Source organism: Pempheris klunzingeri, chromosome 21 (assembly GCF_042242105.1).
Source record: "Pempheris klunzingeri isolate RE-2024b chromosome 21, fPemKlu1.hap1, whole genome shotgun sequence".
In the NCBI taxonomy this organism is placed as follows: Eukaryota; Metazoa; Chordata; class Actinopteri; order Acropomatiformes; family Pempheridae; genus Pempheris; species Pempheris klunzingeri.
The window spans coordinates 21,189,423-21,245,241 of NC_092032.1; the positions used below are offsets into that span (position 1 = coordinate 21,189,423).

At 45.9% G+C, this 55,819-nt stretch overlaps 2 protein-coding genes across 3 annotated transcripts; both read right to left on the minus strand.

The window, feature by feature from the left end:
- Positions 1 to 1,037: 1,037 nt before the first annotated feature.
- dipk1c (divergent protein kinase domain 1C) lies at positions 1,038 to 37,614 on the minus strand. The gene is made up of 8 exons (XM_070853084.1): positions 37,288 to 37,614; positions 14,936 to 15,139; positions 14,798 to 14,851; positions 14,511 to 14,704; positions 11,141 to 11,453; positions 7,390 to 7,554; positions 3,013 to 3,087; positions 1,038 to 2,177 (listed from the first exon to the last, which is right to left on the minus strand). The coding sequence occupies exons 1-8, from the start codon at positions 37,510 to 37,512 to the stop codon at positions 1,941 to 1,943; spliced, it is 1,467 nt and encodes a 488-aa protein (XP_070709185.1). The 5' UTR covers positions 37,513 to 37,614; the 3' UTR covers positions 1,038 to 1,940.
- An 8,655-nt stretch (positions 37,615 to 46,269) lies between these two features.
- tubb6 (tubulin, beta 6 class V) lies at positions 46,270 to 55,499 on the minus strand. Of its 2 annotated transcripts, none has more exons than XM_070852708.1 (7): positions 55,376 to 55,499; positions 53,295 to 53,403; positions 52,698 to 52,808; positions 51,693 to 51,808; positions 50,854 to 50,982; positions 49,745 to 50,559; positions 46,270 to 46,763 (listed from the first exon to the last, which is right to left on the minus strand). In XM_070852708.1, exons 1-7 carry the CDS (start codon positions 55,430 to 55,432, stop codon positions 46,691 to 46,693), a joined length of 1,410 nt encoding a protein of 469 aa, XP_070708809.1. In that variant the 5' UTR covers positions 55,433 to 55,499; the 3' UTR covers positions 46,270 to 46,690. The 2 variants fall into 2 exon arrangements, with proteins under 2 accessions (XP_070708809.1, XP_070708810.1); XM_070852709.1 differs by having other exon boundaries at positions 49,723 to 50,559.
- Positions 55,500 to 55,819: the final 320 nt, after the last annotated feature.

Below are 55,819 nucleotides of genomic sequence, written 5' to 3' on the forward strand. Positions count from 1 at the left end.
TCCAGAAGCCCACAGTCCCACAGAGGCTGTTTAGTCGCTACACATCTACGGTACAATTAAGACTTACAGATTCACTGACGATATCACAGCACTCGTTATCCAGTCCGTCAGACATGAACGTGAACCGTGTGCGACCTCGGGGCGGACGGTCAAAAAGGTCTGTTTACAGTTTGTGGTTTGCAGGATTTGGAGGAAAGTTGGGCTCCGGGTAGAGAAGTAACTCTACCGTCACTAGACTGTGCAAGATCCTGTCTTTGGTTTGGTCCTGATGATGTTTGGAGTTCGACCATTTTGATTTTTCTCTTTTGATTTTTTAAAAAAAACTCCAGTTTATCCGACAAATTCTTTCCAATTTTCATCAGTTTGGTGTGTTGAACAAAGTCCTTTTCTGGAGCACACCACAATTGCTGGCAAAAATTGGTAGATCCACGTTAGTGCGGCCTAAACTGCATATTGTTCAATTACAAGTTCACAAAAACTTGTTGGTTCACTTTTTTCCTCCTTGTACGGAGCCCTTAAAGTCTCAGACAGCTGCTATCAGCCTCTGGCCTTGTAGATTATTGATCCAGATTAAAAAACACTTAGAGTACCAAATCTAGAAGGCAGCAGCTCTGACGTCTTTCTGTTAGAGACTGAATGTTCTTCTGACGGTCAGCAACTTTTTCTGTCATTTACATAAACAAACTCACTGATTGTATTCAGTCAGTGCAGCGTCACATTACACTGTATTTACATTCATGGTTCTACTATCAAGGATCAGATGTGCTGAATGAAGATATACTGTATTTTATGGGAGATGAAACTGTTTAGTGGCAGTTTAACTGTGGCAGTTTCAGTCAAAAATATGAGTCATCTGCTTTAAAAAACCCAAATTGCTCCGAATGCTTAAGGCCTAAAAAGTGACCAACGAAGCCATTAGTCATTAATTTACCTATTAATTGATATAATTAGTGAATAATACATTTACTACATTACACACTGTGACGTCTTGTCTGCAGCTTTTCTAACATTTACATGTTTGCGTTTGTAATGACTGAGTTTTTTTTTAAATCTCACTGAGGCTAACTGGACAAGTAAAGGAAGAAATAATCAGAGAGGATCCATAATCTCTTCCTCTGATGAGAAGACACTTAAGGTATTGTCCCACTCAGTCTCCTGGTCCCGGATGCGTCTACATCCCAAGTGGTTCACATCAATAGTTTACAGAAACATCTGGAAACACACTGACGTCTGTGGATCTCATGCGGAAACTGGGACAGAAAATCTATTTTTGATTAACTCCCAAAGTGTTCAACCATTATTCTGCTTCGACACGTACGTAGATGAAATGGGTGAGTCATTTTTGTTCCTCCATTACTGTCAGCAGAGGTAGTAACGGAGCCAAATCGACACCTGTGGTGAAAGAGTGAACCAGCAGGATGGGATGCAGCACTGACGACGATGATGGTGATCAAGTCTGGATCAAAGTCGGGGTTCCAGTTCGTCCCAGAGGTGTTGGATTGAGGCCGAGGCTCTGCACAGGTCAGTCCTCCATACCTAGCTGGGCAAAACTATTTCTTCATGGAGCTGCTTTGTGCATGAAGGCTTTTTCAAGTTGGAACAACAAAGAGACAAACACTAACTTCTAACTCAAACGTTTCCCTTCACCATGAGTGTGTTCAGTCAGGGGTGTCCACATACTGTTGGCCACATCGTACATCTTTATAGTTCATGTTAGACCAAATATAATCCAGACTATGTCCCACAAATGGGTTTAAGGAAGCTAAAGCCTGTAATATTTGGATTCTGATCCTTCTTGAGCTGATTGAAACGTCCTCCTGGTGGCTCAAACTGCGGCTCTGGACCTGAGGAATTAGCCGCCGGACTAATTGTTTCCCATTAAGCAGCGAGTAAATGAATGTCTGTGGTTTCTCCTTCGTACCGTCGATCCTCACTTCTCCTCAGAAGTTCAGTGCCGTGTGGGCGTGGCCTTTCCCCTCCCAGGCCCCTCCTCCCTCAGCTGAAGCCCCTCCCTCCTGGAGGAGGCGGGTCAGGATGTTGAGGAGACGCTGATGGACCCTCCTGCCCTGACCTGCCTGTCCTCCTCCTCCTCCTCCTCCTCCTCCTCCATCCTCCTCTTTCTCCTCCACACCTCCTCCTGTCTCTGAACACTCCTGCACTGCTCGCTGAAGCTCCACCTGTTCAAAAACAGGAAAAGACCAAAAACTCAACCATGAAAACTTCCACAAACACTTTCACACTGTTCCTGAAACTCTTTAACCCACTGAACTTCATATTTACTTCATATTAGAAGTATGTACACTTGTCTGCTGACTCAGTCTACCTCGTCCACTGGGCTTCTCCTCTGTTGCTCTTCCTGAGGTTCCTATAACTGTTTTTTGTGGAGTTTTTTCCTTTTCGGACTTTAAACTGTGAAGATAGGAGGTTTGATTTGTTGTACAGATTGGGAATCCCACTCTGACAGATGTGGGACTTTCGTGGTGTTGGAGTGAAAGTGACTTAATAAACAAGCCTGATAAAGTAAATCTGCAAGTTTGTCCACAGCTCAGATTTTTTTGTTTCTTTATTAATAATCTGATAATTGAATTGATATCTGGGCAGCCTCGACTGAATTTCATTGTTGAGCAGAGGATGATTTTCTCATTAAATGTAAAGTACTTTAGTTAATGATTGTCATCTATTATATCTAGAATTTATAACTTCTGGTGTCACTGAAAATGTTTAAATGTATTGTGTGTTGTTTTTGTTTGCCTGGCTGCTCTCCTCATGGCTACGTCACTATTCTTTACTTGTTGTTATTTGGTTATTTTCATCTAAACTTGTTCTGTTAAGCACTTTTAAAGGTGCTTTACAAATAACATTATTATTAACATTATTGTCTATTACTCTTGGATTCATATGAGAAATAATTTCAAAAATGGAATGAAAAAGTCTAATACAACAGAGAGCTTAAATCTAGATAAAAAACATAAATAAATACCAAATTAAAATGTAGAATAAAAAGCATCCTACCTGCAGAGGGAGTCCTGCTTTGGCCCCAAGCAGCGTGGGAGAAAACCACGGCCTGAAGATCTTCTCACAGATCACCTGCAGAGAAGAAGGGGAAGGAAGAAGAAGAGAGAGGATTGAAGAAGTGGGGAAAAAAGGCAGAGGAAATGAAATGGGAGGAAGAAGAAGAAAAGAAGGAGCACAGAAGACGGGAATGAGTGGAGAGAGAGGAAAGAAAAAGAAAGACGAGACAACACAGAACAGAAGAGAAAAATATAAAGAAAAAGAGGGATGAAGATGAGAGAGATGAAAGGAAAGAGGTAGTGGAAGGAAGGTGAGGGCAAACGCAGTAAAGACAAAGAAAAAAGAGGAGAGGAATGAACAAAGAGAAGAAGAGATAGAAAGGGAAGGAGGAGAGAGCAGTTAAATGAGAGATGAAATGAAATGAAGTGAGGGACAGAAAGAGGTAGAGGAGGAAGAGGAAAGTAAAGAGGAGGTGAGGAAAGAGATGGTGAGCACGTAGAGAGAGGACAAGAAAGGAAAAAAGAAAACGACAAAAGGTAAACGATCCTGAGCAGGATGCTTTTCTTTCTCCGTCACTATGCAGATGACGCCTCGCTTTTCATTAACAAACAACACACACACACACACAGTCATAACGACAATGCCTCCTTTCTCTGAGATGATTGACAGGCGGGGGGTCAGCAGAGGTCGTGTTCAGGTGACACCTGTGGAGCCTCAGATGGACCAATAGGACAGCAGCGTGTCATCGCTGTGTCATCAACACCTTCTGTCCTCTCTTCTTCTCACATAATTTTACTTTACATCTTTTTCTACTCACCCTTTTCTTAAAAATCTTCCATTCAACGTCTTTTGTTCTCTTTTTCTGGTGGATCCGCTCTGATATTTTGTCTTTATCCAGTTAGTTTTAAGATTTTTAAATTGTTTGAAATACATAGATGCTCCAAAAGCTAAAGACGAGATCTACCAATTTAATTTTTATTTCCTTTAGTTTTCATAACAATAATAATAACTTCCCCTTTTTTCCATCTTTTGTCACATCAGCTAATATCTTTGTTCTTTTCCGCTTTTCCTTTTATTTTAATTGCTTTCTATTTTCCTCTTCTATTTTCTTTCCCCCCTTTCCTCATCATCTCTCCTTTCTTCTTCCCCGATAACAATATTTTGTCCTCTTTTCTTGTTTTATTTGCTTATTGTCTTGCATCTCATTTCTTCTTTTCCCATTTTCCCGTCTTCTAGCAACCTGCAAGTACAACTGTCTGCTATCACGGATGTGTTTTTGCTTTGTTAGAAGCAAACGTTTCCGTTTCCGTAGTCTGACTACGTGTTTGTGCATCTCATCCCGTCATCACCCCTGAAAAACATTTTCCCTCCGTCTCATATTCACACATTCTCCTCCGATGAATGCAGGTATCGCCTATCATATGACATGTGATACAGGAGCCGGCAGGGTGATGAGAGTCTGTCCCGGCGTTGTCATGGTAATGACGGCGGTGACGGTGATGTCCGGCTTGGCTTTTGTGTCCCAGGTATTTCCTCCGACGCTCAACAGGCCGACGGCCTCAAGCTACTGTTGATGTTTCACGTAGTCTCAACGGAAGAGACGCCGAACGAAGATTAGTACTATTATTATTATTATTATTATCATTATCATTATCATTATTGTCTTTATTATTATTATTATTATTATCATTATTGTCTTTATTATTATTATTATCATATTGCCATTATTATTATCATTATTGCCTTTATTATTATTATTATTAATTATTTATTATTATTATCATCATTATTATTATTATTATTATTATTATTATTATTATTATTATCATTATTGTCTTTATTATTATTATTATTATTATTATCATTATTATTATTATCATTATTGTCTTTATTATTATTATTATTTATTTATTATTATTATTATCATTATTGTCTTTATTATTATTATTAATTATTTATTATTATTATTATCATTATTATTATTATAACGATGAACACAATAATGAAAATGAGCGATATGTTGTTACATTAATAGTCAGGATTAGCAGCGTTATTGATAATATTGTGTAATAGTGTGAAAGTCAGTACTTTCTGTAGTGATTTAACAATCTGATGAGGCAGCACTGATTAAAATGGGATCTACTGACAAATTAGATTAATATATTTATTATTAGTAGTATTATATTTATAATATATACCATATTTAAACTATATTAACTATATTTATAATCATAAATTGTTGCTAAAGCCTCTATAATATTAATGTGTTAAATTTAATAGTTACGATCTGAACTTTGCTCACACAAAACACAACGTACAGATTAATAATAAAATAAATAAAACTAAACTATGAAGCCTAATTAGAAAATATATATTTCAAATATGTACAAATGTAATTTCACAGTTTATAGATTTCTGTATTTAAACAATGAAGTAAAGTCGGCAGAGTGGAAATGTAACTTATTTCACATTTGAGGAATTAAACTGGCACTCAATACAGGAAGCAACAATCAGTTCATTAGAACTATAATCAATGATTGATTTAATCTTAGTTTTGATATAAAATGATCTGATTTAGCTTCAGTCAATGATGACACATTATTCCCCTTTCCTTTTATTCCACTTTCTATTTTCTTCTTTGGGCCTTTCTGTGTTTTCTTCTTATTCACATTATACACATTCATTTATTTTATATTATATTATATTATATTATATTATATATATTATATTATATATATTTCTCCATAATTAAAATGAGGACATACTTTAATATTTCCACAATGTTTTTAGCAATTTCTTTCAAAATAAAATAGACTCAAAGCTATAAAATTAACTTTCTACAGATTTTTAGGGCAAAAAGAAAGAAAGAAAGAAAAGAATCAATGAAAATGGATTAACAGCACATCCACTTCTTCTTCTTCTGGTGAAATATCTCCTGCGGTGGATTTAGAAACACGCCGTGGCCTCCTGTCCTCACATCAGTAATTATCATTCCAGACGGCGCTTTCTGCACACACGACGTATAATTAAATGTTGTGAAAGACGAATCGCCCAGTTTTCAGGGGCAGAACCCTGTAATTTATCAGCCGCCTCGTTACGGCAGCGTGAGTAATAACTCCTCCACAGGTAGCTGCTAATAGAAGAGTTCACCTGAGAATGTGGATGAGAATAATGTGAGTTAAATAACGGGCTCAGACACACGGAAACTACAGGACGGCAAAGGAAAATTAATAGATTCAAATCTGAAGTTTTGTTTTCTTATGTTTTTCAGTTTCTTTGAAAAATCAATTTACAAATGCATCCATGTTCTTTAATGATTAAAACTTCTTTACGACACTTTCCTCCTGATTTATGTCATTTAAACTACAAATTCATTACTGAAGTTAATTAGTCAAAGGTTGCTTACGTTTTATAAATTAAACTGATGGTTTGAAATCATAGTTCCTTTGACTTTAGACTTCTTTATTTATTTCTTTATTTTATCCCCCATAGGGGGAAATTTTCTTGTTACAGCAGCAACAATATAAACAGGGACAGTGAAAGAACAAAGCAATAGAAAAGACAAAAAATAGCAAATATAAATATAAATATAAATATAAATATAGATATAAATATATGGATTGTGATGAAATGAAATAAATATTTACACCATAGGATATTTATATATTGATTCTAAAAGTTTTGGAGCACCTGATAGAGAGAGTTATTAGAATCTAAAATAGATTTCATACAATAAAACAAATATTTAAAAAGAGATGTTCTGTGAATTTTATCTCATAAAGAAATAAATAAATTCAGTACTGCAGAAATAACTGAGTGGTTTATTTACTATATTCAGTCTGAATTCTTCCTATAAGGTGTTTTTATTAGAGACTTTAAACTTCACTCGTTTTACTTCTTTTGAAATGAAACTAAAACACTCTGAGTTATTTAACACGACTGCATTTACTTACTTTTAAGGTCATTTACTTCCAGTATTTCTCTTCTCTGCATGTTGTGGGGAAATACTGTAAATAAATACTTCACTACTTATATTTGATAGTTTTAGTAACTGCGGACTCTTTTAATAAAAAATAATATAATCAACAAATAAAAGATATTAGTATTATTATTATTATGGTTAAAGATAAAGAGCTGTTATTGTTGACTTTATGCATCAATAACTATAATTCTATAATATAATATGCTGTATTCTTTAATGGGACATTCTGCGTAATAAATACTTATAGGTAAGTATATTTTGATGCTTTTGGACTTTTACAAAAGTAAAGGACTTTTATTTTTACACTGATTTTACAGCTTTTAATTGATCATGACGTATTCTGCCACACACACACACACACACACACACCCACACACACCTGTGCTCAGGCTCACCTGCAGGTTGCTGTTCCTGCGGTGGGGGCTGCACCTGCGCTTGCTCAGGTTGCAGCGGGACGAGCAGTCGAAGAAGTTGCAGTCGTCGTCGCTGCTGCAGTTCTGGTCCAGGATGTCCCTCATCTTGGGCTCGAAGAACGCCATGTCCACGTCGATCGCCACCACCTGCAGGGGGCGCCACACACACGCTTGGGCCATCTCACCTGGACACTGAATATTCTGTGTGTGCAGTTTACCTTTGGTGGATCATTTACCATTTAATGATCAATTCACACCTTTAATTTAATCACTTTTATAGTCTATTAAACATTAAACATATCAGATGAATTTTAAAGGTAACAAATACTGATTTTAACGACACACAACTGTTTCAGGGCTTCAAATCGATCACTAAAGTGTCCAGATCAAGATTCAAGATCCGTTTGTCTGTTTTATGATCTACATGAATTCAAAATAAGATACTACAGTGCAATAAATATAATAAAAACAGAGAGTCCAGTGAAATAAATCGGAGCAGTTATAGATGAGCTAAAACTTTCCCTTCATCACTTCATCGTCATTCACCTGTGAACCAGACAGATTTTAACATCAGGTGTAATCAAAGTATTTAACCTTCTCTTTTTGTGCTACAGCCTCAATAGTCACTAAGTATTCTGAGGTCTCAGCTGACATTAACATTTTATTTCTCTTTTTTTGTCCAAATGTAGTGAAACATCTCTAAACCGAATACTGTCTCTGTACTTCATACCTGCGCTCACCTGTTGGATTTAACTCACCTGTCACTTGCTCTAATGGTGAAATCACACAAGAAACCACATTATTCACTTCAGTTAAGAGAAAGTCCCTGAGCACAGCTGACTGAAGGGGTCACCTTCCTGCTGTATTCCCACCTCTGACACCTGGAGATGCTCTGACACCTGGAGATGCTCTGACACCTGGAGATGCTCTGACACCTGGAGATGCTCTGACACCTGGAGATGCTCTGACACCTGGAGATACTCTGACACCTGGAGATACTCTGATACCTGGAGATGCTCTGACACCTGGAGATGCTCTGATACCTGGAGATGCTCTGATACCTGGAGATGCTCTGACACCTGGAGATACTCTGATACCTGGAGATGCTCTGACACCTGGAGATGCTCTGACACCTGGAGATAGTCTGACACCTGGAGATGCTCTGACACCTGGAGATGCTCTGACACCTGGAGATAGTCTGACACCTGGAGATGCTCTGACACCTGGAGATGCTCTGACACCTGGAGATGCTCTGACACCTGGAGATACTCTGACACCTGGAGATACTCTGATACCTGGAGATACTCTGACACCTGGAGATGCTCTGATACCTGGAGATGCTCTGATACCTGGAGATGCTCTGACACCTGGAGATGCTCTGACACCTGGAGATAGTCTGACACCTGGAGATGCTCTGACACCTGGAGATAGTCTGACACCTGGAGATGCTCTGACACCTGGAGATGCTCTGACACCTGGAGATAGTCTGACACCTGGAGATGCTCTGACACCTGGAGATGCTCTGACACCTGGAGATGCTCTGACACCTGGAGATGCTCTGACACCTGGAGATGCTCTGACACCTGGAGATGCTCTGACACCTGGAGATGCTCTGATACCTGGAGATGCTCTGATACCTGGAGATGCTCTGATACCTGGAGATGCTCTGACACCTGGAGATACTCTGACACCTGGAGATGCTCTGACACCTGGAGATGCTCTGACACCTGGAGATGCTCTGACACCTGGAGATGCTCTGACACCTGGAGATGCTCTGATACCTGGAGATGCTCTGCGTTATGTACACATACTGTGTGCTAATGTCCTGTCTGTTCTTCCAGTGGCTGCTGATGCTGCTGAGGTGAACTGAGGTGTTTGTTTACTGGACGTTTCACGCCGACCTGCCGGCAGGTGAGTCCTCAGCCCCTCAGGTGTGTCTGTGTTGTAACAGACACAGACTGCTGGAGTTCACAGCATGTGGTAAAAGAAGAAGGTAGAATAAATATATGAGGCTTTTAGAAACACAGTATGTTACTAAAGTCATTGTTGGTTTGAGTGTGAACGAACAGTTAAATCTGTTTCCTCTCAAAGACAGAAAACAATAATCCTGCTCAGATCAATAATCAGCCTCTGGTTTACTTGACGTGTGCTGGAGCCACAGATCGGCCTCGGCTCTGCTTGTTTTTATTATTAACGGCTCTTTTTTCAGGAGCGACGAGCCTGAAGTGTGAAAGATGAAACAGTTTGGGTGAAGCCCAGCACAGATCTGACAGGGCGCTGAATTAATGACAGTCTGTCTCAGTCTGCTGCGAAACCCAGAGAACATCTGATAACACTGAGAAAACAACTTTTGGAAAACACAGAGGGAAGAACGCTGCCTTCACCAGGCTTCATTTTTAGCACAGTGTTGGTATCAATACCAGAAATGAATAATAAGATATCAGCTTGATTAAAAAGTGACGATGTTTGGCTCCATCTCAAAGGAAACTCTGCATGCAGCCTTATTGGAGCTGAAGCTGTGTTTTATCAGACGTGGTCACATGGGGAGCGTCCTTTCGCTTTAATCTTTGGCTGAAATGAAGCCGTTCTGTGGTTTCATGTTTCCTCCAAGAACAACAGATATGGAGAGAAAATTCCTTTTGTGTTGGAAAACGTCACGCTACACTTTCCTCCTCATTTTGAAATCCAATATTCTCGTGTTTCATTAAAAAGTCTCTGAACGGTTTCTTCCTCGTACTAAAAACAACAGCAGTGGGCGTCTTGTTTTATTCTTTCAAGGCTGTTTGACAGTCTGCAGTCATGATGACGGGACCAAAGGAGAAGATGATGCAGCGTGAAACCGACAGTATGTGTCTGCTGTTTGTACTTTGTCTCACTCACTTATTTTAACCCCAGCAGCATCTTTCTGTAAACCTGAAGTTGTTTTTGTGGCTTGTGTGTTTTTTTTGCCCTGGGTTTCGTCTCCCAGGCTCCATCCTGTCGTCTCGTGGAGGCTGTTGGGAGGCTGTGGCTTGGAAAAAGTATTTCTACCTTCACCCCCCCCTCGTGTGCAGTTTTTGGGTAGAATAAATCACTAATGTTCATATTTCAGTTTGTATGGATGAGCAGTCTCATCACCGTCCATCTCACACAGCTTCTCTCATCAGGACAGTTTGTCAGCTGTCTCTCTGCTTCTGACTTTGTGTGACTCAGTTGACGTTTTAACATTCAAAGCAGGTTACAGTTTTCTCCAAAGGTTTCCACCAAGAAGTAAAGGACATGGAGTTCTCCTCCACCGTCCTGATCATGTGATCAGAAATACATGATCATGATCAGAAAGCATCAGGCGTCTGACAAGGAAACTAAATGTGCTTCAGTGCTTTAATAATGCAGAGATTTATGTCACAGGTGACCTTTTCCATCATAGATAGGTGTGTGTGTGTGTGTGTGTGTGTGTGTGTGTGTGTGTGTGTGTGTGTTGCTCTAGCTAACAGTGGATGCAGAGCAGCACATCTTCTGCTTTAAAAAGAAAAAACAGCATCTCTTAGAGACAAAACCCCCTCACGTAACCCACCATCCACTCTGATCTCCATCTCTCTCTCTCTCTAATAGCTTTTTAAAAACAGCATCCCTTTATCTCCGTGCTTCTGTTCTATTTATACCCATTATATTCTCAGAAAACATGAAGCTCTCTCAGACTTGCTTGGCGGTTTTCATTGTGAGCCCCTCTGGAGGAGAAGGTCACCAAACTCACCGTCAGGTCCTTCCTGATGGCAAAGTTCTCTGGTTTGATGTCACAGAGGTGCAGCTTGTGGGTGAAGTCGTTGTCGAAGTGCCACACCATGTCCAGAAAACTCAGCGCGATGCGGTGCACCATCTCCCTGGCGTTCCACCTCCCCCGGGCTCCGGCTTGGCCCTGACCCCCCTGCAGCCCGGGAACAGCCACCTCCTCCAGGGAGAAGATGTTCTGGTCCCAAGCGTGGCCGGCAGACAGGTACTCCACCGCGTAGAAGTGACCGCAGGAGCCCAACACCTTGGCCACGTGGGTGCTGAGGTCCTGCAGGACTCTGGAGGAGAAGATGAAGGCGCAGCAGAGTGAGTGTGAGTGTTCACAGATGTACAGTCCTTCCTGCCCAGCAGCTCAGTTTGAGCGTGACAAAAACTCATTCATGAAGTTTAAATACACAAAACATAAGACTACAGGTCCCAGAATGCATTGCAATACTGAACCTTCCTGTAGCGTCACAACGAGGTTTGTATTTGTGGTTCAGACTGAAACGTCTCAGCCGCTGCTGGATGGACTGAGGATCAATCTAAATCTGGATCCTGTGGCTTTTCCTCTCACGCCATCATCGGGTCAACGTGCTAACGTCGACAATAATTTGGTTTGTGACCGAATACCTGCAGAACTAACGACATTCCCATCAGCCCCTGCTGTGCTTTGTGTTCATTAGCAAACGTTAGCATGCTAACGCTTAGCAGAAGGCACCGCTGCAGACTCAGTCACTAACACTGGTCTGTTCATAGTAGCCATCCTGCCGTCACTGTGTGTCGTCCTGCTGCTTCAGGCTGCTCAGTGATGGAGGACAGTGGTACAGGACACACGGAGGGGGGGGGCAGATGCATTAAACTCTGTGTTCACGATTTAAACTATGTGGACGCATGAAAACAGAAGTTTTCTACAGGTCAGATAGAAGCGGCGGCATATACGAATCACACGCATTCCCCATTTTGTGTCTGCCTCTTCACCGTGCTGTTCATCTCAGGTAAAAGATACCACATAAATAGTCTCAACCCCCCCTGAAAACCATCCGTTTGCAGCTCTGGACCTCAAAGTGCAGAACAGCAAAGTGAGAGTTAAAGCAATTGTGTCTCAAGAGCTTTTCTCCCTCACAGCTGTGATGATTTACAGCTGCTGCATCACCAATAACTCACCTGCACCTGTAAAGCATCATCAGTGTGAAGCCATCGTCACACACAGCGATCATTTAACACACTGCTTCACAACCAGGATCAGATGAACAGATCATTAACTGATCACTGATGATACAAGTTGAGTTTAAATGTGAGTGACATGTTACAGACCACAAAATAACGGCTGACGGGATAATAAATCTCTCGGTAACGATGGAACAGGTGAGTTTTTGGTGTATAAGCCGTTATCGGTCTGTTGTTTCTGTCCATGTATCCATCCAACCCCCCTCCAAAGAACCACACTCACACTCACATGCTTCTTTTTTTACATCCTAGCCTCCATTTGTCAGAGCAGCTCTGTCTGCAGGCCTCCAGATAAGCAGCAGCACAGGTCACCTCGCTTTTATTTTTGGACTCGCCTGAGTTTTGGCGTCCGGCCTGTCGGGCTGTCCGAGCATCTGTGCCCTCAGGCGGAAAGCAAGTCTCTCTCTTTTTTTCGTCCTCCAGCTCTGCCCACAAAACCGTCTGAAGGACGAGTGTGTTCGGTACGACTTCAGCACTTTGTTAAGAAGATGGCAGAGATGTGGTTCTGTGGCTTTTGGGAATCTAAAGATGGCGACGTCGGTCACATACTGTGGTCCAGGGAGAGATGTTTCAACAACCACAGGCCCAGCATCTCAAAGTCTGCTGTGACTCATCGTGGTCTGATGATCTGAAGGGTTTTCCATCCTGCTCCAGATCACCGTGACAGTCCCTTCCTGTCCCTTCCTGTCCCTTCGTGTCCCTTCCTGTCCCTTCGTGTCCCTTCCTGTCCCTTTATGTCCCTTCATGTCCCTTCATGTCCCTTCATGTTCCTTTATGTCCCTTTATGTCCCTTTATGTCCCTTCATGTCCCTTCATGTCCCTTCGTGTCCCTTCATGTCCCTTCATGTTCCTTTATGTCCCTTTATGTCCCTTTATGTCCCTTCATGTCCCTTCATGTCCCTTCCTGTCCCTTCGTGTCCCTTCATGTCCCTTCATGTCCCTTCCTGTCCCTTCGTGTCCCTTTATGTCCCTTCCTGTCCCTTCGTGTCCCTTCATGTCCCTTCCTGTCCCTTCATGTCCCTTCATGTCCCTTTATGTCCCTTCATGTCCCTTCATGTCCCTTCCTGTCCCTTCGTGTCCCTTCATGTCCCTTCATGTTCCTTTATGTCCCTTCATGTCCCTTCATGTCCCTTTGTGTCCCTTCATGTCCCTTCATGTCCCTTCATGTCCCTTTATGTCCCTTCCTGTCCCTTCATGTCCCTTCGTGTCCCTTCATGTCCCTTCATGTCCCTTCATGTCCCTTCATGTCCCTTCATGTTCCTTTATGTCCCTTTATGTCCCTTCATGTCCCTTCGTGTCCCTTCGTGTCCCTTCATGTCCCTTCCTGTCCCTTCGTGTCCCTTCATGTCCCTTCATGTCCCTTCATGTCCCTTCATGTTCCTTTATGTCCCTTTATGTCCCTTTGTGTCCCTTTGTGTCCCTTCATGTCCCTTCGTGTCCCTTCGTGTCCCTTCGTGTCCCTTCGTGTCCCTTCATGTCCCTTCGTGTCCCTTCATGTCCCTTCCTGTCCCTTCGTGTCCCTTCCTGTCCCTTCGTGTCCCTTCGTGTCCCTTCCTGTCCCTTCATGTCCCTTCGTGTCCCTTCGTGTCCCTTCATGTCCCTTCATGTCCCTTCCTGTCCCTTCATGTCCCTTCATGTCCCTTCATGTCCCTTCATGTTCCTTTATGTCCCTTCATGTCCCTTCATGTCCCTTCATGTTCCTTCATGTCCCTTCCTGTCCCTTCATGTCCCTTCATGTCCCTTCCTGTCCCTTCGTTCTCTGTGGACGCATTTTTGGCTTTTCACATGTCGTCTGTTTTGCAGAGACATTTTATGTGTCATCCAGAAGCTCAGGCAGTAAATCCAGACATCTGCGGCTCCTCCAGCCTCCCCATCACCTGCCGGACCACGAGTGTCCGGTTACAGCAGCAGAATCACAGTGGACTATTAATACGTTGTCCATGTGATCAGGATGCTCCAGAGGACGGATTTTAAGCTTTAAGATTTCACCAATAGATGTTTTCTATTTTATAAATACAAACACACAAATGTTTTCCTGCTTTTGAGCGTTGAAACCTGACAGAACAGTGAAACAGTTGGGGGTATTTCTGGGGCAGTTACTCCCTGTGTGACCCTCGTTGGGTTACCTGAGGAAGGTGTACTCCTCCTGCTGCAGCAGAGACCAGAGCGAGGCCAGCTCTGCTCTGGAGTAACTCTTATCTCTGTTTTCCAGCTTCTTCCCCCAAAGTCTGGCCAGAGAGCTGTTATTCCCTCCTCCTCCTCCTCCTCCTCCTCCTCCTCCGTCCTCGTCCTCCTCAGCCAGCCCCAGAGAGTTTCGTACCTGCGAACAGACAAAAGAAACACGCACTAGTGCACAGTGGACAGATTCAGGTGTGATCGGCCTTATTGGCACCAAAAAGCTGATCTGACTTACTTCCAGAGTGGCGTAGAAAACCACATCAAGAGGGGAGAGCTCCTCTGCTGTGTCCTGTTGGGAAGAGGGCAGGAGATGGATTATTGGGAGTCATTCTCGATGTACACTGATGTGGATTTAGCAAAGCGCTGACGCCACCTGGTAGTCCAGTATTCCCAGCGGCTCGTAGGAGGAGAAGTTCTCCAGTTTGGACTTGAGGATGATGGGGTTTCCTCTCCAGCGCGCCTCGATCACCTTCTTTCCGTTCTCGTAGTAGAGGCAGCGCTTGTACTCCACCAGGCCGAGCACGCACAGGTCCTCGCACATGTCCCCCGTCACCGAGCCCTCGCCGAACTCCAGACACTGTACGGCAGACCGGAGGGACACATAGAGCAGAGGTGGAAGGTCACATAGACGCAAACTGGGTTAAGCTCGTACACCAGACCAGACCAGACCACAGGCTGCTAGGAAGACCTCAAACTTTACAGGCGTCGGCAGAGGTGACGTTCATCCCATGAAGGTTTAGGCACAACTCACTTCTGATCTGGTTAGTCACCAGGTAGTCCCGCCCTGAATCCTCTCTTCTTCCTGGTCTATTCTCCTCTAAATGGGACCAAGATGTAGCTCACTAGTTTGTGCACTGTTGTTAGCATTAGCAAAAAAAACCATCTGGGTTAAAGACCGCCGCCATCTTGAATTTGGAGCCAGAAGTGACACATTAGTTTTTTTTTCCCAGCGTCTGATTGGTCAGGTTCAGTCGGGACCCTCCTCTGATTGGTCAGGTTCAGTCGGGACCCTCCTCTGATCGGTCGGGTTCAGTCGGGACCCTCCTCTGGTCGGTCGGGTTCAGTCGGGACCCTCCTCTGATCGGTCAGGATCAGTCAGGACCCTCCTCTGATCGGTCAGGATCAGTCGGGACCCTCCTCTGATCGGTCAGGATCAGTCGGGACCCTCCTCTGATCGGTCAGGATCAGTCAGGACCCTCCTCTGATCGGTCAGGATCAGTCAGGACCCTCCTCTGATCGGTCAGGATCAGTCAGGACCCTCCTCTCATTGGATTGTGAGCAGGAAAATGTTCACTGAGAGAAGTCGCCTCATTTCCTCATTGACTTCCATCGAATCAGAGTCCTGTTTGGAGCCAGTGGAGTCGCCCCCTGCTGGACCAACACTGCTCTATACAGTCTGTGGACCAGACTGGAAAAACCAGAATCCAACCGACCTGTAGTTTTAAGGCCGTTTTGATCCGTTTTGTCCACATGGTGACTTTGACCCTCACATGTTTGTCTTTACCTGAGCAGACCTGAAGGAGGTCTGAGCTCCCACACTGCAGAGACACTCTCTGATGTGCAGCGTCTGAACGGCTCAGTGTCCGGAGGTGTGAGGGATGAGGATGAGGATTAGCGTAGTTCTAGTCAGGGATTACCCAGCTAATCCTCGCTCTGCCCGCATTCCAACACAAACATCAGTCATCCAGAAGCTCAGGGACTCCAGCCAGACATCACACACTCCTCCAGCCTCACATCACCTGCCGGACCACGGGTGTCCGTTTACAACACAACGGGCCTCCTGCTGCAGCGCTCCCTCACAGTTTCTCTCACAGATGATTAAGAGAAGCTGTGAGTCAACTCTGGATACACCACAGTGTCTCGTTAAGCTGCAGGAGATAAACCCAAACACACGACTCTGACAGGAACAACCAAACAGAGCAGAGAACCCGACGACAATCAAGTGAAAACCCTCTAAATTACTACGGCTGCCGTCATCAGCAGCCTCACAGAGTCAGTCGTTCGTCTCCGGCCTTCGCTCTCTTGTCTTTTTCTTCTCGCTCTCATCCTCAAAGCTCCTGTTGTTCTGTTATTGTCTGTCAGAGCACCTCGTTAACTCTGTTTTTAAAGACGCTATTAGAAGATATTATCATTATTATTAACTTTACATCATATGAGGTCTTGTTATCAACACATGAGGATTGAAATCGTGGATGTCTGCAGGTATTCCAGATGAGTGGACGAGCCCGAGCGGGAGGAAGTGTGACAGACGGGCGGCGGAGGTGGACGGAGGAAGAGGAGACGAAGAAGAGCAGACAGACAGGAGGGACAGGTATGCAGACGGGGCTAATTGGCCCGAGAGAAAGAGAGACTCTGTTATTAACTGAGAGAAAGAAGCCGAGATAAAGCCGATGAGAGCAGAGTGATGAGGGCCGATCATCCATCTTTTCAACATGTTGAAGAGGAGAGTTTAGATAATGTGGATATTCGGCCCTTCATCTGTTTCCTGACTCGTAAACATCTGCAGACGGTCCATAACTCCTGACAGGACTGAATGTTAACGTTTCAGAGTGCTGCGTCTCTCAAGCTGAAGCCGTCCTGCCAGCTGGACCCCATGAAGCCACAGCAGAACATCCTGCCTTCCACTCAGCCGCTCATCGTCTCAGTGCTCGTCTCTGGAAATTAACTTTAAACGTGAGACCTTTTGTGTCCTTACTCGTCTGTATCACTGCGTTTATAGTGTAGTTTGGTCTGAGGAGGAGGAGGAGGAGGAGGAGGAGGAGGAGGAGGAGGAGGAGCGCTACATGCAAATAGAAATGTTATAGTTTCCAGTGATCATATAGGTTTTTTTCTTTATCTAGATGTCTGATTTTTACCTTCCATCCGTTATTAAACGCAGTAGCAGCACTTTGGATGTGTTTAAGGTGCAGTCAGTTTTGCCAAACCAGGATTTCATTGATCGTTATGGTCTGGTGCACACAAATTTCATGACACACTGCAGCTGGAGGTTGATTTTATTAAAGGGTAACTTCGGTCTGAATGACTGGTAGGTACCAAAAGTGTTGGAATTGGTCCAGTAGATCACCTCAGCCGGCAGTTGTTGTTTGTGTTGTGCATTATACAGATAAGGTGGATGGTTGGATCCGAACTAAACTTTAAAACACAATAACACAAACAGAACAACTGATAGATATCCAGATATAGCCATTATATGCAAAGCCACCAGACTCCATTGACCAAAACAGTAATTTTACACAGGAGCTGCTGGTCTACTGTCGTCTTCCTCAGATCATTTGTTTGTGTTACTGTGTGACCAAAGTGTTTTGGATCCAACACTATATTTGTGAAACACATAATAACACAAAGAAACTAACCAGTCAAGGCAGCTGTAGCCCAGCAACTCTCATCTTCTGTTCTCTAAAATCCCTGTTTTAGTGAATGTAGTCTGGTGTGTGTGCTGTTTGTGGTTAAACCAAAAGGATCTTCCAGGTCTCTCTCTGTAGGGATCCTTTCCATGATGCTGTCACACACTTAGAATAACACTCTGAGCCTGTCAGTGGATCAAACAAGCTCTTTTAGTGGACCTACTGTGATCAGGTGCAGTTGTCCCAAAGGATCACGTTGCAGCCATTGCAGCCCGTTTGGTGTCTGCTGGCTGAGGTGATCTACTGGACCAGTTCCAACACTTTTACTACCTACCAGTCACTCAGACACCAGGATGAGGACAGAGAGGTAAAAATGCTGGATTTTCCTTTAGCTCCTAAGTACCTGAAATAGGTCTACCTGTCGTCTGTCTCTGTGGATCGTTCTCCTTTCTCAGGTAAAACCTGGAAGTGTGTGTGTGTGTGTGTGTGTGTGTGTGTGTGTGTGTGTGTGTGTGTGTGTGTGTGTGTGTGTGTGTGTGTGTGTGTGTGTGTGTGTGTGTGTGTGTGTGTAGCTGTTGGTAGAATCATACAGTCACACTTCACTGTGTTGTCAGGAGAATATTCTCACACTGGAGCAGTGAAGTCGTCTCCATTACACATGTGCTACTCTCTGTTTACAAAAAAGGGCATTGATGAATAATGAGTGTCTGATATCTCAGTTTAATGCTCATTAGTGAGTAGACTCATTAGCGTCTGTCATACAGGGAGTACTGAATGGATGAAAGAGGGAATTGGACAAGCTGCTGCTAACCAACCAGCCACTAAACCACCCGCTCCTTTGCTCTTACTTAATTAGCAGCAGCCATTTTTCCCCTCATTTCCCAGCTGTACGCACTAAATGTGCCACGGCTGCTTGTCTAAGAGAAGGGAAGGGAAAAGAAGCATTTGTGTTGGGACTGAACAGACTGACACAGTATCAGCCCCGTTTTTACATATTCCAAATTACTTTGTTTAGCCAGAAACAGCAGCTGTTTCGCTTGATTCAAAGCCACCAAATTCCTTTGAAAAAAACGGTGATTTTACACAGGAGCTGCTAGTTTGCCTCTGTCTCGATCAGTTAGTTCGATTGTGTTCTTGTGTTACTTTGGTGTTTTAAAGGGTCGGTTCATATCCAACACAATATTTGTGTAACTCTCAATGACACAAACACACTGACTGATGGAGGCAGCAGCAGAGCAGCAGCTCCTGTGTCCTGTTCTCTAAAATCCCTGTTTTAGTGAATGTAGTCTGGTGTGTGTGCTGTTTGTGGTTAAACCAAAAGGATCTTCCAGGTCTCTCTCTGTAGGGATCCTTTCCATGATGCTGTCACACACTTAGAATAACACTCTGAGCCTGTCAGTGGATCAAACAAGCTTTTACTTTTACATTGCAGCCATTAGCAGCTACCAGCAGCCCATTCTCAGTTATCCTTTTAAGAAATAGTCCCAGTATATAACTGGCCCCACAACCACAAGCTGTGGTTTTCATAGCTCTGTTTGAAGCCGAAACATGTCGTGTTTGCTTCCTCCTGCTCCCAGTCATTATGCTAAGCTAGGCTCTGTACCGAACACTCAGACACGAGACTAAGCTCCATCTGAACATCTTAACTCTCAGACAGAAAGGGATTAGGTGGATTTTCCAAAATGTTGAACTGCTCCTGTAAGTCCAGCAGCCAAGTGGCCTTCCCGTCCTCTCTGGTTGCAAACTGATCATTGCAGCTTCTCCTTGAGCAGCCAAGTCTGTGAAAGCCTCTTTGAAATCTGCTCTGTTGCTCCCACTTGAAGTATTTTCACGCCGAAGCGCCTCGTCCTTCGGGAACACGCCACACTGACTCCTCTCTTACAGAGGAATCCTCTCCGGGGACTCGGACATCTGTGCGCTGTGGCTCTGCGGCCTTCACTTATCTGCTCTAATTCCCTGGATTTCCTCCGCCTTGCATCACATCACACCGTCCAGCTGCTTCCTCCTCCCTCGACCTTGCAGCCTGTAAACTTTCCCACCGTGGATCATCTTCCACTCGCTGCCGTGTGGGTGTTCAGATTTAACAGAGGGTTTCTACTTTCCAACGCAGAGGAGGACAAAACGTCATTTATGTACGTGATCGCTTGGATTTATAACGGATACTTCAGGTGTCGCTTCTTTGGATTTGAAGTAAATCCTGGGACATTAGCAGATATAAACCTCTATCTTCTTCTTTGACAAAGCAGATGTTGATTTAGATTTTTAACATCACCTGCACTGGTCTCTGGTTCTGTTTTTCTGCAAACCTGCTGCTCCTTCTGTCGTTTAAATCCCATCTGGAGCAACATTCTGGTATTTAAAAGTGAATGGAGGAAGTCCGAAATGTCTCTGCTAACCTGGAAACACGCTAACACCAACAAACGGGCCTGTTCTGCTACCAACATGCCAACTGATGTTAATAATACATCCACCAGTCCTGTAAAAAGCTCCTCCGTGTCAGCTGCAGGCAGGAGCTGCTGTTTAGTCTATCAGGCCGAACCATCTGCCAGCAGCTCCCGTCTGCAGTGGACTCATGGACGCACTGACAACCGTCGCTGGATCACTGAGAGACTGAAGGAAACTTAAAAACAGACAGATTCTCTATGAGGTTCTGAAGCGTCTCTTGTCGGCTGATTTCTGGAGCTTTATTCTGGATGAACATCAGAGAGGATGATGTCCTCTGGAGGTGGAGGTCACCCTGGATGGTCTAATGTGTGCTTCATGTCTGCGTGTTAACATCTCACTGAGTTAGGACTCACGTTAGCATCACGCAGCGTGTTTTACTGCCCTTCAGCTCTCCGGCGCCCTGCCCAGGATCTCCACGTCCCCTCGTTCCCCGATGGTTAACACGACGATGAGTTAAAATACAGAGTGAAGATGTGGCTCCCCACCTCCCCCTCTACATGCACCCTGTCCACTGAGGGTTTAGACCCTCTGGATATCAGGAAGTCTCCTGGTTTCTTGGCCCGTTATCAATCAATCATCCATCCATCCATCCATCCATTATCTGTCGGGGTCAAGGGGGAGCTGCAGCCAATGAGAGGCGGGGTCACCCTGGACTGGCAGAAAACCACTCAGCACCACCACACCACCGTGCTGCCCATCAATCAATCAATCAGTCAATCAATCTTTATCTGTACAGCACCAGCTCATAACAGTTTAATCTCTAGAAGCTTTCCATAAAGACCAAACTCTTTCATTCAGACTCATGAAGGATCCTCTCTCGTCTCTTCTTCGCTCTTTTCGTATCTTGTGCTTCATTTCAGTCTTCTCTTGTTCCTCTCTGTGCTCCCTTATTTCCACTCTGTCTTTTCTTCTTCTGCCTGTCCTCTCTACTCTCCTCCTTCCTCCCTGTCTTACATTTCTTCTTCTCTTTTTTGGTTTTCCCTCTTTCATCCCTTCTTCAACTCACCTGAAACATGACTCAGTCGATCCTTCTTTACTTTTACTTCAATAAAAGTGTGAATGCAGAACTTCCACACATCATATCTCAGTTTTACTTTGGTGTTTTAATACTTTTACTTCAGCGAGCGGTCGGTCGGGTGGGGGTGGGTGGGTGGGAAAGCCGAGACGCTCGGACGTCTCCCCCACATTGAAAGGCAGCCTTTGTTGCTCCGCTCTCACCATGACATTCCATAACGGTAAAGCCTGAACACACAAGGAACATTAAAACGCCTTAATGACATTCCTGTGTGTACTGAGCCCAAAGAGAGAGTTTTACCAAAGCTTTAACGCTCAGTCTGGGGCTGCGTCTGTGCTCGTCACTGGATTCATGGCCAGAAAACCACCTCATAGTCCAGAGTATGAAATAAAAACAATAAGGAGCTCCAGTGGCAACAACAGCAACAAATACAACTGAGATAAAGAAGAGGAATCAGATATCTACTGTGTCCTCAAGCTAACGTTGACATTGGTTATTTATGATGCCTGATGAGGAGGCTTTTATTGTGAAAAACCTACACTGGTCCAGGTTCAGTCAGGACCCTCCTCTTATCGGTCAGGTTCAGTCAGGACCCTCCTCTGATCGGTCAGGTTCAGTCAGGACCCTCCTCTGATTGGTCAGGTTCAGTCAGGACCCTCCTCTGATTGGTCAGGTTCAGTCAGGACCCTCCTCTGATTGGTCAGGTTCAGTCAGGACCCTCCTCTGATTGGTCAGGTTCAGTCAGGACCCTCCTCTTATCGGTCAGGTTCAGTCAGGACCCTCCTCTGATCGGTCAGGTTCAGTCAGGACCCTCCTCTGATCGGTCAGGCTCAGTCAGGACACTCCTCTGATCGGTCAGGCTCAGTCAGGACCCTCCTCTGATCGGTCAGGCTCAGTCAGGACCCTCCTCTGATTGGTCAGTGACCCTCTTCCTGGTGTATCTTCCTCTAAATGGACCATAATCTACTAAACGTCCTGCTGTGCTGAAGAAGACTGTAAACTAGAGACTGAGAGCAGAAACTGTTCACTGAGCTGATAAATCAGGAGAGAAGTCGCCTCATTTCCTCATTGACTTTCATCCAATCAGACTTCTGTTTGGAGCCGGTGGAGTCGCCCCCTGCTGGACACTGGAGAGGACGCAGCTTTAAGGCTTCGCTGTTCAGACCAGGAAGCTACGTCCACTTCTTCTCTACAGTCAACCACCCCTTCACCTCCCTCCATTTTCTAGCTGTTTTACTCTTCAGCGGCTCACAGACTCCAGAGGTGGTGACACAAAGGACGGAGGGCCGGAGAAAAGCTGGTTTCCCATGTGGGGCAATGAAGAATGACATTATGCGAAAAGAATCGGTGTCTCCAGCAGCCCTTAACCAGGCGGCAGAGAGTGATTCATCAGCGGTGACAGAGGTCGGAGGTCAGAGGTCAGAGGTCAGAGGTGGAGAGCAGTAACGTACAGTGTCTCCATCAGCCTGCAGAGTGGATCAACACGCTGAGCAGGCTGAAAGCTCCAGGAACAATACTGTGATTTTTACAGCCCGTGGAGTGTATGAGCTGTGGGCTGAATGGCTCGTATTCACCGCTGCATGTGTGTGGTGTGGATCTGCACACACACACACACACACACACACACTCAGAGCGTGGGTGGACCGGTCGACCTCGGGGTCAGTTCACTGGAAGTGTAGGCTGATCTCACAGCTGGTGGGTCCAGAGCTGCAGGCCACAACACAGCCAGCATCTGTGTTTTCCTGCTAATGAACACCAGCACACACACACACACACACACACACACACACACACACACACACACCCTTTCCCCTTAAACACACACATAAACTTTGCACCGTTTCAGAGGCGGTTAACCTCCACGAGGAGCCAACGAGCAGGTGACTGTTCTTTACAGCCGGTGACTAAAGAAGCAGTAAACACTGTGGCCGGTCAGATAAACAGCAGCTCACACACACTTTTAACTGTAGTGGAACACGAGGAAGTGAAAAGAGGAGAAAAACGGCTGCAGAGGAGCCTTATTCATGCAGTTCTGAGTTATTTCAGGCGCAGGCGGCTCTGGGAAGTGACGCTGGGAACAGAATATATATATTTAAATCTTTTGAGGCGTTCCTGTGTCGCAGCAGACTACACGTTGGGCCGCAAACCAATCACAGCGCAGCGTCCGTCACAGCTCGTGTGAAGCGCCAGAAAAACAGAAAAATCCCTCAAAATCAAGAAGCAGAAGAACCTGAAGATGTTCAGTTCATTATCACATTAAACAGACGAAAGCTGAAAAGCTTAACAAAGAACCCAAAGTGATGGATCAGTGCATTACTACCACCAGAGCCACACACCGTAGTGCACTGAGAGGGGACCCTATCAGCTGTTACACCGCCAAACGGCATTCTGGGTACAGCTCGCTCGCTCTCCTTGCTAGAGCAGATCAAAGAGAGCGGAGGTGATCCATCGCAGCAAAGTCAAACATGTCAAGCATCAGTGGAGTGACTCTCTGAAGGATCTGCTCCAGCTGCTTTGCTGCACGGGACCCTGGGAGGCGGCGATGAGCGAGTCCTGCACGCTGCAGCGGTAAAACGTAACGAGGAACGTGTACAGCTGGAAGGAGAAATCCAGTTAACGATCTGGATCTTTGATTCAAGTTCAACAGCAGGTTTCTCACTAGTTTCCAAGTCACGCCAATTAACATCAACCACACTCTTTGGTTTAAGGTGATTGGACGTCTACGGCTGCCGGTCCTGCAGGGTCCAGACCTCCAGACCTCCAGACCTCCAGACCTCCAGCCCCTGGACGCTGCCACGGCGCTGGGCTCTCACAGCGTCTCTCTCTCCGTCTGAGAGTCTGCTGCTCCGCTCAGACCGACTCACTCGGTGTCGGAGTGCTTATCTTCACCCTTGGGGCATAAACCTGCAGCGCTCACCGTGCCAGGCCGCGCCTCGCTGCTGAAAAAAGTAGGGAAATCTTAGAAAACCAAAGTGCGTGCCGCCGACGGGCCTGCAGTGAAACACAAACCACACGGTGCTGCCGTCCGGCCCTGCAGGCGTCACTTCATAGTGAACTTAATAACAGTGATTAAGAGACGAGCAGCAGGCGTCACGTGTAAAGTAATGTTGTTTCTACCAGGAGAAAGAGAACCATTGGAGGACAATCAATACTTCAGCTTTACACAACTCTCCTCATTGATCAGACTGTCACTTTACCGTCAGAGCCTTTTGTGGTTTTCACTGATTAAAGGACTAATCATTGGTTTTGTGTGTTTGGCACATTAACTAAAAAACACACATCAGTTTTCAGACTCGTAGAAACTCCCAACTTTAGCAGCTTTCATTCATTTTCATCTAGTCGGTTCATTCATGGTGTCAGAAAACAGACGGACGGAGGCCAACGAACGTGCTGCAACAGGAGCAGCTTCAGTGTGAAACCACGTGTGAAAATCCAAAGTCAGGGCAACAGAAACACTAAACATTAAAAACAGCAATGGAACAAACAAACCTGAACAAGAAACGAACCAAAGCTGTTTCAGAGCGGCTTCCTTTTCAGTCTGAGAGACGAGTTTGACAATCTAAAGACGGCGAGGAGCCTCTTGTGTCGCCTCTTTACTCCAATTTTCTTCCCACGTAAAAAACAAAGGCGCTCTGTCATCTGGTCCAGATCTCTTCATGCTAACAGGAAGTGATTCCATGCACCAATGCCAGTTAAACTTCAAAAAGCAAAATGTCTAAGGATTAAAAACCTTTTTTATTTTTTACTCAAACAAAATGAAACTGATAAATCACTCAGTTTGCAGTCATTGATCACGATTAGCTGCTTTTTTCATTAACTCCAAGCTTGTATTCGTGGATACTGACATGTAAAGTCAGAGAGCTTCCCTCCTGGGAGGCTCAGATCTCCAGTAAAACATCCAAACTAACTCAGCTTGACAGGAATATTTCTTATCTGCACCAGCAGGCGACAATAATCCGACACTTCCCGCTACGTCCTCTAGCTTTGTGTCGTCTGAGCGTCCCTGAATGCATCAACACGTCGACGTAGATTTGATTGTCGTTCATGGGTCAGAACATAAAAGAAACACCGGTTTAGTCCTTTAAAAACAGATTACGGCCTCATTATAAACACACAGAGCAGCTGTTCATCGGCCTCCTTCACACAGCTGCGGCTTGTTGTTTCAGCGTCCTGCAGCGAGTCTCAACGTTTCAGCAGCCGAATAATCGTTTGACACAATGATGCAATCAGAGCGTCGTGTTTTGGCCCGAGGCTTTAAAGACTATCAAAACTCCCATTCATCCTCACTGAGACACTTGAGAGCTCAAAGAGAGCGTGATGAAGGGACACACACACACACACACACACACACACACACACTAATGCATGTCCAGCAGTGTGTGTCGCTCCAGTGAGCGTCCTAAAAACATCGTTTGGTGCCGATCAGAATGAGCTTCACTCAGAAGAGGCTGAGCTGTAGTAACCACACAAAACGAGCTGCACTCGAGTATCCAGGTGTTCTACCTTCATCACCTGCCTGTTTAGAAAGAAACAGCTGTTATCCAGCTGTCTGCCTGTAAAACACTGAGCCTGTGAATTAGCAGATGATCTTCGTTTGACGCTTTGCAAGATGTCTGCCGAGCTCCTCCTGAGGAAGAGCCAGAGGACCAGAGGACCAGAGGACCAGAGGACCAGAGGACCAGAGGAGGATCTCAGTGCGGGTAGATAGCGTAGATTTCAGTCCATCACCTGTCGTCCCTAATCAGGACTAACGTTTGTAATGAAGGCGTTTGCAGCTTGATTGGCGTTCAGGGCTCCAGACTGAGAGCTCTTCGACGCTACGGGTCCCCAGCAGGGACATGAGCTGCTGCAGAACTCCAGATTTAGCCTTCCAGTTTATATCTACTAAAGAAGAGATACTCTGGGATGGAAGCATATCTGACTCCATCCAGTGCAGGTCATCAGAGGAAGGTAGAGACCATACATGTGTTGAATGGCCCAGTTCCTCTGGTCACTGTGTGCAGTGTTCTAATATATTCTAATATATTGTGTGCATCACTGCTGTCAGTTTTTATGTGTAACACCAGAGGTTACATCAGTGTACACCAACATATATTGTATATATAAAGTATACTCAGCTGTTTAGCATTTTTAATGGAGGTAGATCATTTTGACCTGGTCATTTTAAAAGTAGCTCGCGAGCCGAAAAAGTGTGGCCCCCCCTGATCTACACTGTTCACCTCAGAGAGTTCACATCGAATGTCCGATTCTTAATCCTACTGATTCCTGCTTTAATCAGATATTCTTACCAGGAGGAATCAGGAGGACAGCAGTCAACGAGAGCCGTGATCTCCTGAACGTGAAGCTGGTTTTGGTCGACTGAGAACCAGGATTCAATGAGATCCAGACTCAACGAGCCGAATCTGGATCCACGAAATAATAATAAAGGCTTCAGACTCACAGCTGATCACATGAGGAGCAGACTAACTGCTCTTATTCAGAAAAGTGGTGGCAGTGCAGCTTTAACGAGGAGCTCTAGATTGGGAGACGTGATCTCGGTGTGACGTGAAGCTCAGAAGCTCGGCGGCGTCGTCAGGGACTGTTTGGGGGTCTTCAGAGGGAATACTAGACGCTGCCTTGTTGACGCTCGGCGGCTTTGTTGTGACCCTGCAGGCCTCCTCGTTGGTATGCAGCTCTCCTCTCCAACGCTGCTGCTCTCCCTTTAAAGTGTCTCTGTTCCCGTCTTATCTGTCCTCCCCCCTCTCTCCCTCCGCCTGTCCCCCTCTGACCTTCTGGCCTCCCCCCCTTTCTTCTCCTCTCCATGCAGCAGATATGGCTGAATACAGATCAAGACTCCGTGGCTGGATTTGGCCGCTGCTGATAACTTTTCTCTCAGCTGTGCAGAGCAGAGGAGGACTGTGACAGAAGTGTGTGTTCTCCAGTCGTGTCCTCGGGCTAACGGGAAGTTTTAGCTTCACTTAGTCAGACTTTACACTTTTACTCTGCTGCAGCTCATGCTTCGTTTGCTCTGGCAGATGCATCTTGTGCCGTCCCGCTCAGACAGATTGACCCGTGTCGGCCAATCACAGGCGTTTATCTAATCTGGGGCGAGTCTGACACGTCGACTGTGGTATATTTTCTTTAACAGACGAACAAACAGCTGCACTTCAAGCTGAGTGATGTGTTTGCTGCACCTCCAAAAGGATTTGGTTCGATCCAGTTGGTCTGGTGAGGCCTTCTCAGCAAAGAACAGACTACGTTCTCTGCAAAACACAGCTGATAAAATATGATGCTCTGCTTTAGTTGAAGCTTCGGACCACCTGCGACCTTCAGGTCTCTTTCACACCTGTAACTTCTGCTCCACCTGCTCTGTTCACACCGATTCATTACCAACAAACCAAGAGCGGCACACATCAAGTCATGCTGACTGCCGGAGAGAAACGGTTTTATTTACTGTAATATTACAAGAGGAACTTTAGCTGAACTTAGCAGAAGGTGGTCTCCCCAGTCTGGCTTTCTGTTGTCGCTTGGCAACAGCAGCAGTTTGACAAGCACTCGGAGTCAGGAGATGACAGATTGCTCATTTTTCAGCGTTCAGACGTTCTTGGAAGAAATCACAGTGTGTGAGGAGGCGGAGAGCTCGGCTACAGCAGCTGAGGGTCTCTGAGGGCTCAGAGGACCGGAAACTGTCCAGGTACAGACGAGGTCCTGATCAGGTGTAGTTAGACCACCTGCAGCCTCTTCTGAGTCAGTGCAGCAGCAGCAGTCAGCGTTCCCGTCTGCTTCTGAGGCTGTTTGCCTCAGTTTCTGGCTAAATGACAACTTGTCAAGATGAGTGACTGATGCCGGGACGAAGATCTTTACAGGCCGACAGGGAAGATAAATTATCATTATCTGCCTTCGTCAGGGTTTGTGGGCTGCTGGAGATCTGTTTGTGGAACCTTTTAGCAAGAAGCTGCTTATTTCCACATCCAGCAGACGTAGAGCAGCACTGGTGTGGTGTTTGTCCTATATCGTCTCTCTTTTGCTCTGTTTTTGGTCTCCACCACCTGCTCAGCGAAATATCTGTTCTTTAGCTGCTTCACGCTGCACTTAGTGTCTAACTGTGTCTGTCAGCTGTTTGCTGGAAGCTTTGGGACTGTTAGAATATTAGTCAATGTTAGTTTAACGTCTCTCACTGTTCACAAACACATGATCAACTGTTGATGTGAAAATACTGAAGATTTAATGCCGTTACTTTCCATGTAAAACAACACTTCAGGTAACAGTGGCTGAAAGCTCGTTAAATGCTTCTGTCTTTTGCTAAAAGCTCCACATGAAGCAAAGACTCCTGCGAACATCTCGGATGTTCTAGAACAACAACAGAGCCTTGTTAAAGTTGGATTAGCAACACGTCTGGTTCGGTGAAGCTGGAAACAGCTCTTACTGTCTGCTGCCGATGTAATATGTTAAACCGTGTGCGACCAGAGAGCCCAGCTGCTTTTACTCCTGCAGCGAGGTCAGATGGAGGGTAAACGGTCGCTCTCCAACCGAGCAGAGAGCCTCTACGTCCGCTGCCACTTTAATTATCGGACATCGTGTCGGACTGACGGAGCGTCGGAGGAACAGACTGAAGAGCAGATGTGACCGATGCTGCTCCTGTTAAACACACGACATGTAGCCGAGGTTAAGTGTGTGCTAGTGTGCAACATGACGCACGTGTAGGTACTTTTGACGAGTTAAAGGAACAAACTGGTGTTTTTCTACACGTGTCACACACAGTTTAAACCACAGCTAAAGAAAACACTGTTTGGTGTCAGCGGGGTGTGAAAACGAATCACAGCAGATCAGTCGGTGCCAGGATGAGAGGAAACGATACGATTTGGCAGAAAAAAGCTGAATCATAATTACCTAATTATCTATTGGCTGTTACCTCGGAACAACAGGACGATGATGCCCTTTATTGTTCCAACCGGCTCGTAAAAACATGGAATGACGTGAGCTTGAGAGCGGTGCGGTAATCGCCATGGTGACCGTCTCCTTCATTTCTGTCAAAGTCACATCATCGTCATGAGGCGACGTCATCGAGGAAAAAGAACTTCCTGTTGTCATGTCGTCCCTGCAGATCTAACTGGGTCTGATGAGCAATCGATGAAATACGGTTCGGTCAACCTGTGTGTGTGTGTGTGTGTGTGACTTTGCATTGTAAGGCCGACTCTGTGCAGTGCATTGTGGGTACAGAAATCCCATGACTGACCTGTCTGTCAGCCAGTTGCCCGGGGCGACCGTCTGAAAAAAAAACCTCAAACCACTTAATTGTTTGCCAAGAAAAGTCTGTGTGTGTGTGTGTGTGTGTGTGTGTGTGTGTGTGTGTGTGTGTGTGTGTGTGTGTGTGTGTGTGTGTGTGTGTGTGAGTGTGTGTGTGTGTGTGTGTGTGTGTGTGTGAGTGTCCATTCCAGCAGCCATCCTGGTGATGATGAAGAAAGGGTTTAGTGCGGCCGATATGTGAGCAGACTGATGAGCAGATATTTTCTGAATAACAAATCAGTTTGGGAGTTCGTTTCATTGATTTATGAAGAGAAACATTTAAGGATCTGGCTGCAGGAGAGAGAGACAGGGAGAGAGAGAGACAGGGAGAGAGAGAGACAGGGAGAGGGAGAGACAGGGAGAGAGAGAGACAGGGAGAGAGAGAGACAGGGAGAGAGAGAGAGAGAGAAAGTGCTTCACAGGAAATGAAACTCTCATGTACCTCTTTTGAACAGATAGAGTGATTCTGCCGTCGGACTCGTTCATCAAACACAACGTTCACGTCTCTGTGCAGAAAAGCTCTCGTACCTCTGAGGTCTGGGGGGAGTTCGGCCTCCAGCCAGACGGGAGAACAAACTTCCTGCACGTCTGACGGAGACCGAGCTGTAAATCACCTGAGCGGAGAACACAGATCCAGGGTTTACCTGAGCTTCCTCCTCCTGTCGGCACACACCGGAGCGGCCTGTAAATCTGTCGGGATCACAGCCACGACCTCCACACTGGGGAGGAACATCTATCAAAGCTGCTCTAAACTCTTTGTTTTCATGCTCTCAGTCTGTGTGGATGCAGCCACAGCACGCCGGTATCATCGACCTACGGATTATTATTATTCAGACGCACGCGACACGTCTTCTGTTTGGACCTGAGAACTGAACCTTCTGACTGAAAACACTACACTTGTAATGACTCAAAAGGACAAAGAAAGACATTAAGGATTTGTTCAAAGAAGGAAGAAGAAAAGGAGATCCGGCGTCTGAGCGGTGTGTTTGTGTCATTCCTCAGAGGCAGCAGCGAGGTCTTCCTGCCTGAGGGGACAGACAGGCAGGCAGGCAGGCAGACAGACAGACAGACGGTCACAGCGGAGCCCTCGTCAGGTCGGCGTGTTTGTTTTGAGAGTCAGGACCTCCAGGAAGGTGACTTTCCTTCTTCTGAGCGTCTCTTTTTACTGAGAAGTGTTATTCTATACAAGAACAGGAGCTCTAAAGCGGTTAAGGCCGACCTCTCCTCTTCTCTCCTCTTCTCTTTTTTCTTATTTCATGCCGACAAAATGCCAAAATGGCGGCAAGACATTATGAGTGAGAGGAGCCTGGAAGCTTCCTTTGAGCGACCAAATCCTGATCAGCTCAACAACAAACCTGTGCAAACAAACGTCCACTTCTTAAATGAAACGTTTTTAAAAGAGCGTCTTGCTGTGTTTTAATCTCTCTTGCAGTCTGCTGGCAGCTCTGGTTCTGTTCCTCACTGACAAATACACTTAGAGTCGGTCTCAGCATGGCCCAGAGGTTAGGAGTTAGTATAAAAGGATCCACCTACAGACTGTTAGACTGCAGCCAGAGCTCCAGATAACCTCCTGCTCTCTGAGCGAACCGGGCTGCATTAAAAACCAGAGTCGGGTCATAAAGCAGTCGTGTCGGGCCATAAATAGGCAGAGGAATGCCGGAGACACGCAGGGACAGGGTGAGACCACGCAACAGAGCAGCCATTCGACCATAAATAGTCCGAGGATCACCAGAAACCGACCGACTACACTCTCATTCTTCTTTACCTTAAAGCTGATCAACGTTTCTCTGAGCACATGAACACATGTTTCTGTACACAGTCCAGACTGTTCTTCTCGCCTCCGTCTCCTCGTGTGGATCCTTAAACCTTTAACTTTGAGCTCTTGAATCACCGGGTCTCTCTTCATCGAGCAGTTTGGAGTAGCCCTGCTCTGAACCTCTGGGTTCATCTTTACCAAAGTGATGGACTATAAAGTGTGACAGTGACATTCATGTCTGGTCAGAGGTCAGAATGTTTCTGTCCTGCTCTGCTAACAGGCTGTTTTACTAGTGATCAGTATTCACTGTGATCACGGACGCCTCCTCGTCTGTTGAGTCCAGACTGAACACGCTTGCAGAGCCTTTTCATGTCAGTCCTGTGAGCAGGTTAAAAACAATAGAACAAACAATAAATCCTATTTTTTGTTATTTCTACTGTCGACAGCGTTTGTCTTTGCCGACCAAAGCTCATCTGAGAAACATTCTTTGGCTTCTGAACCACTGATTTTAGCGTCTGCACCAAAAAAACAATATAAAATATCAATATCTTTCTCTGGGAAACCTGACGAGAATAAAATCTGCAGAATACAGACGGACATGATAGGGAATTTTACATTATAACTCTGTTTGATGTTGTAATATTGACACGAGGGCAGGGACGGGGGGGTCTGCTCTTCTTCTACTGCTCTGCTTTGATGTGCGTGTCTTAACTTCAGGTTGTTTATTCTGCAGCAGGATGGAGGAGGAACACACAGGAAGGGAAGTGTTGGAGACAAACGTGGTGATGATTCACCTGTAAAATGAGCCGTTGTCACCTGGACGAACCCTCAGTGAGAACCAGAGCGCTTGTGCTTGTGCAGCAGCTGGCAGCCCAGAATGAACGATGGATGAGCACCGAGCCGAGTTTCCCAAGAGTTTATTTTTATCTTCTTCCCACAGTCCGACACACAGCGGACAAACAAACGTCCAGAAACTTCTTCCAGCATATTTTTTGTGTCCACGATTACAATCTAAATACAAAGTCTGCCAACACTGAGGCGCAACAGATTTGCAGTTTTCCTTTCAATTGATAAGAAAACGGAGGTAAGTTTGTTGTCTAAACCTTAACAAGTAAGTTTGGTGTCTAAACATAACCAAACTGCAGCCGAAGAGTCAGTGCTGATTTATTGTTTCAACCCAAACCATCTTTTCCTGAGCCTGGGAAGCAGTTTTGCTGCCTAAACATAACCAAGTAGTTTTGGTGCTTCAATCTGACTCCTTCCTTCTCCTCCTAAACTTAATCTAACCAAGTACTTTGTGACAGAAAACTGAAAATAATTAAAGAAACTGAAAATAAGAAGCGTTGACCATCATCAACATGGACTTTTGGCCTCACACAGGACTTGAACCCTGATCTCCTGCACCCTTGGATCCACCATGACCTCCCCTGGTTGGACTTTCTAAGGTTTCTGAGTCCTGGAAGCAAACTGCTGTTAGCGCCGTCATTAGAGAGATTCTATATCGGATGTTTTTATGTCCTTATGACTCTGAATCATTTAACCTGTTTCGTGCTGAATCAAGTTTTTAAAAAGCTCAAACGTAAAAGACTTTTACTTCAGGAGCATCTGCAACAGCAGCCGGTCCCCTGAACCCTTAGCCAAAATAAGATATTTCCATAACTACGTGGTTTTTGGGCCTAAACCTAACCAAACCTTAACCGTAGTGGAATAAGATCAGGAAGCAGTGACGCTGTCTTGGCCTGTATCTTAGGATCAGTTAACTGTTTGTATTATTAGACTCTGACATTGAAACTTCAGCCCCAAACTTCAGGTTTATACTGAAAAACGTTTGTTTGCAGTCTGTAAATGTCCCTCTGAAGTGTTCTGAAGCAGCTGTGATCCGTCACGCTCAGCATGATTAGAGTCATTAGACAACGATATGGACACAGAATCAGTGAGTCCAAATGAAGCAAATGATCCTCAACGAGTTCTCGTAGCACCGAGAGTTTACCTGCTCATTCATATCGAGGTCGTGGCCTCACGTCCTGCTCTCTCTGTCTATTGTTTCTCCTTTGGGAGGAAAAGTTTTAATAAGCCTCCCACAGTCTGTTTGCTCAGCTCAAATGTCCGTCTCCCTTTTCCACGTGATTTATTACTTGTATGAGAATTCAAACACAGAGCTAAACGTTTCACTCAAGCCCTCGGCATTTATGCTCCCAATAACCTCGAGTGCTCGGCTGAAATAAGGTTTCAACACACTTCACAGGCAGGTTTAAAGGGCTGGGAATGGAGGGATGAGCCCACGGGGAGGAGGACAAGCAGCAGAGGATTGACAGACTTTTGTGAAGCAGTTAGGACAAGTCTGAACCGCGGCCGCTGAGTAATCCGGTGCAACGACGGCAGCATTGCCTGTCAGTCAGTGAACACACTGCGGAGCTTTGTTGTTAAATCTCTCCATTTTCAGCAGAAAGCTGAGCCGTGCAGTGATTTAGCTTCATGTCTGAGGAGCTGAATTAGCTTCTGGAAACACAAAAGCTCCGTGAAAAAGTTACTGGAGACAGAAAACATTTCAAACAATGTGATGGATGGAGCAAAAGAGCAGCGTTGGTTCAGAAAACACACTCTGTTTGTTGACTTTGGAGCTCTGTGTTTATTTGGGATTTCATCAGTTTCCACTTTGGCGCGCTGAGAGGTTTAATGTCAGCAGGGAGCGTGACATCACCGTCTGAATCTCTGTGAGAGTCTGATTAACGGTTACAACAACAACATCAACGACAAGCAGCGCTTCACGCCGTCGGCCATGTTTGTTCACAGGGCGACAGAACAGATGTCGAGAAGGAGGAGATGTTTCCAGGCTTAAAGACGAACTCCGCTGGTTTCAAACAGGAGGCACCAAAGTTATATAAAGCCTGCAGCGTCTCCAGGGAGCCGCTGTCGCCGCTTTTGTTGCATTGTGGGTAAAGTTAGGAGCCATGTTTCGACAAGGAGGAATGTGTGGAAGAAAATGGACGATATCTCCGATCCTTTTTTAAATCTGTGAGTTCAGGAGGAGCGCGATGGTTAAAGTCTCAGAGGTCAACCCCCCCGAGCATCGCTGGTCCCTTTGCTGTTGTTCCTTTTCCTCTCTTGTCTCTTGATCCTCCAGCTCTCGTTGATCAACACCTGGCCCGGGACAGGAAGTTGATAAATGCTCCTGACTCCTATTGCTGGGGGGGGGGCGGGTGCTTCTGCTGCTCTCAGCGTGGGGTTTTTATTTAGCTGCTGTCTTTTGGCTAAACCCCCACGGTTTGAGTTGTTAAAGGTCACTGAGTGATGAGGTCACAGCTCTACAGTCATATATAATAATCCATTCCACAAAAATGCTGCAAATTCAACAAGAGCGAAGCCAAATAAGTGGTTACATGCGTCCGGTCCCCGTCCTGCTCAGACACTCCTGTCAGCCAATCACAGCTGGCTATTTGATATGGGAGGAGTGTGACACCCTTGAAGCCTGTTCATAAACAACCATGATGGCTGCTGCTGCTGTGGAACTTTCTGCTGAGTCCACTGCTGCCTCACTATCAAACTAACTGGACGGTATATTTTCTCTAAAACGGGGCCGGACCCTGGAGGCTTTTGTTCCTCCCCAGCAGGTAATAAGCTCACACTGGACAGGTGTGGCTCATTAACCACCAGGGAGGAACAAAGAGCTGCAGGGCTCTGGTCCTCCGGGACGGGAACTGAACACCTCTGCTCAAAAAGAAGAACAAACAGCTGCACTTGCAGCTTTTGTTGCTGCTCAGCACTTGGCTGAGTTTTGGTCACGTTTCGTTGCTCTGATTGGTTGTTGGTCTATTAAACTGCGTCCAGAAGCATCTTGGTCTGCGCCCATTGATAACATTAGGCTAACATTTGAAGGACGACGGAGCTCCACAGTGCTCTCCAGAAGCCGTGTGTCCTGTCGCCTCCGTGAATACGGTTTGGTTAGGTTTAGGCAGGAAGTCTGTCTCTCTTGCGTTCTCCTGACAGACGATGGTCAGGATTCAGGTGTTAAAGCATCTCACAGAGCGACCGATGATGCTGCCTCTCATCTTTCACTGAGAGATCCTCCACTGCAACATCATGAGAGAGATCAGGGACGAATGAGGAAGGAGGGCAGAGAGGTGCAGGACAATAAAGGGATGAAGTCAGCGGTGCAGAGAAGAAAAAGGAGAGAGAGAAACACAATGATGGATGGAAAGCGAGGTGGAGGAAGGGAGGACTGAAAGGAGAGAGGTGAAGGGTTGTTTTTAAGTGCAGAGAGCGACTGAGCACTAAGAGAAAGAAAAGCGAGTGTCTTGTTATCAGTGTTTACCCACAGTGCACCAGGAGATGCTGCAGCGGATAAGACCGCAGGCCATTAAGAGCTATTGACCTCTGGCCGTTTATCTCCATCCGCCTGCCTGTTTACTGTAAGTGTCTGACTGATGAACACAGACACTGTGGAGTTTGTCCTCTGGGCCGTAACTCCTCGGAGGCGTCTTTAGAGCCGAAGACAGACGAGTGTCGTTTTAAAGCCGCGGTGAGACCGACGGCAATTATTTCACATTCCTGCAGACAATTTTCCAAATCATCATCAGTTTCTAGATTGGTTTCCTTCCCTCCAGGCAGCTGCTGTTAAATGTTTAGGAAAATCAGCGTGCAGAGACTTTACAGAGAAAAGCCTCTTTTAACTGGCGATGCATTCGAGGACACTTTCATGTCAGTCATATTCTGAAAAAAAGTTCCACTGTTAAGCTTTGATGCTGAAAAATTTAATCCAGAGTCCCCAAATGCACTGACAGGTAGATAATAATAAAATACGATCCAGAGAGCGAGAGAATAGGAAGTGAATCTGAAAACTGATGGATGGAAAAAAGGCTGGTGGTGATCTAAATAAATGATCTGTTCATTGTATTAAAACACAAAAACAATCTGTTCGGTTACAGACGTGCAGTTGGAAAGTTTAAAGACAAATAAATGTGAGTTATTTTGTTATTTTCTTGCCAAAAATATGATAAAAATTCTCTGTTTGTATGAAAAAGCCTCAGAGACGCTGATTAAATGCTGAAGAATTGAGTTTTTAGAGTTTATTCTTCAGCAGACTGCAGGCAGACAGGTTCACCCTGAGTGACAACAACAGACAGAAGAAAGCCTCAGAAAACAGTTCCTCCAGTAATCCAGTTTCAACCAACAACAGTCCAACAATTCATCACTGCATGTACACGGGTACAAAGTTCAGAACGTTTCACAATCAGTGGAGACGACAATCAGTTTTTACAGCGTTGTAATTCATCAACACAGCGGCCGTCATCAGCTGGCTCCACGTTAGATCTGATTAGTGTGAATGATCCCAGTGAAGCTGAGTGCTTCAACATGCTCTGTTAGTTTACTACGGCCACATGAGAACATCTGAGGAACCTCCGATAGCGAGCACCTGTTCAGGTCGACCTCAGCAGGAAGCCACTGCTGCGGTCTCTGTCGTCCCCCTCCAGCCTCGGGGGGGGCGCTACTGAGCAGGTTATAGCTTGTTGTATTCAAATCAAGCGAAGACGACACAGAGCCAGAAAACACACTTGGACAATCATTTTCTGGATTGTAGGAAGTGTTTCCTGACAGTATTTTACAAGAGGAAGGACTTTGAGGATGAAGACAAACTGGTTTGCCAAGTAACCATCTGGTTAACTCCCCCCCCCCCCCCCCCACCTCTGTTAGCCAAGCACACAGCTGCTTCCCTGATCTCTCTATCACTGAACCGTCAAGGACTCCCAACCAGGCCTGAACCAGCACCATCACCTTTACTGTGGAGCCTCTATAGCTGTGAAGGTGAAACTCTTTGCTCCACCGTCTCAAGGATCGAAAACCACGACCCTCCTTTGACTAATAAACTAAACTAATAACCGAGGACGGCTCGTCTGACTCACCAGTCTCTGCAGGATCCTCTTGCTCTTGTCGTCGGTGCAGTAGTCTGACAGGATGCTCCTGTGGACCAGAACCAGGCCGTTCAGGAACAACCAGGAGCCGAACCAGAGCAGAGCGAACACCAGGGTCCCCCGGCGGGACCACAGCCTGAGGCCCAGCCACCGGAGCAGGCACAGCCCGCCACCGCCGCACCCCCCTGCGCCCGACACCAGTCCTCCGGGGAGCATGATGGTGGAGCCTCCTCTGCCAAAAAGTGTCCACTGTCTTCTAAATAGCTGCTGAAGAGTTTGCTAAATAGTGGTCCAGATATTTGGTGAAGAAATAAAAATGATATCTTGTTAAATAGTCTCCTTAAAAATGTGTCAGTAAAATATAAAGAGTAAATTCTTTTGAGCTCAGATGAATTATGTCCATTAAAACTTTCTTACTTTCTACATTATCTGTTTTCAATACATCACTTCTCATGTTTGATGTAAACATGTGCTAAGACATAATGAGTGATGTCGTCAGCATATATTCGAACACCAGTTATCTCCCATGATGCCCTGCAATCCGTTAAGGTGGAAATTAGGAATTCCCGTAATAATCCAACATCCAAAACATGTGTCTTCAGTCTTAAAGAAATATCCTCGTCATGTCGCGGCCTGTTTCTTGGTTTCTCTGAGACTTGAAGCTCAGAGTTTGGGAAAAGGAAAAGTCTATAATCATCCAATCAGAGCGGCACGTTCCAAACTTCCAGCTCGGCTCAGCGACGTCTCCACCAGAGCTGTCGGAGATTCGATCGTTTCATATCTGATTGGATCATTTATTTTCCTCACGGCGAGTCAGCAAATGTTGAGCAACAGGAAATAACTCAGAAGCCGTGGAGTGGCCTGCGATGTGATGTGATGTGTCCGTCCTCACGCCGCCTCCTCGTGGCGTCTGTAGTTTCTGTGGTCAGATGTCCCTGAAAGTCATTTACGGGAACAAACATCAAAGCATCCAACAGAGGGGAGAGGATTCAGTGAAATCTCCCCGGGGAGAGAGCTCGGCGGAGGAGAGCTCCTTAATGAGCACCTGGATGCAGAAACGTTTCCTTGAAGAGCTTCTTTACTGCTCTGGTCTCCTGAAGAGGGGAGGAAGACGGAGCTGATGTCTGACAAACGGATCTGTGACAGGAGACAAAGAGTGAAGTGATGTCAGTGCTGCTCTAAACAAACCATCAAACTCTCATCAACCAACGACTTTTGCTCCAAAGAAGAAGAAGAGCAGCAATTAACTTAGAGAAAAACTTTGGTGATCAAACTTTTCCTGTCATGAACTTTACAAACATCAGATTTCCAAGATCAAGCAAAGCTTCAACGTCATTGATTCTTACGGCTTCTTTTCCCCTGAAGAACTGCGGGAAGCTGCTTTCTCTCGTTCAGCTCGTCTGCAGAAAGACTCCACTGTTGTAAAGCGTTAAAAGCAACCAAACTAATAAAACTTCTCTTTTTCCCAAAGTCGAGGAGACGAGAGCTGTCTGATTCCTCCTCTGATGTTCCGGCTGAAAAAGTTCGTTATCTCTTCCATCTGCGGGGTCAGCTGAGTTTCTCAGAGTCGGATTTAAATTTAAAAGAGACCCCGTCAGTCACTTGTCTGGTTTTATCCACGTCCTGTTTAAACATCTAAAGAAAGAGCGTTTAATTCTCCAACAAGCAGCTGAGCAAGTCAGAATGATTCAGTCATCTGCTGTCTCTCCGTCTCTGTTTTCTATCCTGCAGCAGTTACTCTGCTGACAAATCCAAAATCCCTGCCGTGCAATCATTCAGCCCCAAGCAGAATTTCCTGATGTGGTCGTGGCTCCTCTCGCCGAAGCGTCCAAACCAGACGGCGAGAAAAGAGAAACTCAGCTGCTGTGCTGGAAACCTCGGAGGCTTGCCAGGAGTCGGTCTGTCGCACGCAGACTCCTCCAGGTGAGAAGGAAAGAAAAGCTCCATCGGTCACCGCCGGCCTCCTGAAATATCACAGTTCATCTCCTGTTGATGGGGACGTGGGTGGCGGAGCGGTGCAGCTGTTCTCAGGAGGTAAAAGACACTATTTATAAGACCTCATGGGTTTGATCCTTTCTACACATGGACTGTCAAACCAGATTAGATATAAACTCAGTGCTCGTCTCCAGATGTACAGCACGCAGGGATGAAACCAGGTCTGTTCTAGCGGCCTGAGTCTGGTTTTACTTTTAAGTGATGATCCCAAACTCCAACAAAACAAGGATTGATGCAGACTGACAGACAATTAAAAGGGGTTTTAAAGCTCTGCTTGCCCTGACTGTCAGGTGCAGCAGAGCCAAGCTAAAGGATAAAGCTTTAGCTGCACAGGATGCTAAACCCTAAAATGTGAAATCAAACAGCAGCTGCGGTCGGTCGGTCGGTCGGTCGGTCGGTCGGTCGCTCTCGTGCAACAGGTGCCAAATTCCAAAATCCCCCCAAAGCTCGTCCCCCCGAGGAAACCACCAGGCAGTTAGTCAGTTTGAGGGAGCAGCTGAATCCTGCAGCTACCTCGTCAATGTCACCCTTCACCTTCTGGTGAATACAGCATGAGGTGATCAGCCTCTGATGGTCACAGTTAACTCCTCACAGTCCGAGGGGATGATTCAGCTGGATGCCGGAGAGGCCGAGGTCCTAAACTACTCTCCTCGCTTAAAGGCAAAGTTAAAAGCATCTGTCAGGGGTCCGACGGCCTCAAAGCTAAACTGAGCGGAAGAACAAACCACCTGCAGGTTCTTCGGGGGCCGCTGACATTTGCATTCCTGCCTGATTCGTCTGTGAAGGAGGAATAAATGTGGAAAAGTGAAATGACTGCTCACCGTGTAACACTCAGGCTGCAGGGTGTCGCTCACATCCTAAAGTCCTGACAAAGTGGTCGCAGCCTGGTCGTCCTCCAGTCGCTCCATGAGGTGGCCATTTAAGGTTTCCAGGTCAGAACCAGAACTTCTCCTCCCCCATCGTACGGCCGCCGACTCTACGGTGATGCTCAAGTCACCCAGAGGCAAAAACCTCTTTCAGTTTACTGGCTTTAACTCTACAGCAGCTCCTGAAATCCTTCAGAGGATTGTGGGAAAAAGATGAAACAGTTTGTGAGTCCTTCAGGTTGTAACTCTGTGAAACTTGAATGAAGTGAGGAGGTCCTGCTGACTGGACCGGACCGGACCGGTCCTCCTCTGTGACAGAGCTCTCATGAACCCGTGTGCCTTCCTGTTGCCTGCAGGCTCAGTTTGTGCCGGTTTGATCAAAACCTCCCAAACCCTCCGGTCTGAGTCTGACGGAGGCAGGAGGAGCAGGTCTCAGTCCACAGAGATGCTGTGGGAGATAAACTGTAGGACTTTTCCAGCAGGAGACGATCCGGCAGGGACCAGTAAACCCTGATCCTGGACTGTCAGGCAGCAGCGGCGGCTCCTGCAGACGTCTGGTGTTTCGGCAGCTCTGGTTTCTCCTCACACTGCTGCTGCCTCCCTCTCCCTCCCTCTCTCTCTCCCTCCCTCTCTCTCTCTCTCCGTCTGACGCTCTACACTGCCTGGCTGAAACACAGTGTGTGTGTGTGTGTGTGTGTGTGTGTGTGTGTGTGTGTGTGTGTCGTGCTCAGGCTTATTAGTTCAGCCCCATTCTTCTTCTTCCTTCCTCCCTCCAGTCTGCTGCACTCCGGCTTCTTCCTTTCTCTTTCCTTTCTCACACCGAGTGTGTGTGTGTGTGTGTGTGTGTGTGTGTGTGTGTGTGAGTGTGTGTGTGTGTGTGTGTGTGTGTGTCTTCAGGGAGAACGGAGGCGGCTCCTCCAGCGTCCCTCCTCTCAAACCCTCTCTCCTCCCCTTCACCCTCTCCTCACCCCTCACTTATATTTACATGCTACTGTACCCCCCTCTCTCTCTCTCTCTCTCCCTCTCTCTCTCTCTATACCCCCCCCCCCCCCTTTACCCCGTTACCACGGCAGCAGATCTCTGCTAAGGTTCAGTCCCCGCATGCAGCCTCACAGAACCTCGCCAAATTAAAAGCTCTCCCCCCATTTATCTAACTTTCCTTTCCTTGCTTCCTTGGTTGCTTTGGTTGCTTTTAACGCTTCCTTGCTTCCTCCCTCTCCCCCTCTCTCCCTCTCTCTCCCCCAGTCCTCGCTCCTGTGCCGTACGTTGGCGAGCACTCCAACGAAAACAGCTCGGAGGCCCCCGGCATGTTGGTAATGGCCCGGTTTGTGAAAATGCCAATAAAGTTCTGCAAACACAAAGAAGTGGCTCTGAGTGGAGTTCAGACGGTGAAGGACGTGTGAGGCTGTTTATCAGACGCACTGGTGTGTGTGTGTGTGTGTGTGTGTGTGTGTGTGTGTGTGTGTGTGTGTGTGTGTGTGGCGTCAGAGCAGACCGCTGAGATTAAAGCTGTTCTCGGTGATTTGTGGCCACTAGAGGGCAGAAACATGAACTCTGCTGAAGCCTGCTTCATTTAGAAATAACTAAAAACCTGAAAAGATTCTGTTTTTCTTCTCGTGGCCTTTCGTCCAAACACAAACGGTGTTTTAGGAAAACTAACAGTTTAGAAAACTGCTTGAAGGCTGAAGGTTTTCAGTGCTGTCAGCTCACAGTGCTTCTCTTTTCTCTACATCATCATGAGGAGACGTTTCCTCGCCAGCAGGACGTTTTATACGTCCACACAGAAACACCCAGATGTAGGAACTGTTTTGGTCCAGACCTGGTTGTTATTTTTGGTGCCAGTTGCATCTTTGCGTTTTCATTTGACTGAAATGATCCAAAGCGTGTTTGTGTGGACGGGATTTCTTTTTGTTTCACTTCATATCCAGGGACGGTTTCTTCCCGTCAGCACACTGAACTGCTAAAGGAGATAATAATGTTTTCCCTGAGTAATATTAATGTGCAATGTTTGAATCACACACAGCCGACTTCTACTGACGGATATAGAATGTGTACATATATATTTACATTTATTCTTGTTAGTATCTGTGCACCAGCTGGAGCAGCGCTCGAACTACTAGATGTTTGGATAAGGAGACTAATTTAAAAGTATTATGCCGTTATTTATTCATTATTTCTGTTTCTGGGAGGCTTTAAACAAACACAGTTTCCCTCTGAGCCCAGAACACTGGACAGAACATTTCTTGTAGTTTTTTCTGTATTTACAAAGTTATCGTTGTTTATCCTCTAAAGACCTGGGTCTGGGTTATATGACCATAGTAGTTAATTCTGCTTAGCTGGGGCCGTATGGACATGTATGTGGGCAAAACTGTTGATATTTCATATTGTTTTTTTCACCGTGATTTTCAAAACATGTTCAAAATATGTTTTGTTTGTGTTATAAATACATGCAAAAGCAGTCAGGAAAAAAAAACTGCTATGTTCAGGGTGGAAATAAAGAGTTTTGCACAAAGGTGAAATGAAGACCGATGGTCCACATATGTGGACAGAATGTTTCTCTAAAACTACACCATGTAAAAAGATGATGCTTAGGTTTTATACTTATCAGGGTCCAATAAGCCCAAATAGCAAGGAGAAATAAAAAATGCATATCAAACAAGAGCTCGGGTCTTAAGAGGCTAACGTTGTTAAAATCACAAAGGTTTCATCTTCTAACTTCTTTTCTTAGAGAATAAATAAAGAAACTTGAACACGCTTCACTTTTTCAGAGAGTTTAAACCAGTAAAAATGAAGTTGTACATCATGAGTTCATGACAAGTTTATAAACGTCCACGAGTGCTTAAGATACAAGACAGAAGTTCAGCGTGGACTTTCATCAGTGACACTAAGAATAAAAAGTTTAAAATCAGATGAATGATATAATCAGGTGCTGTGACGTCCGTTTGAAATTACAGGTAATTACTTAATGTACATTTTAGAGATCTGTGTGTGTGTGTGTGTGTCTGCATCATCATCTGATGAACAGTCACATCCATCAGGACCAAACCTGGTGATGATTATAAAAGGTAGAAGTGTGGTCGATCAGAAGTGTGAGGCTTCAGAAGCGTCTGTGTTCTGGTCGCGTCTCTTTCTGAAGACTGCAAACATTCATTCAAGAGACGGAGTGTGTGACAGAGGCCTGATGGGTAAAAACATCAGGAAGACATCCAGAGTTCAGAAGAAGACGAAACCAAATGATCATTTTCACACGTTTGAAGGGGAAGTCTGCAAATATCTGGTATTTATTGTGATATGTTGGAGCATCTGACACCTGTGATGGACAATCAACACTCAAGGTTCACTTACAAGCTCCTGCCAGAGCTTTTAACCGTCTTCAAGGTGACTGGAAGCCGCTTAAGTCAAAGTTTATTATAACCCAACATGTCATACATGAAACATTAGCAGGATGTATGAAAACATAGTTGTGAGGTAGACTACATATAAAAACAGGAGATCCTAGAAAAGCTCCAGAGAAAAAGCAAGTAAGTGAACCTTGAGTTTTGAATTTTTATCACAAGCTTTGCTAAACATTAAACATTTGAAGGTGAAACTGAAAGTGACCTCAAATGATAGTTAATTAAATTAAATACTGTAGAAATGTTGAAATTTTCCTCGAGAGCAAAATAAAAGTCTGTAATTAAATTGTTACGATGTGAAAAGAAGAATTAGAAGCAGCTCCGGCCATCGTTCATCCGTCCGATGGTTCACTCTCACGGCTCTCATGGCGTCGTTGTCAGAGAAAAAGCTGTGAAAAGCTGGAGAGCAGCTGGCGAACATTAGGAAGCATTTTGCTGCTAAACAGACAGATGTTTCTCTTAGGAGGTGGTGGAGACCAAAAACAGAGCTCAAAGAGAGAATTTCTGCTTCGTGTTGCTTCGTCACTGCTGAATGTGTAAAAATTAGATTATACAACATCTTTAAGAGCAAAGTTGTGGTGAACCATAATCATGTTTGATGTCCGTGTTTGGCTGATGGAAGCATGAAGAGGAGGCAGCAGAATCCCAGTCGTCTTCTTCCCTGAATATTCAAACACTCGCAGCACTTTTTGTCCCTGTAATTGCCAATTAGACCATCTGGCGTACGGCGTCTCGCTCTGGCAGCCGATCGCAGCGTTCTTGTTAACATTATCCACTCATCTGAGGCGCCGCGCTGCAGCCGGCCTCCTCCTCAGCAGCTGCCAATTACCTGAGGTGGCTCGTTTGGGGCAGCGACTTATCTCACAGGTGTGTTAATTGACTGAAAGACACTTGAAAGTTGCAGCTGCAGCAAATTTCTCAGAGATTTTCACCCTCGTGTTTAGACGGAGGAGGATTTGACTTGCTGGAGAGGAAACCTGGAACCTCTGACGCCTCCAACCATCAAGTGGAGCGCAGAAGGATCTGTTGGAGGACATGGATGCGTTTGCATAGGAGGTATTTGCACACACACACACACACACACACACACACACACACACACACACACACACACACACACACACACACACACACACACACACACACACACACACACACACACACACACACACACTCCCTTCACTGCATGAAGTCAGAGTTGAGTCGGTGGTAGTCAGACGTTCATCAGGCTGTTGGAGTCACTAAAGAGTTGTGTTGCAGCGCCTCCTGGTGGCGGCTCACGACAAGTACAAGACATGAAGGCATCAGGAGAGGATGAGGATGATGAAGATGAGGATTAGAGGAGGAGGAGCAGGAGGAGCAGGAGGAGGGAAATGGTGAAAAGAAGTGCTGAAGATCAGTGTGTAAGGGAACATGTCGGTCAGATTCTGATGTTTTGGGGCTTCAGGAACGATGAATGTGGACTTAAGGCGTCAAACACGATCATCCATTACTGCCCACTGCAGCTCTAAAGGATCTAAAGGATCTAAAGGATCTAAAGGATCCGTCAACTAGACAACACACTTTATGAACTACGAACCAACTAAAAGCACTTGACTGAGAGTAATAACTGTCATTACAGCAGCACAGCACATTCGTACCTCACACTCTCCTGACATTTAGATCTAATCTGCACATTAACTTGTATGTTAATAATGTTGCACATTATGTAAATATATTTATATCAGTCATAGTAGTTTATATTTTATCTTCTCCTGCATGCCACTTTGTTTTACTCTTACTTTAAACTCTTAGGCATTCAGTGTGGATGGCAAAGTCAGACCTGTTTCTGTACACGTGATAATAAACGCTTTGAATCTTGAATCTTGAATCTTGAATCTTGAATCTTACCTGAGTGACGCAGGGCAGCGTATCTAACCGGCCCAGTCACAGCGCTCAGGGGGCAGCGTGGGGGTGGAAGAGGGACCAGAGGCCTGTGAGCCAGCAGAACACTGTGACTACATAAGGACGTACTTTCAGGTGTTTAGGGGCTGATGGATTTTACTAAACCTGCTGTTTGATCCACAAAGGTTCTTTACAGTAAAGTCTGTACATGTTCCCTTGACCCTAAATCAGTCACGTCAGTATTTACAGACATGTTTCACAGCATACGGTGACGAGTATGTTGGACGTGTGGTTCTCTTCTTAGTATTTTTCAAATATAATTTCAGGCATTGCACCTAAAGTTTGTTGTGTGTGTTTATTTATATATATATATATATAGAGAGAGAGAGAGAGCTATATATCTATATATACTGTATATAGATATTTATGTAAATCTATCAGTAAAGTGTATATATAAAGCAATTAATATAAAATAATATATCAGAAAACAAAAGTAAATAGATGAAAATAAAAGTCTGCTCATAAATCTACACACACACACTGATACATACATGTTCATGAATATACATATATATAAATAAATACTCTCAGTTCTTAAGGAAGGTTTTTAATTTAATTCAGTGAGCTGGAAAAAGTGAGCAGTTCATTCATTCATTCATTCATTCATTGAACTCATCGTTTCAAGACAAAACAGTCAGTTTTAACTTTGTGAACGTGAAGCTGAAGTGACTCCTCATTAAAGTCAGATCCAGGCTGTGGAATAATGAGCTGAGAGTCCAGGAGGATTTACTGATTAGGATTTATTGACAAGAAAAACCTCACAAAGTCATGAATATTAGAGTGTCATTACCGGTAGGAAGCAGGAAGCAAAGGGATCGTTCCCCCTCAAATAAACCACAGTCTGAGCTGCTTTATTCATCCACTTCTTTACACGTCAGTATAAATGTGGTGCTGACCAGCAGGTCTCTATTTCCATGACGTGAAGGAGAAACACCGTAATAAAAGCACAGCAGTGGATCCAGTGGATCCGCAAAATGATCTCCAGGTAAAATCAGACTTTACTTCAGTTTAGACTTTAAAGGCCTTTTAACCTACATATTTATCTAAACTCAGTCCAGTCTGATCCGAGTTAACAGTCCGTTGTTTGTTTGGAGTCGTCTGCTCAAAACCAGAAGCTGCTTTTAAACCACACCGTCTGAAGCTCTTCAGGAGACCAGGACACCTGAACGCTGCTGCTTCCCGTCTCCTCTGCCTTTAATCGATTGGGCTGAAGTTGTCGTCCTGCTCTCTGATTGGCTGGTCCAGCTGCCGCTCTGCGTCCCAGCTCCTGTTGGAGGAACAAACGCTCGGTTACATCCGGTCTGTCAGTCAGTCAGTCTCACACTCAACATGGACAGAAGTATGTGGAGACGTGATCGTGGCTCCGTGTCGTTAAGGTGCTGCAGGGATTTAGTCCCTTCAGACACCAGAGCATCAGTGAGGTCTCAGCAAAACACCTGAAATATTTATGGCGTGTTTTTAAGTGTGTTCAGTGTCCAACGGGGTTTGGAAAAGTTTTCTTACTCTGCCTCAAGAGAAAGAACAAAGAAAGACAGCGGAGAATTATTAATGCACTCCCCTAAACTTAAGCTAATTCTAACCGTAACCTGAAAACCATGTCTCAACCCTGAAACAGCCCTTTGGAATTGACCTCACAGTGCAGCAGCGTCCTCACGGTGCAGGAGCGTCCTCACGGTGCAGGAGCGTCCTCACGGTGGAGGAGCGTCCTCACGGTGGAGGAACGTCCTCACGGTGCAGGAGCGTCCTCACGGTGGAGGAACGTCCTCACGGTGGAGGAACGTCCTCACGGTGGAGGAACGTCCTCACGGTGGAGGAACGTCCTCACGGTGCAGGAGCGTCCTCACGGTGGAGGAGCGTCCTCACGGTGCAGGAGCGTCCTCACGGTGGAGGAGCGTCCTCACGGTGGAGGAGCGTCCTCACGGTGGAGTAGCGTCCTCACGGTGAAGGAGCGTCCTCACAGTGAAGGAGCGTCCCCACGGTGCAGGAGCGTCCTCACAGCGCTGTTGTAAAGCCCATATTTGTTCTCATGACTACACAAACACTCAGAGTTGTGTGTGTGCCATCACTGAGGTTAGACATTCCTCTGCCCCTCACCCTCAGCCTCACCCCCAGCCTCACCCCCAGCCTCACCCTCACGCAGTAGCTCTCTGAGTGAACCGGCCTCAGCAACAACACCGGTGCTTCACAGTGAAAGTGACTGACTGTGGATCTGCTGAGCGCCTCGTTCTGCAGAGGTGGAGACACAAAGAGCCGCCGATGGAGAATAGATCCACAGACATCAGCTGAGGCCGACAGACATGAGCCAAGCGGTTTTTTTTGCCTTTGACGGCCGCCGCCGCTCTCCACATAATCCACAACACAAACAGAACTGCTGGGAAATCAACTCTGACACACAGCGGTGGGCGAGAGAGATTAACAGGCTGTTGACAGGCCGACGCTCCCTCTCCTGCTGGATCAGTGCAGGGAGGGGACAGCAGCCGCTCTTTAGTTAAAGCATTTAGCTGACTGACTCAACGCAAAGCAGCTGCACAGGAGCGTGGTCTGACTAGAAGTGACTCCATGGCAAACAGGACACATTAAGAGAAATGAAACTGAAGCTGCACAGGCTTCACAAGCAAGACCAAAACCTCCAGCTGTCTTCTCATGTTGCTCAGAGTTAGTCTTAAGATTAGAATTAAGAGGAAGACACCACAACATGTATTCAACTGTGACCCTAAATACTTTCTGGCACTTTGATTTGTATTTTATTCCTTCCAGTGTTTGCAGCCACAGAGCTGCTTCCAGACACTCGTCCTTGGATTTGGAGGAAAATACAATCATACAATCTATCAAATGGGATTCAGCCACACCAGCAGCTCCCAGAGGTTGTCATAGCAACAGCGATGCTTTCAGCTAACTGCTAGCGTCATCGTGCTAACATGCTGATGCTTAGCAGGTGTATTGTTTTACCATGTTCACATCTTAGCTTAGCATGTTAGCATGCTAAGATCAGATAAGGTAAAGTACCGCTGAGGCAGATCAATAGTTTGGGACAAATTAAACCTGATGATGGCGCCAAAATGCTCACAGCTCATCCTCAGGGGAACACGAATGTCTGAATCAGATTTCATGACGTTCTATCCAATAGTAGGTGAGATATTTCACTCAAAAGCACAAATATCAACCTGCTGGTGCTGTTAAAGTCTTAAGGATCCATCCTCTGGGGAACATGAGTATCTGTGTGAACCCATCTGATACTTGTTGTATGTATTTCAGCCAAAGTGGTGAAACAGAAGAGCAACTCCGCCGTCGCTGAAGCCACGTCGGCCTGTCGGAGGATAAAATAACCTGAAGACACACAGACAGTAGACATGTAACAGCGTCAGCCTTGAAAGAAGCTTTTATTTCAACCTCTCTTCAGCCACTCCAGACGTGCTCACATGTACAAAAAATCACAAATTAAAAACAACAAACACACTCGAACACAGCAGAGTACAAAAAGGGTTCTTTGGGATTCAGCAGATTCAAAAAAGGACGTCATCATCATCAAACATGCCTTCATCTTTCCACGTCCCACCCACTGCACATAGTCACTGCATTAAATTAAAATATTATCTGTTTTTATTCTGCCAGCTGTTAGCAAACGTTATAAAATAGGTCATTGTTCTGATCCGACGCCTCGACGGTTAAAGCTTGGTTTGGTTCAGCCACAAAAACGATTCATGGTTAAAGTCGTCTTTGTCAAAATAAACTATTTGGACACTGTGAACATGAACAGAATTAGAAAATTAAATTCCTTCATTTCGGAAACATGCGAATAAAATCAATCAAATAAAACTAAAAGCCTACTTTGGTATTATTGTATATGCTGAAGTTTGTCATGAACTTCGAGCCTTTTACTTAAAAAAAGCTATTGTTGAACATACTGAGCACAGTTTTAGAGTTTTGGAATAGAAACTTTCATCCTGCTTAAATTTCAGGATATATCTATCAATAATTCTCACTTTTGATTGATGTGTTGATGTATCTGTTGTTCATTAGATGTCTAATCTACGAAATGATAAAATAATTACTTAAAAGCAAAAAGCAACCCAGAAGTATTCGATTTGATAATTAAATCTCTGAACCTCTGGCAAATGTTTAATACTTTCTTAAAATGTCATTGATCTGAATTCAGACCGACTAGTTTACCGTCAGCTGACTTCCTGTCTTAGTGTCGCTCTACCAGTGTTCCCTCAGAGTTTTACCGGTCTTGTTCGGTCTCCTTACTCAACGATCTCGTCCTCCTCGTCCTCAAAGTTCTCCTCGCCGTCGTTGGCGGTGGCCTCCTGGTACTGCTGGTACTCGGACACCAGGTCGTTCATGTTGCTCTCCGCCTCCGTGAACTCCATCTCATCCATGCCCTCGCCCGTGAACCAGTGCAGGAAAGCCTTTCGGCGGAACATGGCCGAGAACTGCTCCGAGATCCGCTTGAACAGCTCCTGGATGGCCGTGCTGTTGCCGATGAAGGTGGCGGCCATCTTGAGCCCCCGGGGAGCGATGTCGCAGACGGCCACCTTGACGTTGTTGGGGATCCACTCCACGAAGTAGCTGCTGTTCTTGTTCTGGATGTTCAGCATCTGCTCGTCCACCTCCTTCATGGACATGGGCCCGCGGAAGACGGTGGCGACGGTCAGGTAGCGTCCGTGGCGAGGGTCGCAGGCCGCCATCATGTTTCTGGCATCAAACATCTGCTGGGTGAGTTCGGGAACGGTGAGCGCTCGGTACTGTTGGCTTCCCCGCGCCGTCAGGGGAGCGAATCCCGGCATGAAGAAGTGGAGTCTGGGGAAAGGCACCATGTTGACGGCCAGCTTGCGGAGATCTGCGTTGAGCTGGCCGGGGAAGCGGAGCGAGGTCGTCACGCCGCTCATGGTGGCCGACACCAGGTGGTTGAGGTCCCCGTAGGTGGGCGTCGTCAGTTTAAGGGTGCGGAAGCAGATGTCGTAAAGGGCCTCGTTGTCGATGCAGTAGGTCTCGTCTGTGTTTTCAACCAGCTGGTGCACCGACAGGGTGGCGTTGTAGGGCTCCACCACGGTGTCCGACACCTGGAGGGGGGCGAAGGAGGAACAGATATAATGAGGTGGAAAAGAAACGAAGACGAGGAGGAGACGTGAAAGGATTCGTTAGAGGACACAGGACGATGCTGCAGTCACACAATGTTGGCAGAACTGGAAGAACTCTCATGGATTATTTTAAGATGATCGAAGGATTCCAAAAAGACCTGCAGATGAATTTTGTTGTGCCGTCTTCTTTGCGACTTAAATAAAGAACAAATAATAAACCAAACATTGGAGGAAGATGAAATAAAAACAGTGTTTGATGCAGTCGCCCCCTGATACCTTTGGCGACGGCATGACGCTGAAGGTGTTCATGATCCGGTCTGGGTACTCCTCCCGGATCTTGCTGATCAGCAGGGTGCCCATGCCGGAGCCGGTGCCCCCTCCCAGAGAGTGAGTCAGCTGGAAACCCTGCAGGCAGGAGGACAGCGGGAGGTTGTTTATTTCTCCCATTTGACAGGAAGCAGTCGTGTAGTTGTGTAGATGGAGGTCAGGCTTTGCTCTCAGATGTTTAAGGACTATTTGATGTGTTTTTACATCGATCTTGATGACATGTCAGTACTTTGAAGGCGGCTTAATCCAGATGAAAGTGTAGATTTATTGTTGTTCTTCAGTACTAGTGAAGGTACAGACACCAAAATAACACTTACTTCATACCTTTCTGGGACTAAAACCCTCTCTTTATTTAACAGAATAACAAAAAATCCAAATCAAATACAATTTAAAACTGGAAAAATGTGACTGACTATCTGGTTAAAGAAGAATTACAACAATAACTTGAATGAAAGTCCTTCGAGGACTCAAAATTGAATTAAAAACCTTTGGAAACAGGATAATGTCGACTTGGTGGCTTCATCCTCTGGGGGACAGACATTTCTGTACAAGATTTAATGGTAATTATTCCAGTAGCTGGCTTAAAACTTGAATATTTCAGTTTTTATTGTGGGTTTTGGTGAATATTAGAGAACAAAAAGCTGCCTGGAGAAAGCAAAAGGTAATTCTCCTCCACATTTAACTGCAAATCATATGTAAAATGTTTAAATGTGTAAATCAAGAATCCCAAACTGATCACCTGGTGCCTTTGGGAGCAGCCCAGTTAAAATACACTGAGCGGTGTTTACCTGGAGACAGTCGCAGTGCTCGCACTCCTTCCTCACGATGTCCAGGACCGAGTCCACGAGCTCCGCCCCCTCCGTGTAGTGACCTTTGGCCCAGTTGTTCCCCGCACCTGTCTGACCTGCGGACGACCAATCGGCACACAGAAAATCCATCTGTGAAATGTAAACCGATCGCCACAACAGATGGGAATGTGCCCGCTGACCCACACTGGAGCGGTGACCCATTTCTCAGCCGGGGGGGGGGACACATTTTATTTTCCTGTATATAAGAAAGGCAGAGGCAGATCTGCTTCTTCTCCTGCTCAGACGTCCGTTTATAAACCAAACGCAGACACATTTCTCTGTTTACTGTACAGATTCAGTGCTGGGGAGCTTCAGTGCAGCTCTGGATGTCTTTCAGTGAAGAACCTGCAGAGAATGAACTCACTTCTTAGCCTCTTTTAGCCTCTTTTAGCTCCTGTTTCTGGTTTTATGGGACATTTAGTGTCTCTGCGTTTCCACCAGCAGCTGTTTTCATCAAACAAGCTCAGACAAACCCACAGCAGAGAGCAGAAAGTGGAGCATTTAGCAGCTAAAGAGCCAGATAGTTTTCTCTGGGGGCGGTGGAGACCAAAAACGGAGCAAAAAGAGAGAGAATCAGTATTCAGGACACAAAGCGACTCCAGTGGGATGGGATGTTGCTCAGTGACTGCTGAGCCGTGTGCTGACATGTTAACTACAACTACTTGATAAACTGATAGCATGTCGATGTCTTCTTGACTGAGAAAGTCATTAATGAAGAGAAGAATTCTGTATGAAACATTTGGTTCATGTAACTTAATCAGCTCCACACTTTGGGCTTCTTAATAATGAACCAAACTTCATGATTAAAGGTTTTATCAGGAGGCTAATCCAGCTGAAGGTCATCAGTGGTTCCTCCTCAAAGTGTGTTTTCACATTAACGACCCTGCAAAGACGTGGAACTGAACACACACACGAAGAAACCTGTTAGCGGCAGGCGATTGTTACCGAAGATGAAGTTGTCTGGTCTGAAGAGTTGTCCGAAGGCTCCTGAGCGCACGCTGTCCATGGTTCCCGGTTCCAGGTCGACCAGCACCGCCCGGGGGACGTATTTATGTGCTGCACAAACACAAGAAGAGTCCTCATTGCACCAGTGGGTTCAGTCAGACAGTGACTGACTCTGTCTGCTACCGTCTTCTAGCTTTTAACAATATTCAGTTTCACATGAGGCAGAAAATCAAAATCAACAAATCCTGCAATCATACAAAAAGGTTCAAGACAAGATGAATGAAACTGAAAATAAACTGGACGACTCGGACGTAAAAGTAAAACAGCAGATCTTTGAGGTCCCAAATAAGAAGACAACAACACCAACTGGATGCTGAGTCCATTCATACTGGGACGCCTTCCTGTGCGTTACATCACTGAACATCTTCCTCAGACCACCATGACTGTGGGCAGTTATCACTGTGACTGGACTGAACGAACACCACCATCATCAGATATTATGATCCACCATTAAAACCATGCTCCCCTGTCAAAGGAGCTACAGGGGAAACACACACACACACACACACACACACACCTGAGCTGCTGTGTACTTACAGGACGCCTCGTTGTAGTAGACGTTGACCCGGTCCAGCTGGAGACACGAGTCGCCCACGTAGCTGCCCGCCGGGTCGATGCCGTGCTCGTCGCTGATCACCTCCCAGAACTGTGAGAGTGCCAGCGGCAGGTAGAGACGGAGAACAGAGTCAGGTAAGGCCGCGGTGCGTTCACTGACACACTGCTGACACCTTCAACACGCAGCATGTGGCTGTGAAGCCCTCCTGCAGAGAGTTCTGCTGCCCTGTCGGGATTTAAACTTTGATAAATGAGTTTAAATAGTTTGTTCCATCGTCTGTAGACACTGTTTGTGGAGGGGCAGCTCGTTCAGGGTGGGGTAACCTCACCCAATCACATCAATCACACCATGTGACGCAGGAAAACTCCAAAATCCTCTCTTTACACTTCAGGAGCCACCAAACTGTTGATTACAGACATCTACTGCACATCTGAACCTGTTTCCTCCTCCGTCCGGCGTCAGAACTAAATAAAAGTGAAGTCACATGACGACGCTCACTCCTCTGAGACTGACTGCAGCCCAAAACAGTGGAGGTCAACAGAATCTAAGAGCTCAGGGTGAGAAATGATATTTCCCTCTGGATGATGATGAAGTTAGAGAGTCAGACTCTACAGGGTTTAATAAAAGGTCATTGAATGGACTCTGGTTTGTGTGAACTAACCCTTTTCTACGTGGGCTCATCCTGATGGATGAATTCCACCTTAAATAACATCAGTGGCCTTAACGGTTCTTCTTCTTCTCTTGTTTACAACCTGAGCCTTGTTTGAAATACTCATAAACAGTCCAGCCTCCCTGCTCCATTACCCAGCAGCCTTTGTGGTTACTGTGTGTGTGTGTGTGTGTGTTTATTCGTCTCTCCTCAATACTTCTGATTGATTAGTTCAAGTCACTGTTAAAATAACTTCACTGAGAAACTGCTGAAATGATCTTCTGACGTTAACTTTAGTAATAATAAAGAATCCACCTTGACAGACAGACAGGACTGTTCAGACAGACAGACAGACAGACAGGACTGTTCAGACAGACAGACAGACAGACAGACGGGACTGTTCAGACAGACAGACAGACAGACAGGACTGTTCAGACAGAAAGACAGGACTGAGCAGACAGACAGACAGGACTGAGCAGACAGACAGACAGACAGACAGACGTGTTCTCTTAAAGGTTTTCTGCTCCAGGTCTCAGGAGGAGGTCTACAGACTCTGATCCTCCTTTATGGGACACAAGTGGACTGAGAGTCAGGATGTTCAGACCTGAAGCTGTCTCTCTGTCTGTCTGTCTGTCTGTCTGTCTGTCTGAACAGTCCTGTCTGTCTCTCTGTCTTGTCTGCTCAGTCCTGTCTGTCTGTCTGAACAGTCCTGTCTGTCTGTCTGTCTCTCTCTCTGTCTGTCTGTCTGAACAGTCCTGTCTGTCTGTCTGTCTGAACAGTCCTGTCTGTCTCTCTGTCTGTCTGTCTGCTCAGTCCTGTCTGTCTGTCTGTCTCTCTCTCTGTCTGTCTGAACAGTCCTGTCTGTCTCTCTGTCTGTCTGTCTGCTCAGTCCTGTCTGTCTGTCTGTCTGTCTCTCTGTCTGTCTGTCTGAACAGTCCTGTCTGTCTGTCTGAACAGTCCTGTCTGTCTCTCTGTCTGTCTGTCTGCTCAGTCCTGTCTGTCTGTCTGTCTCTCTGTCTGTCTGTCTGAACAGTCCTGTCTGTCTGTCTGCTCAGTCCTGTCTGTCTCTCTGTCTGTCTGTCTGAACAGTCCTGTCTGTCTGTCTGCTCAGTCCTGTCTCTCTCTCTGTCTGTCTGTCTGCTCAGTCCTGTCTCTCTCTCTGTCTGTCTGTCTGAACAGTCCTGTCTGTCTGTCTGCTCAGTCCTGTCTCTCTCTCTGTCTGTCTGTCTGCCTCTCTGTCTGTCTGTCTGTCTGCTCAGTCCTGTCTGTCTGTCTGTCTGTCTGCTCAGTCCTGTCTTTCTCTCTGTCTGTCTGTCTGCTCAGTCCTGTCTGTCTCTCTGTCTGTCTGTCTGAACAGTCCTGTCTGTCTGTCTCTCTGTCTGTCTGTCTGTCTGCCCCCCCCCCCCTCCAAACCTTGGTCCCGATCTGGTTCCCGCACTGTCCCGCCTGGATGTGAACTATCTCCCTCATGCTGGCTCTCTTCCTGTCCGCTGCAGTCCGGGGGGTGTTTGTCTGGGGGGGTCGTCCGGTCGGTCCTCCGCTGCTGGACCTCTGGGTGCGTCTGAGCAGCGGGGGCGCGCAGCCGGCTTCATCTCCTCCTCCTCTCGTGCGCGTTCACGCGACCACGCCCCGTGTGTGTGTGTGTGTGTGTGTGTGTGTGTGTGTGTGTGTGTGTGTGTGGAGGGGGGGTCCAGTCTGCCCCACTCAGCAAAACTGCTGAGTTTGTCCCCAGAACCCCCCAGCACGACTTTCTAAATGAAGCTCTTCTTCTTCTGTGGTGTCTGACGCTCTTTAACCCTTCACAGCCTGAAGTAGTGTGTTTACTGAACCTTCTGACCAACTACAAGACTTTGACAG

Coding starts and splice junctions, on each gene's coding strand:
- tubb6 (XM_070852708.1), bottom strand. CDS start 55,432: ATGAGGGAGATAGTTCACATCCAGGCGGGACAGTGCGGGAACCAGATC. Junction 52,809..53,294: donor CTACTACAACGAGGCGTCCT/GTAAGTACACAG, acceptor GTGTTTGTGCAG/CACATAAATACGTCCCCCGG. Junction 50,983..51,692: donor AGCACTGCGACTGTCTCCAG/GTAAACACCGCT, acceptor TCCTGCCTGCAG/GGTTTCCAGCTGACTCACTC.
- dipk1c (XM_070853084.1), bottom strand. CDS start 37,512: ATGCTCCCCGGAGGACTGGTGTCGGGCGCAGGGGGGTGCGGCGGTGGC. Junction 7,555..11,140: donor CCATCAGGAAGGACCTGACG/GTGAGTTTGGTG, acceptor CGCCCCCTGCAG/GTGGTGGCGATCGACGTGGA. Junction 3,088..7,389: donor GCAGGAACAGCAACCTGCAG/GTGAGCCTGAGC, acceptor TCTTCTCTGCAG/GTGATCTGTGAGAAGATCTT.